This window comes from Rhinoraja longicauda, unplaced genomic scaffold (assembly GCF_053455715.1).
Source record: "Rhinoraja longicauda isolate Sanriku21f unplaced genomic scaffold, sRhiLon1.1 Scf000314, whole genome shotgun sequence".
NCBI lineage: Eukaryota > Metazoa > Chordata > Chondrichthyes > Rajiformes > Arhynchobatidae > Rhinoraja > Rhinoraja longicauda.
The window spans coordinates 7,137-77,876 of NW_027601532.1; the positions used below are offsets into that span (position 1 = coordinate 7,137).

At 50.5% G+C, this 70,740-nt stretch overlaps 1 protein-coding gene across 1 annotated transcript; it reads right to left on the reverse strand.

Moving 5' to 3' along the window:
• Positions 1-1,449: 1,449 nt before the first annotated feature.
• On the reverse strand, positions 1,450-32,843 carry LOC144590780 (spliceosome-associated protein CWC27 homolog). The gene is made up of 10 exons (XM_078395201.1): positions 32,413-32,843; positions 25,818-25,914; positions 19,274-19,386; positions 18,628-18,771; positions 17,190-17,288; positions 12,357-12,460; positions 8,239-8,308; positions 6,317-6,396; positions 4,603-4,642; positions 1,450-1,614 (listed from the first exon to the last, which is right to left on the reverse strand). Exons 1-10 carry the CDS (start codon positions 32,452-32,454, stop codon positions 1,450-1,452), a joined length of 954 nt encoding a protein of 317 aa, XP_078251327.1. The 5' UTR covers positions 32,455-32,843.
• Positions 32,844-70,740: the final 37,897 nt, after the last annotated feature.

Sequence of the window (70,740 nt, forward strand, 5' to 3'; positions counted from 1 at the left end):
TGCGTTTCTGACATGGTGGGCTGCAGCACAGGGACTCTGCAGGGAACAGTTCTGGCTCCTTTCCTGTTCATCCTGTACTCTGCAGACTTCATGCACAGCTCAGCCAACTGTTAACTGCAAAAGTTCTCTGACAACCCTGCCATCGTCGGCCTCATCACAGATGACGATGACAGGGAGTACAGAGAATTGACCCAGGACTTTGTGGACTGGTGCCAGCGGAACCGCCTCCAGATCAACGTGGGGAAAACCAGGGAGATGGTGGTGGACCTCTGCAAGCGCAGCCACGCCCCCTCGACACCGGTGAAGATCCAAGGAGTGGACATTGAGACTTATAATGGTCTTATAAGTACCTGGGTGTTTACCTGAACAATAAACTGGACTGGACTGATAATAGTAATGCACTGTATAAGAAAAGCCAGAGCAGACTGTACCTGCTGAGGAGACTCAGGTCCTTTGGAGTGCAGGGGGCACTCCTGAGGACCTTCTGTGACACTGTGGTGGCATCAGCCATTTTCTATGGAGTGGTCTGCTGGAGCAGCAGCATCTCAACTGCTGACAGGAAGAGACTGGATAAACTGATCAAGAAGGCCAGCTCTGTCCTGGGTTGCCCCCTCGACTCAGTGCAGGCGGTGGGAGAGAGGAGGATGATGGCAAAGCTATCATCACTGCTGGACAACGACTCCCACCCCATGCAGGACACTGTCACTGCACTGAGCAGCTCCTTCAGTGACAGACTTCTTCACCCCAAGTGTGTGAAGGAGAGATATCGAAGGTCCTTCCTTCCTGCTGCTTTCAGACTGCACATTCAGCACTGCTCCCAGCAGACCAGTAAATAAAGATAATTACCGTTATTTTATTTATAATGAATGCTCCACTTTGCTGCTGTAACCCTGCAAATTTCCCCGTTGTGGGACGAATAAAGTACTTATTATTATTATTATTATATACAACCTAAAATACGACAGATGGATGCTACCATGGACACATAGATGACTACTTCAATTTAGAATATTATTGCTACGTGGTAATTTCATTTCCAGTCAGGACTCATCCAGATGGATTATAATGTTCATCATTCTCTTACTACAAAAAGTGATGGTCCCCAAGGTTTTGTCATCCTTTGAGGTTTCTTGATTTATCCAGCATAATCAGAAACACATTCATATTGGGCTCATCCATTTATCATCAAAAACAAATGACAAATATCCAGTTTCTGTTAACTTCATAAAATATCACATCAAGGGCAATTTTAACTAAAGTATTTTCCTTTCACAAATGCAACCTGAAGTGGAACATTTAAATTGATAACATTTTATATTTACATTTTAAGTTGATAAACAATTGAATATATATAGCTTGAGGGGAATGAGGAAAAATAACTACGCATTTCTTCAGCAAATTTGTGGACAGACCGAGATCTTACTAGAAAATTGCTAGAATAGAAAATGGTTAAAAATGCTGCACCGACCTGCGGCTGAGTTTCTTTTTTTCTTCATCATCAATATTATCTTCAAGCTGTGGTTTAACATCCTCATTTTGATCTTTCTTCAACTTCTTAGTCATCTGTCCTTTTATTTGTTCACATTCTTCAGTGTCAGAATCCGTATCTTCCTCCTGGGAGAGTAACCATCTTAATACAAAACTTCTGGAAAAATGACTTCTAACCCAGACTTTAAATGCAACAAATGCCTATAAGTCACTTTCAAGCTCCTGCTTGATTCAAACAACCTGCTTTCAAGCCAATTTTACACATCCTCTAAAATTTAGGGTTGAAATGTGAAAGCCAGTCCTTCTTTCCTGCAGATTTGATCAATATACTAAAAGGTATAATACTTCTGACAAAATATATATATTTGTTTGATTATTCCAGTGAGTGGCACATTATTGCAAACACTTTACCGAAGAAGGTGCTCGCCTTTGTTTGCCCCAGTGAAGATCAAGAATTTCTTGGATTCTTGGATGAATTTGTTACAAGGACAATAGTTTCATTTAGTTTAGAGATACAGCGCGGAAACAGGCCCTTCAGCCCACCGAGTCCACACTGACCAGTGATCCCTGCTCACCAACACCATCCTAAGCACACTAGGGGGAATTTACACTTATACCAAACCAATTAACCTACAAACCTGTACGTCTTTGGAGTGTGGGAGGAAACTGAAGATTTTGGAGAAAACCCACAGTCACAGGGAGAACATACAAACTCCCTATAGACAGCACCCGTAGTCCGGATCGAACCCGGGTCTCCAGCTCTGCAAGCGCTATAAGGCAGCAACTCGTCCGCTACGCCACCATGCAGTCCTTAATAGATTAAAATATGTACAATATGAACAGCATTAAACCGAAATGGCCGTGGAAAGAAGCCGAGAGTGGTGATGGACGAATGTTTGTCAGGCTGGAGGCCTGTGACAAGTGGTATGCCCCTGAGATCAGTGCTGGGCCATTGCCATTTATGGTGTTTAACAATGATTTGAATGAGAATGTAGAAGGCATAATTAGTAAGCTGGCAGATGAAACTAAAATAGGTGGTACTGTAGACATCAAAGATGGTTATCAAAGATTATAACTAAATCTTGATCAACTGGGCAAGTGGGCTGAGGTGGTATTTTGGGACCTTTATAGTGAATGGTAGGGCCCTGGGGAATGCTGTGGAGCAGAGGGATCTAGGAATACAGATACATAGTTCCCTGAAAGTGGCATCATCGGTAGGTAGGTTGGTCAAAAATGTTTTTGGTACATTGGCCTTCATCAGTCAGGGTCTTGAGCATAGAAATTGGGATGTTATGTTACAGTTGTATGTTGGTGAGGCTGCATTTGGAGTATTGTGTACAATTTTGATCACCCTGTGGTAAGAAGAATATCATTAAGCTGGAAAGGGTGCAGGAAGAATAACGAGGATGTTGCCAGGACTTGAGTGCCTGAGATATTGGGAGAGGTTGGGTTGGCTAGGAATTTATTCCTTGGAGCAGAGGAGGCTGAGGGTTGATCAGCCATATATAAAATTATGAGGGTAAAAGATTGGATGAATGCAGAGTCTTTTATCCAGCATTAGGGAATCAACAACCGGTGGACATAGGTTTAAGGTGATGTGGGAAGCTCATCCACCACTATGCCTCGTATCACAAAGCCACTTTTAGATCTAATTGCCAATATGTTTCTGATCCCTTGTACTTTAACTTTGCACACAGTATCTATTCTGAAGCTTTAATAATGTCTTTTGTTCTACCTCATCAATTTTCTTATTTATAGTGCTTACACACTTTTCAATGAGCACTACTGATCTGGAAAATGTATTTCAGTTATTTTTAAGTTAAACAATGCCATTATTTTTAAAAAGTTGTCTTCATGTTTAAAAAAAGATTCTGACATTTGAGTTTTTGCAATATTGTCAATTTTTTGAATGTTGATTTAAATTCTCCATCCGTAATGGTGAAGTTTCAACTTGAATTTTCAATGGTATTTGAAATCAATGGCAAAGCTATTATGCTAGCTATATTTATTTATAAATAACAGTATTGATGAATTTCATTGAATTGAGAAAAGCCATTACTGGAAACTTGGATCTGAGGGTTTGAGCTTCTTTAAATGTGTTTTTTGAACCTGTTGATCAGAATCACAAAAACGCAAAACAAAATGAGGTTTTTCCATCCTCGTCTCTGGTGACTCTTCAAAAGCATTGTTGTGCTTCGACTTACATTAACCACTTCTGTCCAATCCCTGCTAGATCCTTATCCACAAGTACCATGTCAACTTTCCTTTGAAATTATTCATGGAAACAGCTTCCATCTTAAATTTATATTTTCCGGTTATTGATCCATGCACCAGAGGAAGTTTTTTTTCTCTATATGCTTTGAAAATGTATAGGAAAGTATTTTCAATGTGTAATATTATGAAATTTGGGATTGTTTAGAGTACATGTAAATAATAAAGATTGTGCCAAGTCACTGAAAAATAAAAACTCAACTAATCCCCTTGGGCTACCACTAGCATTTATTTACCTTTCCTTTTTCAAATCATAATGGATTTGTGGCTTGTAAAAAAGCTGGAGTGGACCTAATTGGCTAACTTAGACAATAGACAATAGGTGCAGGAGGAGGCCATTCGGCCCTTCGAGCCAGCACCGCCATTCAATGTGATCATGGCTGATCATTCTCAATCAGTACCCCGTTCCTGCCTTCTCCCCATACCCCCTGACTCCGCTATCCTTAAGAGCTCTATCCAGCTATCTTGAATGCATTCAGAGAATTGGCCTCCACTGCCTTCTGAGGCAGAGAATTCCACAGATTCACAACTCTGACTGAAAAGGTTTTTCCTCATCTCAGTTCTAAATGGCCTACCCCTTATTCTTAAACTGTGGCCCCTTGTTCTGGACTCCCCCAACATTGGGAACATGTTTCCTGCCTGTAACGTGTCCAACCCCTTAATAATCATACATTTCGATAAGATCTCCTCTCATCCTTCTAAATTCCAGTGTATACAAGTCTAGTCGTTCCAGTCTTTCAACATATGATAGTCCCACCATTCCGGGAATTAACCTAGTAACTTGCCTCCTCCTATTCTAAGATTCCATAATATTTTCTCTTTAAATAATGCTGAATAACATACCTTGTCGGATGTAACTTGTGTCTTCATTATTGCCAGTTCACTGGAGAGAATACAATAAGGAAATTTTAAGACACATAAAGTCATGTAGTTGTTCAAATTTCAATCCCCAAAGAATAAATATGCACTGGATATAATTAAGATGCGGCATTCCTATGCGGAAAAAGTCCTAAATATAAATCATGAATCTAGGATTAGGCACATATTGGTTGACTAAACTAAATGTCAATGGTGCCTGAAGTTTAATTCTATTCTATGACTTGATACCGATAGTTTATGCTATCAGTTCACATCTTTATCATGATATCCCATGGACTGAGTCAGAATCATGAGAGACAGTAGATGCACAGAGTCTCTTGCCCAGAGTAGGTGAATCGAGGACCAGAGGGCATAGGTTTCAGGTGATGGGGAAAATATTTAATAGGAACCTGAGGGGGAACTTTTTCACACAAAGGTGGGTGGTGTACGGAACAAGCTGCCAGAGGAGGTAGTTGAGACAGGGACTATCCCAACATTTAAGAAACAGTTAGAAAGGTACATGGATAGGACAGGTTTGGAGGGATATGGACCAAACACAGACAGCTGGGATTAGTGTAGCTGGAACATGTTGGCCGGTGTGGGCAAGTTGGGCCGAAGGGCCTGTTTCCACATTGTATCACTCTATGACTCTATGACAGCCTCCACATCCTTCTTGTAATGAGACAACCAGAACCAGGTTGAGGTTTAGAACTGCACAGAATATTTCAAATGTCACCTAACCAAAGTTCATAAAGTTGCAACATGACTTCCTGACTCGTACTCAATGCTCAACCAATGATGACAAGCATACCATACATCTCCTTTACAACTCTATTCATTATGCCACTTACAGGGAAATTTTGGACGTGGACCTTAAAATATCTCTGTAATCAATGTGCAATGGGTTGTCATTAACTGTATATTTTCCCCTTTCCTCCCAAGTGCAACAACTCACTCATATTTGCTCAGATTAAACTCCGTCTGCCATGTCTCCGCCCGTATCTGTAACTGATCTATATCTCGCTATATCCTTTGACCATCTTCCTGACAATCACACACGATCACTCACACACACACACAATCACACGTGCGCACGCACGCCTAGATCCCTGCGGAACACCACAAAGTTCCATCCGGAGTAATACCCTTCGCCACTACCCTCCATCTTCTATAAATATGCCAGTTCAGAATGCAAATGACCAAGTCACCGTGGATATCATGCATATTTATCTTCTCGATCAGCCTACCATGAGGGACTGTCAAATACCTTGCTAAATTCCACGTAGACAAAAGTAAATCCATGTACACAACATCAGCATTAAAATAAAACTATTCAAAAAGTCCACATTGATAAGTCTATGCAACAGTCAAAAAAAGATATATATTTACCTCTAAGAGTATAGACCAATGACATCTAAAACATGATCAAAATGGCCACTATTTTTACTGAAACCTAAAGTGTGAGATTTGTCATACTATTCAACAAGGAAGCACCACAGCTCAAAGCAATCATATCCTCCCTCAAATCCTCATGAAATTTCCTCTTCTGAGTGGTGGGGCACCGTAATTTTCATTCTGTTTTCCTAGCTAAGAGCAGCTATCTCAACTGTTCACAGGTCGAATCCAACATTATTCTGGTTACAATAAACAGGTTATTAACTGAGACTTAGAACTAAAAAAAGTAAAACACAGGACTCACCTTTCAACAACTGGTACAGAGCTTAGCCGTGGATCATCCTTCAATAAATCATGACTGCTTTTGCTTTTTCCTTTCATACTCTATGAAACACAAGTGAACAGCAGTGACAATTTATTGTTTTACTTTTAAAATGTAAAAAGAGTTGTGGGCAATTAGAAAAAAATATGTAAGACAAAGTGTACAGGGACGCAGCGGTAGAGTTGCTGCCTTACAGCACCAGAGACCCGGGTTCGATCCTGACAGGGTGCTGTCTGTACAGAGTTTGTACGTTCTCCCTGTGACTGTGTGGGTTTTCTCCGAGTGCTCTGGTTTCCTCCCACACTCTAAAGGAGTACAGGTTTGTAGGTTAATTGAGTTTGGTAAAAATTGTCCCTTGTATGTAGGATAGTGTTAGTGTATCCGATTGCTGGTTGGCGCAGACTTGGTAGGCTGAAGGGCCTGTTCCTGTGCTCTATTCCAAAAATAAACTAAAGCAAACAAAGATATATTATGGTGCAAAGAGCAACAAATCGCACCCTACACTTGAATTTCTTCAGAAATTAAACTGGCAACAAAACCTGCATTGAAATATAGTTGCACATGCAATTAAAGTAAGGAGTTCATTTGCAAAATAACTATTCCGCACTATGTCAGATGAAGTGCAAATTGTGAATCCAGAGGAAAGAATATGTGGAATGGGAGAGGGAGAGGAGAAATGGGTGTGCACCCAGGGAAGGGAGCTAAAGGGTAAAAGGTGGGGAGCCTGGAGAGGATGGGGGCTTGTAGATTAGTTACCTAAAATTAGAGAACTCAATCTTCTTACAATTAGGTTGTAAGTTACCCAAGTAGAATATGAGGTGCTATTCCTCCAGTTTGCGTGCGGCCTCTTCTGGCAATGGAGGAGGCCCAGAACAAAAAGGTCAGTATGGGAATGGGAAGGGGAGTTAAATTGGTTAGCAACTAAAGATCCAGTAGGCCTTGGTGGACCGAATGCAAGTGTTTGGCAAAACGGTCGCTGAGTATAAGCTTGAGTACTTAGTTGGTTTATTCTCTCTGGTGGAAACTTAATGTCCACTGATCTACTTTTTACGTTAAATCAAACAGAGTGTCATCTGTTCCAATTAATATTTACATTTGTATATCCTTTCCATCTCTGGAGTGTAACAAAAGACATTTCCATAATGACACTTCGTTGATTTATTTCATGAATCCACCGAACCAATGAAATCCCTTCAGCCCAAATTCTACCTTGACTTGTGTTTCTAATCCTACTTGGGTTCTCTCGCACCTCTTTATCCACAGATCTTAAGAATTTCCACAATTTTACATCCTGATTTTCACACCGTAAGGAATCAAGACTGGACTTTCTCAACAATTTTATCTCAATCTCAGGCCACAGGTTGGCAACCAGTATCTAATGTAAACCCACAGGAACCTACAGTTATCCTGCCTATGCTAATCTCACCCCTTCCTGCAGGACCTTGCTTTATAAAAAGCAAAGAATATAGAGAACAAATGAAATATCTGCAATAGATTAGAGAGAAGGAGTGAGATCAATGGCGTTGCTATTGTCTGAGAGATGGATTGGGAAATGCTTGTTAATCACAACAAACAGTAACAGGAAAAGGGCATCTTCAAAGCTAACCCAGCATGGTCCAGAAACTGCAGTTTTGTTTTATCTTTTTAACACCATCAGATAGATGGAGGAAGGAAGTAGTAACAAGCTCCCACAGTCATTGAAATGAAAAATTGTAAGGGTAGTCAGAAAACAAATTAAGTCTTTAACAGAGAGTAAATAAATTAGCTTCATTAAGAGAAATTAGTCTAAAAAGAAATAGGTTTGACAATAGACAAAGTGAAATGCTAGCAAACTATACAAGTGCATTGCCTATGATATAGCCAACATACTTATAATACCAAAACATGCAAAAGTAAATTACTACCTGGCTAACTCTGTTTACTTCCTCCTCTTCCTCCTCTGCTTCTTCTCCAAAGGAAAGCAAGCTGAAATTTCTGGAATATAAAAACCAACCAATACATTTTGGGAGCTTGCATATTTTGTAACATTACTTACTCCTGCTAAAGGATATCAGTGTGGAAATTGACAGGCACCTGGAAACATGCATTAAATGTGCATGATTGTGAATTACCAACGCAATAGAATCTGCTTTAATTATTATCACACTAAAAGGTCTTTTCTCTAGGTGTACAGCATATAGAGAGTAGATAAATCATGGGTCTGCATCAGTGAAGAGAGGTTGCAAAGAGAACATTGTCCTGTTTTTGTTTCTTTTTCGTTAAAGATCGCATTAGATGATTGTTGAAAGTAGGAGATTGTGATTGACAAGAATGCTCAATGTCAGAGATTTGAGGGAATGCCTATGCATGGAACAAGATTAAACTTAACATGGGCCTAACTGAAATGCACCCCAGCAATGGACCATAAGCTGGGACTTGCTCAGAAAGGCTAACTTAAACTTAAGTTGATGCATACCTCAGCATGCATTACAAGGGCCTGCTTCAACACAGCCCCCTCTGCTGCAATTCCTGGTGCCTTAATAGTTAGTGATTTAGAAGCATAGAAAAAACACAAGAAAAGTTGCAAGTATGGTAAGCTGTGAAATACTTTCCAGTGACAGCACATCATATAGACCAAACTAATGTTGCACAACATGCTTGATTTTCTGAGCTCTAGTTGGTTTAACTACATCATTTACCAGTAGTTTAGTTTATTGCCACATGTACTACAGCACAGTGAGTTTTTTTTGTTACATGCTAACCAGTCAGCGGAATGACTATACATGATTATGATCAAGCTATCCAGTGTACAGATACATGGTAAAGGGAATAATGTTTAGTGTAAGATAAAGTCCAGTAAAGTCCAATTAAAGATACTCTGAGGGTCTCCAATGAGGTAGATAGTAGCTTGGGACCGCTCTCTAGTTGTTGGTTGGATGGTTCAGTTGCCTGATAACAGCTGGGAATGGATTATTTTGAAATCTCTATCTAAAGACATCAAATCTGGAAATGTTACATAGAAAATAGGTGCAGGAGGCAGGCATTTGGCCCTTCGAGACAGCACCCCCATTCATTGTAATCATGGCTGATCATCCACAACCAGTAACCCATGCCTGCCTTCTCCCCATATCCCTTGATTCCACAAGCCCCTAAAGCTCTATCTAACTCTTTTAAATTCATCCAGCGAATTGGCCCCACGCTGCCTTCTGTGGCAGAGAATTTCACAAATTCACAACTCGCTGGCTGAAAAGGTTTTTTCTCACCTCAGCTTTAAATAGCCTCCCCTTTATTCTTAGACTGTGGCCCCTGGTTCTGGACTCCCCCAATATTGGGAACATTTTTCCTGCATCTAGCTTGTACAGTCCTTTTATAATTTTATACATTTCTATAAGATCCCCTCTCATCTAAATTCTAGCAAATACAAGCCTAGTCTTTCCAATCTTTCCTCATATGACAGTCCCGCCATCCCGGGGATTAACCTTGTGAACCTAAACTGCACTGCCGCAATAGCAAGGATGTCCTTCCTCAAATTAAGAGACCAAAACTGCACACCATACTTCAAATGTAGTCTCACCAGGGCCCTATACACCTGCAGAAGAACCTCTTTACTCCTATACTCAAATCCTCTTGTTATGAAGGCCAACATGCCATTAGCTTACTTCACTGCCTGCTGTACCTGCAGGTTTACTTTTAGTGACTGGTGTACAAGGACACCCAGGTCTCGTTGCACTTCCCTTTTTCCTAATCTGACACCATTGAGATAATAATCTGCCTCCTTGTTCCTGCCGCCAAAGTGGATAACCTCACATTTATCTACATTATGCTGCATCTGCCCACACAGACAACCTGTCCACGTCATCCTGCAACCTCCTAACATCCTCTTCGCAGTTCACACTGCCACCTAGCTTTGTGTCATCTGCAAATTTGCTAGTGTTACTTTTAATTCCATCATCTAAATCATTAATAAATATTGTAATTAGTTGCGCCCCCAGCCCCGAGCACTCCACTCCCCACTGCCTGCCATTCTGACAGGGACCCGTTTATTCCTACTCTTTGTTTCCTGTCTGCCAACCAATTCTCTATCCATGTCAATACCCTACCTCCAATACCATGTGCTCTAATTTTGCCCACTAATCTCCGTGTGGGACCTTATCAAAGGCTTTATGAAAATCCAGATACATTACATCCACTGGCTCTCCTTCATCCATTTGATCACATCCTCAAAAAATTCCAGAAGATGAGTCAAGCAGGATTTCCCCTTCATAAATCCATGCTGACTTGGACCAATCCTTTTACTCCTATCCATTGACTCCAGCATCTTCCCCACCACCGATGTCAGGCTAACTGGTCTGTTCTTGTATACAATAGAATATTCTTATATACAATATAATTTAATTACCTTCTTGCCTTATGTACAAGATACCTACATATAAACATCAGTTTTTCCTCAATTGTTGCTTTTAAAATTTCAGCATTTATTTGCTCTGCCAACAGAGATTAGCTTTCTCTAATTTTAAGTTTCCAAGTGAAACTAGTGAAGATTCAGTAACATAACTAAAAACATACTTTAAGTTGAATGCCATCCAGACATCCTCTGAAATTGAAGAAATGTAAACGAAAAAGTGACATTTCAAATGAATGCAATAAAGCAAAAATAGTTTGGTCAAAACCATATTGATGAAATATTTACAACAACAAGGCAGGATAAGATAAAGCTGGAACTGTAGCTAGTCCTTATGATTTTTTGATGTACTATTGAAATGACACTTGATTTTGATAAGTTGTTTTGACTCCAATTTTGACTGATAAAACTCTGAAATACCCCAAAACAAATTCTGGAGATCACAACAAATCTCTAGACTTAACAGACGTACCAAGACCAAAAATCAGTGTAACTGGGTTTGTTGGCATGCCTATGACTGCTGCAATAATGAAAACAACAGCTTCTTCATAGTTAACAAAAATATTTATAATTGTTGAATATTGTGCTAGCTTCTTATTGATTCAGTCTTAGAATTAGAAAGCCAAGACAAATTCAGCATTTTTCAACTTATAACTTAGCTTGATTATTTATCTGTTTTGGATGAAATGTTACAAAAACCATTACTATAAAGACCCAGCCCAGGTGTCAAACTGTAGAAATGCTGCTACATTTAAAGAAAAATTAACATTTCCAGGGAAACATGGCGAAGTAGCTTCTGATTCAAGAAATCAATATTATTTTGTTGTTGTTTTCATTCAGAAACAAAGCACTATCACATCTTTGATTAGTTTTGCTTTGTTTTCAGGATCTCTGGCATTTTCTTCAATTGTTTTGCTACTCAACTTCAATAGAGCCACAAACTTCAGTTTTCTGCAAGTTGAAGACAACATGTTCTATACAACGATACCAATGGACTAACTAAAAAAGCAATGTTGGTTGTAATTTAATTCAGAAATATATGTATACTCACTTCTTTATATCTTATATGGAAATAAAGTAGAATTGAAACATTTCATCTAAGATCGCGTTTTTAAATGTAATTATTGCTCAAAAATACAACTATTTAGTTATGATTAACATTGACAGTGAGGGAGAGTATTTACAGTAATGGTTTTGTAACATTTCATCCAAAAAAAATTATATATATATATATATGACAAAAGAAAGATGTCCTAAACATGTATAGGATATTTGAATCTGATCCGCCATTCACTGGAAAATTTGAAGTCAATAGACAATAGACAATAGGTGCAGGAGTAGGCCATTCGGCCCTTCTAGCCAGCACCGCCATTCAATGTGATCATGGCTGATCATTCTCAATCAGTACCCCGTTCCTGCCTTCTCCCCATACCCCCTGACTCCGCTATCCTTAAGAGCTCTATCTAGCTCTCTCTTGAATGTATTCAGAGAATTGGCCTCCACTGCCCTCTGAGGCAGAGAATTCCACAGATTCACAACTCTCTGACTAAAAAAGTTTTTCCTCATCTCTGTTCTAAATGGCCTACCCATTATTCTTAAACTGTCATCCAACTTCATATATTGATAAGATATTGGTTTTACTTTGTGCCTCTCGAATGAGGTTTTTTCAATTCTTCATCACGCTTCTCCTTCTTGTGTTTTTTCAATATTCTTGGAACAATGTCATCAAAGCAGTTGTGTAGCACCTGGAAAAGTATGTTGACAATATTCACTTAAGAGCAATTATTTGGTAACAGTGAATTTTTACTTTTATGTACATTTAACATAATTATTGGGGCTGAAGTCAATCCCTAAAACGATGGAGAAAAGGAAAAGGTAGGCTTTTATGTGGTTAGCTCATTTCACGACATTAGGACACTCTAAAAGCATATCAAACCTAACAAAGTATTTGTAGTCACTGAAATTGGACCACTCAATATTCCATGAACAACCTAATAATAATAATAACTGGCTGAATGGACTCAACCTAACCTGCAACCAATGTTCGCTACTCATGAAATGCCCAAAGTTACATTTGGCTTTTGCGACTGCATACCTTCCAAGCATCCTATCTGCCTGCTGTGATTATTCCACAAGGTGGAGTGAGCCACAAGTAGCGATTAAGATGCCGACAATGGATACTAAAGGCTCCATCCACACAGTAGTCTGAAGTTCTTCAGATTGTTAATATCATTAAAGCCTCTCCCATAGGTTTTTAATATTTCTTATGAAACAAAAATCAAAATATTAAAACATACGAAAAGATATTTATCTTGTAAAGTAAGATCATTGTAATGAAAATCACATTTTTTAAAAACTTTTGTTTTGATGTTGTAACCCCCTATTCCAAAAAAATGAGGCCATGCCAAAGATAAAGTCGAAGGGCGAATCCAACCCACTGAATACATTGAACAAAGATTGCTGGACTTTGCAGTGCAACAGAAGTTCAGGTGCTACACTATTGGACTTTCAGCATATTCCTTACATCCAGGGCCAGCAGGTCCAGAATGAACCTCAGCTAATGGACTCTTCCTCATAGACGTGAAAGTTAATTATCAAAACAATCCATCCCAATTGGATCTAGTGATGCTCAGTGAAGAATAAATATTGCTCATGGAAACAGGAATAAGACTGTTGCTCTTTTTTCAAAGCAGTGTCTTTTAAGTTTGCTGAAAAGAGTTGAGGCACCAAGTTAATTCCTTATGCTAAAGGCAACATCTCAAACAGCTTTTAAGCAGCTTAATGTTCTGCGAAGACTTTATAACAGGACTTGAAAGTACAGCAGAAAGTACTGCGCTAAATTAGAAATGCATGAACACTGCAGTTTTAGACACTTTGCTATAGGGAGAAGTTTCTTATTTTCTACAGATCAGTGCCCATAATAGTTATGCACACTACAATCAGGTCCCCCCTTCCACCTTTGCTCCAGAAAACAAAACAGCTTATCCAGTTTTCCTTATAACTGAAACCCTCTATCCTGTCAACATCCTGGTGAATCTTCCTGCAGCCTCTCCAGTACAATCATGCCTTTCCTATAGTGTTGTGACCAAAACTGCACACAAAATCTAAAAACAATGTCATTTAAGGCCGTACAATATTCTCCCTATTCTTACATTCTGTGCCTGGCTAATCGGGGCAAGGATCCCACATGCCTTTCAGCACCCACAGGGTTCCTTGGACTTGTCCCTTTGTTGCTCAATACTTCTTGGAGCCTAAGTGTCTGTAGCCAATGTGGGACAGGACCCTCTCTCTTTGGGTGTTGCTGTGATCCCTTTAACAGGCTGACACGCACATTTGCACGCACACCTCCAAGCCCAAAGCTGAGCTGCCAGGAAGAAAACTGTATTGTCAGCCTCATCTCCTGAGGCAGGGGCAAAGTGCAGGAAGATGCCCCAGATCGTCAAGCATCCTCCTTCAAAAACCAGGATTACACTGCTGAGATCATCAATGTCATTGCACATGTGCTCTTATGGTGGGGGACAGCGCCCCCATGTGGTCCTAGACTTTCGTAAGGAAGATACTCTTAAACCATGCGAGTTCACCCTACTGCAAGTGTCGGTGTGGTTGCTGTCGAACCCAGCGTCGTCACAGACGCCATACTGGTTGAGAATGAGGGCAAGACCACGATGGCTAATTGCAAGTTGGAAGAAGAAATCCAAATGAAGAATCAATACTGTTTCTGAAGGTGGAAAGAAGAAGAAAAGGCGAGCGAGAAAGAGAGCTCAGCAAGATGAAGTTGGTCTTGGGACAGCCCCGAGACCACCAGCGTTATTGTGTGGTCAAGACTGAACTGCCTGGAAAAAGCCCTAGACAGCCTGCGTCTCTACCTGAAGCTAGGTCTGAGTGGCCGGGACACGTCAGAGATGCGAGAACCTCCTCCTACCCCAGACAAGGGAATGTGCACACACACACCCACAGAGGCAAAGACCACAGAGGCATTGCCAGGATAAATTCCAAGCCCAAAGCTGAGCTGCCAGGAGGATACCTGTACTGTCAACCAATCTTCTCGAGGCAGGGGAAAACTGCAGGAAGAAGTCGGAGATTGTCACGCCTCCTCCTTTGATGACCAAGCCTAAGCTAGAGATCACCAACATCATGGCTCACGTGCGCTCTGACAGCGAAAGACAGTACCACCATGTGGTCCTGGACTTTGTTACCACTGAAAATAGTATAAACCATGCGAGTTCACTCTATTGCAAATGTTATTGTGATCACTGCTGAACCCTGCATTGTCCTTGACACCACAACCCCCATTAGTCCCCCTGCTCATAGCACCATAGTACTATCCATGTGGTGATTGTATGTTCTACCTGTGATCATGTGTTTCCTCCAGCTTCCTCCTACATCATGTAGGTTGAAGGTTAATTAGAAGGTCAGAGTCATTGAGTGCGGAAACAGGCCCTTTGGCCCCACTTGCTCACGCCGACCAACGTGCCCATCTACACTAGTCCCACCAGCCTGTGTTTGGCCCATATCCCTCTTAAAATATCCTATCCATGTACAAGTCTAATTGTTTCTTAAATTTTGTGATAGTATTTGCCTCAACTACCTCCTCTGGCAGCTCGTTCCATACACCCACTGCCCTTTGTATAGAAAAGTCACCCCTTGGATTCCTATTAAATCTTCTCCCCTCCCCCACCTCACCTTAAACCCATGTCCTCTGGTCCTCGATTCCCCAACTCTGGGAAAAACATTGCATTTACCCGATCAATTCCTCTCATGATTTTGTACACCTCTAAGATCACCCCTCATCCTCCTGCGCTCCAAGGAATAAAGCCCTAGTCTGCTCCATCTCTCCCTATAGCTCAGGCCCTCGAGTCCTGGCACCATCCTCGTAAATCTTCTCTGCACCCATTCCAGCTGGACAGCATCTTTCCTACAACATGGTGACCAAAACTGAACACAATACTCTAAATGTGGCCTCACCAACATCTTATATAACAGCTACTCTCCTCTAACTGATGAAGGCCAATGTGCCGAAAGCCTTCTTGACCAGCCAATCTACCTGTGACGCCACTTTCAAGGAACTATGTACCTGCACTCCTAGATCACTCTGCTCAACTATCTCTCCTTGAATCCTACGCAATGTAAGGGTGGCACACACTGGATTAGCAACTTGCAAGTCATGTAATTGAATTCTTAGCATGGCAAAGTAAAAAACCAAGAAAAATAGATTTGTTACAGCACTAGGAGGATCTTTGCTATAATTGTTTTCCTGGAGGAGACTTCTCTAATGATCCATTTTGGACTTGTGCCCCTTCTAGAATGTGATCTCTAATTACAGCATCTCCGAGATCCCTGGCAGGTTTTGATGGGTACATAGAGTTCTACTTAAATGCTTCTGAGCAATGTTTTAGTACTTCAACAAGAATTATGTCCATTATAGATACAGGACAATAAAAGTATTTTTAAAACTGAGTTGGTTGTTTGATATCCTATGATAAAGGAACCTGCCATTCCTAACTTGCCATGGGCAGCAGCGCATTTGACATCTGACACCTGACCCATGCTGTACATAAGCATAGGGTAGCTAATAATGGACAATGTTGCACACATTTCTGGAATAAATAATAAATTAATATACCAATTTGAAAATAAGACAAGAGATGGGAAGGTTTATGTAAATAAATGCTTACTTTATTTTATCAAGTTAACAAGCCAGACATCTCGAGGAAAAAATATTAATTAAAATACAATAAAATGCTCACTAACACCCTGCTCTCTTCTGCAAACAAGACATTTTGAAAGACATTTGGATAGGTCTGTGGATAGGAGAGGTTTAGAGATATTGGCCAAACACAGGCAGGTGGGACTAATGTAGATGGGGCATCTTGGTTGGCATGAGCAAGCTAGGCCAAAGGCCTGTTTCCACGCTGTATGACTGTGACTCTATAATCAACAGGGCAATAAAAGCAGTAGAGGAAGCTAATGGTATAACTAATGAGATAAGCAGGCCAAGGGGTAAATGAATGAGGAACGTTCAGTGGAAATGAGTAGAAAGGCTCTTTGATTAGAGAGACTAACAATGGTGCTGCCACTAAACAACCAAGTAATGACACATGTCCCGTGTGCCATATCAATGTCAACTATTAAAATCAGTAAAGTGAAGCAGGTGGTGAGGGAAAGACAAAACCAAAATTATTGATTTCTCATGTTTCCAAGTATGACACATTTGTCAAAAATTATCTTACGTATGACAAGAAAAGCACCATCACAAAGCTATTCTGTGGCAAATGTTAAGAATTGCAGGTAAAGTTCATATTAAGGGTTAATTTTCAGATGATTGACAGTAATAATATTGTGGCACAATTCTATAACTCTGCTACTCCACCTTAATACAACAGAGGAATCTGTAAAAGACCATTATCAAAACATGCTGAACTAATAACCAGATATAAAAAAATTAAAATGCCAATTTCAATTATGTCAACTCACCTCTGTTGATTTAATCTTGTGAGGAATGATTGGCCGTTCATCCTTATCAATTTCAACTTCTGCTAATCTTAATATATTATAAATAGTGTCACCAGTCACCTGTTTAAAAAATAATCCATAATAATTTTCATTTAAAACTGAATATCTTGTTAAACTTTATTCTGCATTGCATTGCTACAATCAGCCAAATGGTTTAGTTTAGGTTAGTGATACAGCGTAAAAACAGGCCCTTTGGTCCACCGAGTACTCGCCGACTAGTAAGCCCCACACGACACTAGGGACAGTTTACAATTTTACCAAGCCAATTAGCCTGCAAACCTGTACGTCTTTGGACTGTGAGTTGAAACCAGAGCACCTGGAGAAAACCCTCGCAGGTCACGGGGAGAACGTATAAACTACAAACAGTGTCCGTAGTCAGGATCGAACCCGGGTCTCTGGCACTGTAAGGTTTGGAGAGAGAACTTTTGAGACTGATACCTCCGCAGCCAGAGACCCATAGGGAGTCAGAAGCCTATGGGGAAGAACAGGATACCAAAATTGGGAGAGCATCGAGGGTTATATGGCTGAAAAGAATTACAAAGATACACAAGAACAAGATCATGAAGAGACGCACCCACCAAGTAAATCAGTAAATTGACCAATATTTCCTTCAGTGCACTTATTGCTTCATTTATATTTTAATACAGGTATCTCACAAACATTTAAACATTTTCACTATAATATAATTAAGTCTTCAGGGCATTTGTCTGCTTGTTGCTATGGCAAACAACCTTTAACAATGAGGGGCAAAGATTATATCTCAGCAAGATGTGACAATTATATTCCCAGCCACAACTGTATCAACGGAGATCACTTTTCAGAAGATTGACAGCTGTACTCAAATGTATTGTTGCTGTTTACACAAACCATTGACATAACTACCTGGTGAAACAAACCAGTCTCTTGACATTATTGACAATTAACATTTTGACTGCAGGAAATGGACCACCAATAGTTTTAGCAGAATAGTACCCTTGGACATGTTACCTCTGTACCTATTATCAAGAGCAGAGATGTTATGAGAGAATGGGGAAAAGAATGAATCATGTTATTTGAAGATCAGAACCAATAATATATTCCTTTATACGTCCCACACTGGGGAAATTTACAGTGGCAAGTGCCCTCGTGTTTGGTGATGATCCAGGATAAAGCAAGGACATAATATTGAAAGAATGGGAGTTGGATGATGGCTCTTCCAAAAATGCCATTACACTCAAGGCCTGCAAATGGTTGAAGGTTTCAGGAATTGTACAACCCTGCATAATATCTAGCTAACAGACAAAACAGAAAATGCAGATATGAGTGAAGGAGAAACTTTTCCAAAGAAGCTGAAACAAATATTGAGGGAGATGCTTATCCCATTGGTTATGAATGTCCAAAAATTTCTCCATAAACTAACCTTTCCAAAGATGGTATGCTTGTTATTAAGTTCATCTGCAGGACCCAATGTAAAGAAAAATTGACTGCCATTATCATGAGGTCCAGCATTTGCCATAGCAACCAATCCTCTTCTGTTAAAACGTAATCGAGAATGAAATTCATCCTGCAACAGAATAGTATCATGATAAAATTTCATAAAAAGCAGATTTCCAATAGAACATATTCACAAATTTTCAAAATGATTTCATCTGCATTGCTTGAATGGTTTTTCCAATTGACTGTTCCTCAACTGTTATGACTGAATTAGCAAAATGTTAAACTTGTAAAGCACAAAACATGGACACATATAGAAAATTCAGCCATTCCCACTCCTTACCCAACTAAGATTTGTAAATGATCCAGTGTACTGCAGTTTCACAGACAATGTATAGACAGAGCGTGAGGGAAAAGGACAGCACTTACCACTATTGTTTAATTTTCAATGACTCTACTGAAAAGCAGGAAGATAAATAAAGCAATTGAACTCTTGTGATGCCTCTATAATTTGACATTAAGTATATACATATTGTAACTGTAGCAAAATATTGCCAGCATCATGAAATTCACCTTGGGATTACATAATATTTTAAAGAAACAAAATGACAAAAACGGGAAAAAATATTCACCTTAAATGGCTTCCCAAATATCGACTCACCACCTGTTCCATTTCTGGTAGGATCCCCTCCTTGCACAATAAAACCGGGCACAACCCTGTGAAATATTGTGTTATCATAATAACCTAATGGAATAAATAAAAGTGTTACAAATGAGTAATCTTCAGTAAATACTTTTAAAAAACCTCTTATTCAAATATTCCATTAACTGACTGGTTTAAGGCTAAGCTTAATTCAGCCACAAAGCTTTAAAAACAATGTTACTTATTAGGTAGACACAAAATGCTGGAGTAACTCAGCAGGACAGGCAGCATCTGAAGAAGGGTCTCAACCCGAAACGTCACCCATTCCTTCTCTTCAGAGAGGCTGCCTGTTCCGCTGAGTTACCCGAGCATTCTGTGTCTACCTTTGATTTAAATCAGCATCTGCAGTTCTTTCCTACACATTACTCATTAGGTACACTGATGCAGCACAGCTCTGTTGCATGCTCTCCTTGTGGCATTTGAGTTTCTGCCAGATGCTTTGATTGTTCCTATATCCCAAAGATGTACTGATAAGTTAATTTGCTACTGTAAATGATCCCTCAGTGCAGCTAAATGGATGAAAATTTTAAACGGGAAATTATAGAATGTCAGAAGTAGTTGCAGGGCTGCATGGAAATAAAGAGTAGGCAAAAGGGACAGAGGGGATTGCTCTGTTGAGAGTTGGCATGGACACAATGGTCCACATGATTTCTTAGTGTGCCATAATAAGTAAGAGAATTGAAAAGGTAAATTCCTCTAAGCAGATATACACATTCTATTAGGACCCAAATCTGCTGTTAAGGTTTACAGGAAAAGTGGCATGTATTCACATACTTGGGTCTTCTGTAGTGCAGTTAAATGGAGGTTATATTACATGGAGATGAGGATTGAGCAATGAACAATATAATGCGCATATGCACGTCCTATGTAATGATAGCAGCATTTTTCAAGATTTAATTGCAACAGATAAGCATATGCCAAAGTTAATTAGGAGATAATTACTTCCATAGGGATTGGCAACTGTTAGTATAATTCCAGTACTTGAATGTCTTTCTTTTCATTAAAATTTACTGGCATCCAAATCTGGTATTTGGAATATGTGAAATGAAGTGAATTTAGAACCAAAACAATAGTTATTTTGTGACTTTTCTTCACTGAAGGACACCATGTATTAGGGAAAAGTAATTATTTCCATTTTGGCAGAAAAAAAATGTTAAAAAATTATCTAAATGGTGAGGAATTCCTGAGGTGCAGAGGAATAAGTATTCTAAATGAATGGTTCTCTAAAGGCCAACATGCAGTTACAGCAAAAGACACAAAATGCTGGAATAACTCAGTGAATCAGGCAGCGTCTCTGGAGAACATGGATAGATGATGTTCTGTAAGAAGAATCTGACTCGAAACATCACCTATCCATGTTCTCCAGAGATACTGTCTGACTTACTGAGTTACTCCAGCACTTTGTGGGGTTTTGTTGTAAACCAGCATCTGCAGTTCCTTATGTTTTGTAGATATAACAATTAGGAAAGCTAACAGAATGTTAATGTTTATTGTAAGGGGAATTGAATGCAAAAATAAGTGCGTTATGTTTCAGTTGTACATTGCAAGAGCAGGCAAAGCGGAGTGTGAGCCAAGAGGATTATATTACTTGCCTAATGCTAGAGTTAAGGACATCTGGCTGGATTAGGATGGGTAGGATCCACATAGGTAGGACTAGGAAGAAGGCTCTGCTGAGGAATTTTGATGAGGTCGGAACAATATTGAAAAGCAGAACCAGAAGGTTGATAATATCAGAATATATTACCTGCGCCAAGTGTAATATGGCAAAAAGCAAATAGGATTAAGGGAGGTAACTGTATGGTTCAATGCATGGTTTGGTAAAAAAGGGTTTTGATTCATGGAACACTGGTAGCAAGGGTTAGTGGTAGGCTAGAGGATGGAAAATTTTAAAATCCAATGACTAAAAAGGTCAAAAGGAGGAACATTGCTTCCGAAAGAAAATTTACAAAATAAACAAAGTTTCTGTTGATATATAAATAAATAAGGCAGCTAAGGCAAGTGTGAGACCTCTTTAGAATAATGCTAATGAGTTAGCATTAGCAAAAAGAAATGGCAGAAATGTTACATCAACTTTTTAAAATATCAGTTAGCATTGTGGAAGACAATGTTTCAGTTCAGTTTATTGTCACGTGCACCGAAGTACAGCGAAACGCTTTTGTTGCATGCTTCCAAGTCAGCAGAAAGACAATACATGATTACAATCGAGCCATTTACAGTGTATAGATATATGATAAGGGAACTACGTTTAGTGCAAGGTAAAGCCAGCAAAGTCCGAACAAGGATAGTCCAAGGGTCGCCAATGAGGTAGATAGTAGTTCAGGACTGCTCTCTGGTTGTGGTAGGACGATTCAGTTGCCTGATGCAAATATCCACAAGATAGCAAATGGGTTAACTAACGGAATAACTTTTAGAAATCCCAATTATATGAAACAGAGTATTAATGAAACACATGGGGCCAAAAGTGGACAAATTGCTCGGATTTGATGGACTAAGCCTAGGGGTTTTAAAGAAAGTGACTATAGAAATAGTGGTCACATTGGTTGAAATTAGTCAAAACACACTAATTTCTGGGAGGACACCAGAAAACTAGAAAATAGTTTCCCAGTTTTTCCAATATTGGCAATATGATTTCCTTGTTCAGAAAGAGAGGGATAATAAATAATGGAACTATGGCCCAGTTAGTTCTAAATCATTTGATGACAAAATACTAGAATCAGTAATCAGAAGAAATAACTAATAATATAGAAAAGCTAAATACCATAAAAACTTTCTTTGTGGTTTATGAAAAGTGAATCATATTTGAAAAATTGGTTCAAATTCTTTGAGGATGTGACAGGAAGAGTTGACAGAGGGAACCTATAGACAATTGTAGATTTAGATTTCCAAAGCCACTTGACAACATGCCACATAAGACGCTGGTGCATAAATTAAGTGCCCAAGGTATTGGATGAACTGTTGTCAGTCAGCATAGATTGAAATCTGGCTGTCACATAGAAAACAAAGATTGGAGGGATGTAGCGAGTGGTTCTTGGCCCTCACTTGTTTACTGCTCCCATTATCCTGGAGAAGAGAATGAAATGTAAGGGTTTCAAGTTTGCTGATGATAAGTATGTTGAAAGGCTGGAGCAATTAGGCTTGTATACACTGGAATTTAGAAGGATGAGGGGGGATCTTATTGAAACATATAAGATAATTAGGGGATTGGACACATTAGAGGCAGGAAACATGTTCCCAATGTTGGGGGAGTCCAGAACAAGGGGACACAGTTTAAGAATAAGGGGTAGGCCATTTAGAACGGAGATGAGGAAGAACTTGGTGAAGGTGTGGAATTCTCTGCCTCAGAAGGCAGTGGAGGCCAGTTCGTTGGATGCTTTCAAGAGAGAGCTGGATAGAGCTCTTAAGGATAGCGGAACACTTTCCGGTTGCCAAACACTTTAATTCCCCTTCCCACACTGACCTTTCTGTCCTAGGCCTCCTCTATTGTCAGGATGAGGCTAAACGCAAATTGGAGGAACAGCATCTCATATTTTCCTTCTCTCTCTCTCCATCCCTCCCCCACCCAAGTCGCAGCAGCTTCTCGTTCTCACAGAGCAAACAGCTAACAATGGCCTGTTTCCTTTATTATCATTACTTTTTTGCATCTTTCATTCATGTGTTCTATATCTCTCTACATCACTGTCTATATTTCTCGTTCACTTCCCCCCTGACTAGTCAGAATGGTCCCAACCCGAAATGTCACCTATTCCTTCTGAAAGAGTTAATGGCTATTAACTGTGCATGATGGGATGCTTGACCATAATAAAATGGTAGAATGAATAAAAAGCCTGAACTGTGAATAGCCAATGTTTGCAATATTGCACCTGGCAGGATGCAACTCCTAAATCTTGTACACCAGGCTCTGATAGTACATCCCTTTTGCCTGGGGAGGACGTCTGGGAATGATTAGAACAAGGTTTCCGCTGAGATTAGGATGTGGTTAACTGCTGACTACTTGTGGAATTGTGCAAACATGACCGTCTGTGGTATAACAAGAATCCTTACCTTTGACTAATGACTTTGTGTGAAACATTTTATGACAGTAGAGTGACAAGTATATTGTGCAGGATACAATTTGTTATTAATTTGAAGGAAATGTTGTGTTAAACATCCTGGCTGCAAATTCTGTATAAAAATGCTGCGAAAATGCTGTATCTTTGAGTGGAAGCACAGGGAGTGCCGAGTATGGTTATACACCCTTTGGACTGATCCCCCCAATCCCGTCTGACGATAATTAAAGCTTTGCTTGGTTCACCTTTAACCGTTTGTGTTGTTGTCTGTTTTAAGAAACAAACTTTAACATTTCTCTCTAGAGATGCTGCCTGTCCTGCTGTTACCCCAGCATTGTGTCTATCTTCAGTTTAAACCCGTATCTGCAGTTCCTTCCTACACAATAAATAAAATAAATAAATTATTCCTTCTCTAGAGATGTTGCCTGTCCCGCTAAAATTGGAGTATTCAATATTCATACCATTGGGTGGTAGGCTACCCACGCAGAATATGAGGTACTGTACTTTGCCCATCACCTTTATTTCCAACTCTGTAAACACAGCTGCACCATCATCAAAACATTTACATTATTCTTCCATCGCTCGAGTCAATTTTTGTGGTGTCTCCTTGTTGCCCTTAAAATATTCATCTTTCATGAAAGGCAGCTTGTCCCAATATCCAATCATCCCTACACACCCGATCTTTAACTTAACTCTCCAATGCATACAATTTTATATCTTTGTATTTGGCTTCAAATATACCTTTGTATTACAATCCCCCAACAACCATTTTCAGTTTTGTATACCACTATCATCTTTCAACGCCTGTCTTTGATAATCAGCACTTCATTTTTGGTAACAAAGCAACCCGGTTTGAGCTCCAACTCATTAAACTAGTCTCTCTTTCTATTTCTTTCAAAACCTTTCCCAAACAGCAACCTTGAATACTCTCACCTCATCCCCAAGACAAGGGGAAAGTATACAGCTAATGGCAAGACTCTGAACAGCTTTGTTGTATACAGAGAGCTTGGACCCAAGTCCACAGCTCCCTGAAAGATGCAACACAGATAGAGTGATGAAAAAGGTGCATGGTTTGCTTGCCCTCACTGGTCGAGGAATTGAGTGGAACAATCAGGAAGTCATGTTGTAGCTTTATAAAACTTTGGTTAGGTCACATATGGAGTACAGTGGGTAGTTCTATTTGCCCCATTACAGGAAGGATGTGGAGGCTTTGGAGAGGGTGCAGATGGTTTAACAAAATGTTGCCTGGAATAGGCATTAGCTGCCTGGAGAAAACCTATGCAGGTCACGGGGAGAATGTATAAATTCCGTACAGACAAGCACCTATAGTCAAGATCAAACCCGGGTCTCCAGCGCTGTAAGTGGTTCATAAAAAGCACAATTGTGGAAAATAAACAAGTTTTATCTTCTCAGGTTCCGAACACTTATTCACAAATTCCTTTGAGTACTGTCCTAAGCCCCATCATCTTTAACTGCTGAATTACAGATAATTACTGAAAGATGTAACATTGACTGTTCTCACTATTGCTCAATGAATGGTGCTCTGTGCCTAATGCATGCAGCAAGATGCAGACCAACATTTAGACTTCAATTGTTACGTGGCAAATAACGTCTCAGATATGTGCCTAAACTACATCAGCTGCAGTCTAACCGTAGATTCTTGACAGTCACCAATATCATCATCTAATCCTCTACCATTAATATCTCAGATTTTTTATTTATGGGCTGGAAGGGGGGAATGAAGGAGCTCGGTGGGGGAGGTTGCCATTTTACCAAAAATAGAGTATTTTCAGTTAATGAGCTTTAAGAATAAAGTTCTACTGAAAGATCAATAATATGGAATTCAATTTTTTTTTCTCTACACAGCCTAGCCTGAGCATTTCTTGTGCAATTAGTAACTTTTTTATCACACCCTCCTATTTCTAGCTGTAAGATTTAGTTTCTAATGAGGAACCTCAGTGCGGAGGTGCATACAAGAACACATCGTCAACTGCTGCGAACCCCTTGACTTCCCAACATAGCAGCCCATATGATTTGCACACCATTCACCGCCACTGATGTTCACTCCCTCCACCACCAGTGCACAGTGGCAGCATTAGGTACCATCCAAAAGCTTCTTCAATGGCACTTTCCGAGCTATCTGATAGTGAAAATAATGAATGCAAGTGCTTACAGAATACCACTTCTTGCAATTTTTCTGTCACAACATTCTGAATTTAGTAACCACAAAAATACATTTAAACCATTATAAGAAATTATTTCAATAAGTTGATAATTGCTGATGATACAACTTGCATATAGAAATTGAGATTAAGCGTAAAAATATTCTTTAGAACCATTTACGTGATCATATACTTTTGTTTCAATACAGCAAATGGTAGGGAAAACAAAATAATTTAATTAAATATTGCAATCTTTGAAAGATACCTTCCATGCAGAGTTGAATAAAGTTTCTACATGCTTTTGGTGCCTCTTTTGACCATAATTCTATATCAATGTCTCCTGCTGTAGTCTTCAAAAGAACCTGAAAATTAAAATTAAAATATAGTTGGAGCTATAATGTGCTTCAACATAACATACCATTCTAATACGTCACATAACTAGTTGTTAATGTTACTCTTTAAAACATGATTACAATCTCACTAATTCAACATATTGGCCAGAATTTGGGATTCAATACCTACAGCAATTTCGATTGAGACAAGAGGAACAGTGTGGTCAGACAAGATCAAGAGTGTGCCCATGAATACAAGCTGGGGAGCACAGAATGAGGTAAAGGTCAGTGAACCTTTGAGAAGACAATGGCAAAGGGAAGTAAGCTGCAAAACTACCTGGCCAAGAAAAAATGAATATCCAGCAGGAGTGAGAATCTCACTAATACCAACAGGAAGAAGTACTGGAGCCTGAAAACCTTGACCTCCAGGTTCATGAACAGCTTCTTCCCAGCAACCATCAGACTCTTGAACAATACACCCTAACGATAACCCTAACTCAGCAACTATGATCTACTATGGACCTTACTTTGGTTGCACTACAGACCTCTGTTTTGCACAATTCTAGACTGCAAAACAGCCTACTATTAATGTATTGAATAGTGTATATTTATTTGTGTGTTATTGCATTAATGGGCCTGCGAACTGCAGCAAGTAAGAATTTCATTGTTCTATGGCTGGTATATATCTGTATACTAAAACTCGCGTTTGTTTGTTTGTTTGTTCCTGAACTACAGCCAAAACGGTACACGAAAGCGCAACCATTTTGGCCCACTTTACTCACCGTCGTCCCTTTGGTGCTAATGGAAGAAGTTTAATTGAAATCGGTGTTATATTTTTTAAGTTATTCACATTTTAAAGTTTAAATCTATAAACCTCATCCTGGGCGCAGATGCCGCGTAGACGGAGCAGGAGTAGGGGGATAGAGTCTTTACAGGAAGCAGGGTGGGATGAAGATAGCTCTGGGAATCAGTGGGTTTGCAATAGATGTCAGTCAATAGTCTGTCTCCAGTGATGGAGACGGTGAGATTTAGAAATGGTAGGGAGATGTCAGAGATGGTCCAAGTGAATTTGAGTGCAGGATGGAAATTAATCGTGAAGTTGATGAAGTCCATGAGTTCTGCATGGGTGCAGGAGGCAGCACTGATGCAGTTGTCAATGTAGCGGAGGTAGAGTTCCAGGATAGATCCAGGGTACACCTGCAACAGTGCTTGTTCGACATACCCTACAAAGAGGCAGGCATAGCTGGGGCCCATGTGAGTGCCCATAGCTACGCATTGGATTTGGAGGAAGTGGAAGCAGTCGAAGGAGAAGTTGTTAAGGGAAAGGACCAGCTCTGCTAGGTGGTGGAGTGTTAATAGATGGAAATTTGCTGGTTCTGCAGTCGAGGAAGAAACTGAGGGCGTTAAGACCTTCCTGGTGGTGAATGGAGGTGTAGAGTGATGGACATCCATAGTAAAAATGAGGGAGTGGGGGCCTGGAAAAAGGAAGTAATTGAAGAGACGAAGAGCATGTGAGGTGTCATGGACTTTATTGGGAGTAGGGGATAGAGTCTACAGGGAGCAGGGTGGGAATTTGTATATTTATAGGTATTATGGTCACGTGCACCGATATAGTGAAAAAGTCTTGTGCTATCTCATGCTATCTGGGCAAATCAGCGAATAATTTGCGCGGCAGCAGTAGAGTTGCTGCCTTAGAGTGCTTGCAGTGCCAGAGACCCAGGTTCGATCCCGAATACGGGGCTGTCTGTACGGAGTTTGTAAGTTGTCCAGTGACTGCGTGGGTTTTCTCCAAGATCCTCTGTTTCCTCCCACACTCCATGGTAAAGATGAGGGAGTTAATCCAGGCCCCCACTCCCTCATCTTTATCATCATCATCATATCATATATCTACAGCCGGAAACAGGCCTTTTCGGCCCTCCAAGTCCGTGCCGCCCAGTGATCCCCGTACATTAACACTATCCTACACCCACTAGGGACAATTTTTACATTTACCCAGCCAATTAACCTACATACCTGTACGTCTTTGGAGTGTGGGAGGAAACCGAAGATCTCGGAGAAAACCCACGCAGGTCACGGGGAGAACGTACAAACTCCTTACAGTGCAGCACCCGTAGTCAGGATCGAACCTGTGTCTCCGGCGCTGCATTCGCTGTAAAGCAGCAACTCTACCGCTGCGCTACCGTGGATGTCCAGTCACTCTACACCTCCAGCCCCCAAAAGGATGATCTTGAAGCCCTCCGTTTCGACCTTGACCGTAGAACCAGCCAATCTCCATCTACCAATACTCTCCTCCGTCTAGCAGAGCTGGTTCTTATCCTCAACAACTTCTCCTTTGACTCCTCCCACTTCCTTCAAATCCAAGGTGTAGCTATGGGCACTCGCATGGGCCCCAGCTATGCATGCCTCTTTGTAGGGTGCGTCAAACAATCCCTGTTCCAGGCGTACACTGGCCCCATCCCCGAATTCTACCTCCGCTACATTGACGACTGCATTGGTGCTACCTCTTGTACCCATGCAGAACTCACTAACTTCATAAATGTCACCACGAATTTCCATCCTGCTCTTAAATATACTTGGACCATCTCCGACATCTCCCTACCGTTTCTGGATCTCACCATCTCCATCACAGGAGACAGACTAGTGGCCGACATCTACTACAAACCTACTGACTCCCACAACTATCTCGACTACACCTCTTCCCACCCTGTCTCCTGTAAAAACTCTATCCCCTACTCCCAACTCCTCCGTCTATGCCGCATCAACGCCCAGGATGAGATGTTTGCTACTAGGGTTTCAGAGCTGTCCTCATTCTTTAGGAAATAAAGCTTCCCCTCTTCCATTATAGATGAGGCTATCACGAGGGCCTCCTCTATATCCGCAGCTCCACTCTTGCACCCCATCTCCCCATTCGTAACAAGGATACAGTCCCCCTTGTCCTCACCTTCCACCCCAGCAGCCAGCGTCTACAACAAATTATCCTCCAACATTTCCGTCACCTCCAGCGGGATCCCACTACTGGCCACATCTTCCCATCTCCTCTGCTTTCTGCAGAGACCTTTCCCTTCGTAACTCCCTGTTCCACTCATCCCTTCCCACCCAAACCACCCCCTCCCCAGGTACTTTCCCCTGCAACCGCAAGCGATGCAACACCTGTCCCTTTACCTCCCCCCTCGACTCCATCCAAGGACCCAAACAGTCTTTCCAGGTGAGGCAGAGGTTCACCTGCACCTCCTCCAATCTCTTCCATTGTAGCCGCTGTTCCAGTTGTCAACTTCTCTACGTCAGCAAGACCAAATGCAGGCTCGGCGATCGTTTCGCTCAACACCTTCGCTCAGTCTGCCTTAACCAACCTGATCTCCCGGTGGCTCAGCACTTCAACTCCCCCTCCCAATCCCAGTCTGACCTTTCTGTCATGGGCCTCCTCCATTGTCATAGTGAGGCCCACCGCAAATTGGAGGAACAGCATCCCATATTTCGCAGCCCAGCAGTATAAACATTGATTTCTCTAACCAGATAGTTCCTCTGTCCCTCCCTTTCCCCTCCCCCTTGCCAGTTCTCCCACTGTCTTCCTGTCTCCCACTACATCCTATCTTTGTCCCGCCCCCTCCCCTGACATCAGTCTGAAGGATCTCGACCCGAAACGTCATCCATTCCTTCTCTCCTGAGATGCTGCCTGACCCACTGAGTTACTCCAGCATTTTGTGATGCATATGTGTGACTACTTCTAAACATATACCTGTAACTTAATGGCTAATGTACACTGAAAGAATGGTTGATAAATGATTAAATAAAATGAAATAAATTAAGAGTTGTATGAACTTCTGTACATTTACTGATTGAGTTCTGGATTTCAGTTCATATCAAATCTGGTTGAACATAAAGTTGAACTACTGATCAAAATGATCTGCAAGAGCAACAACATCTCATTTACACACCAATGGAGGCAGTAAATTATATCCTCCTCCTTCCCTTCTTAACATTGCACCTATATAGCAATAGCTACATAGCACCTCTCTGACTAAATGGACAGTTGAAATGGACATTGCCTTTGTGGAATAGAAGCAAGCATTTTTCTGCAGCTCATTCGCAGCATGAAAACTGGCCTTTCTGCCCACTGTGTGTGTGTTCAATCATCTGTAACCCCATCTATACCAATCTCTTTTTCCACACTTGGCTATTAGTTCTCTGCGAAGGCATTTCAGGAACTCAACCTAATACATCTTAAATGTTGTGAGAATGCTTGCCTCCACCTACTCAGGCAGTGCCTTTTAAATTTCATCCAGGCTTTGAGTGGGGGCAAAGAATCTTCCTCAGACCTTCTCTAAAACTAAACTTTACTTTCACCCAATATTCTCTGGTTATAAATGCATCTATATGGGGTAAAAGTCTATCTACTCTATCTATACCCATCATAATTTTGTATATTTCAAATCGGGTTTTCTCCATTCCCCAGCCTTCTCTAATTCGAGGAAATAAGCTCAGTCTACGAAGCCTCTACCTCATAATCAATATGCTCCATCCCAGTGATTCTCCTGGGCAATCTGTAATGCAACCTGTCCATCCTATACTGTGGCAACCCGAACTGAACAAAATACTCCTATTGTGGCCTTATTGATGTTTTATTGGTTTGTAACAAAACTCCTTGCTCTTTTGACTGAATGAAAGATAAGGCATGCCGACCAACAATCATTGATTCAGACTAAGTGTTATCCCGGTTTCGCATCTATCCCCTGCACAATAGGGGCAATTTACCAAGGCCAATTAGCCTCCGAATCCAGACTAATGAAGGCTTCAGAATTCAAGCAAAATGTATGATCCCTGGGCCAATTTGTAACTGGGCCAAATGTATGATCACCGGGCCAATTTGTAACGAGCCTATAGAAGAAACCGGCCCCTTCAGTCCGGTCTCCAAATTTGAGGAAGGATATTCTTGCTATTGAGGGAGTGCAGCGTAGGTTCACTAGGTTAATTTCCAGAATAGCGGGACTGTCGTATGTTGAAAGACTGGAGCGACTAGGTCTAGGGTTGTATATACTGGAATTTAGAAGGATGAGAGGGGATCTTATCGAAACATAAGATTATTAAGAAGGGATTGGACACGCTAGAGGCAGGAAACATGTTCCCAATGTTGGGGGAGTCCAGAACCAGGGTCACAGTTTAAGAATAAGGGGTAGGCCATTTAGAACAGAGATGAGGAAGAACTTTTTCAGTCAGAGTGTTGCGAATCTGTGGAATTCTCTGCCTCAGAAGGCAGTGGAGGCCAATTCTCTTGATGCTTTCAAGAGAGAGCTTGATAGAGCTCTTAATGATAGCGGAGTCAGGGGGTATGGGGAGAAGGCAGGAACAGGGTACTGATTGTGAATGATCAGCCATGATCACATTGAATGGCGGTGCTGGCTCGAAGGGCCGAATGGCCTCCTCCTCCTGCACCTATTGTGTATTATCGACTGCCTTCCATGAAGGTAGTTTGCAGGAGTGGGCCACAAATTTGCAGATGATACTAAGTTGGGGGGTAGTGTGAATTGTGAGGAAGATGCAATAAGGCTGCAGGGTGACCTGGACAGGTTGTGTGAGTGGGCGGATACATGGCAGATGCAGTTTAATGTAGATAAGTGTGAGGTTATTCACTTTGGAAGTAAGAATAGAAAGGCAGATTATTATCTGAATGGTGTCAAGTTAGGAGGAGGGGGAGTTCAACGAGATCTGGGTGTCCTAGTGCATCAGTCAATGAAAGGAAGCATGCAGGTTCAGCAGGCAGTGAAGAAAGCCAATGGAATGTTGGCCTTCGTAACAAGAGGAGTTGAGTATAGGAGCAAAGAGGTCCTTCTACAGTTGTACCGGGCCCTGGTGAGACCGCACCTGGAGTACTGTGTGCAGTTTTGGTCTCCAAATTTGAGGAAGGATATTCTTGCTATGGAGGGCGTGCAGCGTAGGTTCACTAGATTAATTCCCGGAATGGCGGGACTGTCGTATGTTGAAAGGCTGGAGCGATTGGGCTTGTATACACTGGAATTTAGAAGGATGAGGGGGGATCTTATTGAAACATATAAGATAATTAGGGGATTGGACACATTAGAGGCAGATAACATGTTCCCAATGTTGGGGGAGTCCAGAACAAGGGGCCACAGTTTGAGAATAAGGGGTAGGCCATTTAGAACGGAGATGAGGAAGAACTTTTTCAGTCAGAGGGTGGTGAAGGTGTGGAATTATCTGCCTCAGAAGGCAGTGGAGGCCAGTTCGTTGGATGCTTTCAAGAGAGAGCTGGATAGAGCTCTTAAGGATAGCGGAGTGAGGGGGTATGGGGAGAAGGCAGGAACGGGGTACTGATTGATAGTGATCAGCCATGATCGCATTGAATGGCGGTGCTGGCTCGAAGGGCTGAATGGCCTACTCCTGCACCTATTGTCTATTGTCTATTGTCTATTGGCACGCCGCCTCCGACAGTGAGACTAGTCTGTGGCTGTCGGGGAGCGGCGAGGGTTGCCCCGGGTTGCGGGCGCTGCTCTGTGCTGCTCTGCGGCGCGTTACCTTCCCGCTGCTGGGCGGCTCCTGGATGTAGATGTTGCTCATGACGGCGGTTTCGAACGCTGGCCGCTTTCAACCCCAGGAACGCGCGCGCTCCGGCCTCGCGCTCGTCAACAGCGCCCGCTGCCCTGGGCTGCGCCTTGCGCCATGACGGTTTGCAGCTCTCCACTCACAGTTATGTCCAAATGGCAATGAAGGCGGGCGGGCGAGCAAATGTCCAAAACGAAAGCCGTCCAGGAGGACCCAGCCGGAGCAACCAACACAATGAATGAGGGTATCAGTGCGAGGCAAAAACACATCCACCTCTTCAAGCCCTGACACTATTTGGCGAGTGCACAATTAACCACCCCACCTAGTCAGACAAGACCGCATCTCACGCCGGGCTGCCCAGCGATCTACTCCAGTGGAGAGCGAGATCGTCTCTACTTGAGACGCTGGTTCGCAGCAAAAAGCGTCCTGAAAGCAAATCGTCTGTGGGCTAATTGTTCCGATATTGGTACTCAAAATAGAGGCATTCATTGTGAAATAATAATATATTGATTTAATTTTCTGTGGAGAGTCTAAATACAGAAGTAAATTGTCCCGTTTACTGGGATCCTTATGACATTAGCTTTTTTGTTTTAGCGGTTATCAGGGATAGAGGAAATCTGGCTGTTGGGAAGATATTCAAAGACGCACCAGGAAGAGGAAGCCGATTGGTGACTGCGCACTCGGTTATGAATGGACGTTTCCAATGGCTTTTTCAGGTAAATATAGGGAGTAAATGCAATGCTTTATGCTGTCCATGCAGAACTCTGAATGGTCTAAAACGTTTGGATTATTTAAAGGAAGGGAATATGGTTTAAATTAGATCCTGTGTTCAACGCTTGAAGCAGAAGCTGGCCACTTAGTCAGGATATGGAAACTGCGTTCATCGAGAGAAACCTACCGTATTTTCCTTCCCCGACTTCTGATTTACTTATATGCTCATATATGTTGGTATCCAGAGCGATTTCTGGCTTTGTAAAAGAATAGCAAGAAATAAATATGAATTTCAAACGCCCCTGATTGTTTGACCTATTGCAAAAGTTCAAGAGTGTTTAAGTGTGCCGACTACGGGACGATGAAATTCTTACTTGCAGCTCAACAGGCCCGCAAATGAAATGACACATAGATAATCGAAAGTACAACAAACTAATAACCCTGATACCAGGCAAGCATTACAGTGACAAAACCGAATTCCGTAGTGCAACGTTAATTCATAGTCCACAGTAGACCATTGTTGCTGAGGTTATTGTTGTGTGTGGGCCGCGGACGCCAACAGAATCAATAAGCTCATCAGGAATAGACGCAAAAGCTGGACCTTTTGACTGAAGAAGGTCTCGACCCGAACTGTCACCCATTCCTTCTCTCCAGGGATGCCTGTCCCGTTGAGTTACTCCAGCTTGTTGTGTATATCTTTGGTTTAAACCAGCATCTGCAGTTCCTTCTTTACACAAGCTCATCAGGATTGCTGGCTCCGTACTGGGAGTGGAGTTGGATTCATTTTGGAGGTGGTCTTGGAGGGGAGGATGCTCCTCAAACTGTGGAGCATTTTGGACAATACAATTCACCCCTTCCATGACACACTGGTCAACCTGAGGAGCACTTTCAGCAACAGACTGGTTCCACCAAGATGCAGCACAGAACGCCACAGGAGATCCTTTTTTCCTGTGGCTATCAAACTAAAAATCCTCCCCCTTCTGTGGTCGGATAAGGTAGACTGACGTCCCTTTCTCCCCCCCTCCCCAATCTTTGCACATCCCCAATCTTGACTCTTGAATGGTGACGTAGGTCCACAGACCAATGTGTCTGTGTACTGCACTTCAATAAGGATATGGTGACTTTAATTCTTGAGTGGGATTGACATAGATGAAAAGTTGCCCACGTGTCCCATGAATAGCTCCATTCCAGCAGTTAATAGGGAAACGTGGGAAGTGAGGCTGAGAAAAATGCTGGGATGATGATGACATGATTATAGTATAGAAAATGCAGAACAACATCTCCTGGTGTTTCTGGGATAACAGAATGGATAGAATTGGAAAGTCATCAACCTTAATTTTCAGAGAACCTTTACAGGTGAAGTTAAATGATGAGTTTCATTTCCAGATTGAGATTGAAATGGCCATGGGTTTCCAAACATGTTTAATTGAAGATGTGAAAGACAAATGAAATTGTAAAACAATAAAATGAGGTCGAAAGGGTAACATGAAGACATCTGTTTATCTACCGTGAGGTGGGAATGAGATATGTTTGTTGATCTGTGTCTTTGAGATATGTTTGTTGATCTGTCTTTTGGAGATGCATGATTTATAATTGTTATAAAACCATTCTGAAGGAGGAAAATATGCTTAACTGCCTGTAACTGCAAACAACACATCCAAGGGAAATTCTGTATATAAGGAGCAGATGAATCTTTGTTCGGTGAGCAATCTCCTAGATTGATCCCAGTGATCACTGTGTTTGACGCTGTTAAATAAAGTCTTGACTGCTTTGCCAGATCTTTATGGTGTGTTTTAAGACCAGTTAGTCTGACATCAGTGGTGGGGGAGATGCTGAAGTCAATTATAAAAGGCAAAATTGCAGAGCATTTGGATAGCAGTAACAGGATCGTTCTAAGTCAGCATGGATTTACGAAGGGTAAATCATGCTTGACTAATCTTCTGGAATTTTTTGAGAATGTAACTAGGAAAATTGACAGGGGAGAGCCGGTGGATGTGATGTACCTCGACTTTCAGAAAGCCTTCGACAAGGTCCCACATGGGAGATTAGTGGGCAAAATTAGAGCACATGGTATTGGGGGTAGGGTACTGACATGGATAGAAAATTGGTTGGCAGACAGAAAGCAAAGAGTGGGGATAAATGGGTCCCTTTCAGAATGGCAGGCAGTGACTAGTGGGGTACCGCAAGGCTCGGTGCTGGGACCGCAGCTATTTACAATATACATTAAAGACTTGGATGAAGGGACGGTGGCGCAGCGGTAGCACAGCGGTAGAGTTGCTGCCTTATAGCGAATGCAGCGCCGGAGACTCGGGTTCGATCCTGACTTCGGGCGCCATCTGTACGGAGTTTGTACGTTCTCCCAGTGACCTGCGTGGGTTTTCTCCGAGATCTTCGGTTTCCTCCCACACTCCAAAGATGTACAGGTATGTAGGTTAATTGGCTGGGCAAATGTAAAGATTGTCCCTAGTGGGTGTAGGATAGTGTTGAGTGTGCGGGAATCGCTGGGCGGTGCGGACCCGGTGGGCCGAAGTGCCGGTTTCTGCGCTGTATCTCTAAATCTAAATCTAATCAGTCACGACTATTAGCAAATTTGCAGATGATACAAAGCTGGGTGGCAGTATGACTTGGACAGGTTGTGTGAGTGGGCGGATGCATGGCAGATGCAGTTTAATGTGGGTAAGTGTGAGATTATCCACTTTGGTGGTAAGAATAGGAAGGCAGATTATTATCTGAATGGTGTCAAGTTAGGAAAAGGGGACGTACAACGACATCTGGGTGTCCTAGTGCATCAGTCACTGAAAGGAAGCATGCAGGTACAGCAGGCAGTGGATGGAATGTTGGCCTTCATAACAAGAGGAGTTGAGTATAGGAGCAAAGAGGTCCTTCTGCAGTTGTACAGGGCCCTAGTGAGACCGCACCTGGAGTACTGTGTGCAGTTTTGGTCTCCAAATTTGAGGAAGGATATTCTTGCTATTGAGGGCGTGCAGCGTAGGTTTACTAGGTTAATTCCCGGAATGGCGGGACTGTTATATGTTGAAAGACTGGAGCGACTAGGCTTGTATACACTGGAATTTAGAAGGATGAGAGGGGATCATATCGAAACATAAGATTATTAAGGGGTTGGACACGTTAGAGGCAGGAAACATGTTCCCAATGTTGGGGGAGTCCAGAACCAGGGGCCACAGTTTAAGAATAAGGAGTAGGCCATTTAGAACGGAGATGAGGAAAAACCTTTTCAGTCAGAGAGTTGTAAATCTGTGGAATTCTCTGCCTCAGAAGGCAGTGGAGGCCAATTCTTTGGATGCATTCAAGAGAGAGCTAGATAGAGTTCTTAAGGATAGCGGAGTCAGGGGAGAAGGCAGGAACGGGGTACTGATTGAGAATGATCAGCCATGATCACATTGAATGGTGGTGCTGGCTCGAGGGGCCGAATGGCCTACTCCTGCAGCTATTGTCTATTGTTTTAAAGTTTTCTTTAACAAAGAAGCTGAAAATAAGGGGGGGGGGCAGAGTTGTGGGGGTTGTGAATGGAGAATTGAAAGAGGAGGGGGCTTAGGATGGGGAATGAGGGAGAGTGGACCTAGGAATAGGGTGTAGATGAGCATATGCCTTTCTGTCCATATGTAGGTGTGCACATGCAAGTACTGAGCCTGCACAACAAAGCTTGGTCTCATATTGTCTTCAACCCCTGACTTTGGATCAAGAACGGAATCTATGAAGATCATGCAGTGGCTGGTGTACCATTCCACATTTACAAGCATTCTCTATTATTTAAAACACGCCGGCATGGTGGCGTAGCAGTTGAACAACTGCCTTATAGCGCCAGACACCGGGTTCAATCCTGACTACGGGGGCTGTCTGTACGGAGTTTTTATGTTCCCCCCGTGACCTGCATGGGTTTTCTCCGAGATCTTTGGTTTCCTCCCACGCTGCAAAGGTGTACAAGTTTGTAGGTTAATTGGCTTGGTATAAATGTAAATTGTCCCTAGTGTGTGTAGGATAGTGCTTGTGTGCAGGGATCATTGGTCAGTGTGGACTTGGTGGGCCAAAGGGCCTGTTTACACGCTGTATCTCTAAACTAAAGTAAGAGTTAATGGATAGAAAAGGTTTAAAGGGATATGGACCTAACATGGGCAGGTGGGACTATTGTAGATGGGGCATTTTGGTCAGATGAGTAAGTTTGGGCAAATAGTCTGTTACCATGCTGTATGACTAAGATTTAGTTAGTTTAATTTAGTTAGAATAGTTTATTATTGTCACGTGTACCCAGGTACAGTGAAAACATTTTTATTCAGTGCTATTCAGTCAGAAAGATTATACATGATTCCAATCAAGCCATCCACAATTATAAAGGGTACAATATTCAGTGCAAGATACGGTCCGATAAAGTACGTTTAACGATAATTCAAAGATCTCCAATGAGGCAGATGAGAGATCAGGACTGCACTCTAGCTGGTGAAAGGACGATTCAGCACCCCTCCCAACCCTTCCGAATTTGGCGGAAAGTTTCCGCTTTCTTATTTCATTTCGCCATTCCGATTTCGCATCACATTTTTCCGCAAAACAGTTGGTAATTGCAATTTGTCAATTTGGCCGCTAGAGGTCGCTAGGGGTTCCGCAAGAAATCCCCCCGCGCCCTGGAAGTCTCCCCGAAAATGTGGCACCTAGACTGGGCAAGGCAGCCAATCACAACCTCATCGGGACTTCCATGGCCGATCGGTGGGTTGAATTTGCAACCTGCGGCCGAGGCTCTGGAACTCCAGCCCAGCTGGAGCCAGCACATCTATCCCCATAGCTGACTTCCTTGGACAGCTGAATAAACCAGCAAAGGTTCTGGAACCAAGAGTGCCACAAAATCAGTGGTGGAACTGTAATGAATAACTATTAAATTTAAGTGCAATATTATATATCTACTAGACCGAGTGGGCCCGTTGGGCCCGTCCTCGTAGGGTTTCCATTGTAACCGGGAGGGGAGGAAAGGGGGAGGGTTGGGGGAGGGAAGGGGGAGGGAGGAGGGGAGGGAGGGGGGGAGGGGAGGGGGGGAGGGGGGAGGGAGAGGGGAGGGAGGGGGGTAGGGGGGAGGGAGGGGGGAGAGGGGGGGATGGGAGGGGGGAGGGGGGAAGGGAGGAGGGAAGGGGGGGAGGGAGAGGGGAGGGAGGTGGGTAGGGGGAGGGAGGGAGGGGGGACCTCCCCTTTTCCCAGTACCCCTCTTTCCCCGTTGGGCCCGTCCTCGTAGGGTTTCCATTGTAACCGGGAGGAGGGGAGGGCGGGAAGGGGGAGGGAGGGAGGAGGGAGGTGTGGAGGGAGGAGGGAGGTGTGGAGGGAGGAGGGGAGGGGAGGGAGGGGGGAGGGGAGGGAGGGGGGTAGGGGGAGGGAGGGGGAGGGAGAGGGGAGGGGGAAGGGGGGAGGGAGGGGGACCTCCCCTTTTCCCAGTACTCCTCTTTCCCCGTTGGGCCCGTCCTCATAGGGTTTCAATTGTAACCGGGAGGGGGGGAGGGAGGGTGGAAGGAGGGGGGAGAGGGATGGAAGGGTGGAGGGAGGGGGGGAGGGATTGGGGAGGGAGGGATGGAGGGAAGGAGGGAGGGGGGAGTTAGGGGGGAGGGGGGAGGGAGGGGGAGGAGGGGGGGAGGGAGTGGGGATGGAGGTGGGAAGGAGGGGGGATGAAGGGGTTGAGGGGGGAAGGGGGACCTCCCCTTTTCCCAGTACCCCTCTTTCCCCGTTGGGCCCGTCCTCATAGGGTTTCCATTGTAACCGGGAGGGGGGAGGGAGGGAGGTGTGGAGGGAGGAGGGGAGGGGGAGGGAGGGGGGAGGGGAGGGGGGAAGGGGAGGGGGGAAGGGGGGAGGGAGTAGGGGGGAGTGGAGGGAGGGGGATCTCCCCTTTTCCCAGTACCCCTCTTTCCCCGTTGGGCCCGTCCCCGTAGGGTTTCCATTGTAACCGGGAGGGGGGGAGGGAGGGTGGAAGGAGGGGGGAGGTGGAGAGGGATGGAAGGGTGGAGGGAGGGGGGAGGGAGTGAGGGAGGGTGGGATGGAGGGAAGGAGGGAGGGGGGGAGTTAGGGGTTGAGTGGTGATGGAGGTTGGGATTGAGGGGGGAGGGAGGGGGGGAGCGAGTGGGGATGGAGGTGGGAAGGAGGGGGGAGGAAGGGGTTGAGGGGGGAAGTGGAACCTCCCCTTTTCCCAGTACCCCTCTTTCCCCCACCACCAAGCACCCTCCGCAACGACCCCTGTTGTCCCCCTCCCCAGTCCCCATTCTCAGACCCCCCCCCCATTCTCTCTCTCCCCCAGACACACTCTCAGTGCTTTTTTCGAAACACTTGCCCCGGTGGCCCACGAGCATAGGGGCCCAATGCTGATCTGTGTATGTTAAGTGACTTGCAATAAAAAAAAATACTTTAAAAAAAGATAAGTGCTTTTTAAGTGCTTGTTTTGAAACATTCGCGGTCACATAGTGCTTCTCACTGCGATCTGTTAGTGGTGCGTTTCGAAACAATGTAGCACCCATCTCAAACAAGCATTGGTAGGATGGGAGGGAGGGAAGGGGAGGGAGGGAGGAGAGAGGTGTGGAGGGAGGGGGAAGGGGAGGGGGGAACGGGGAGGGAGAGGAGAGGGAGGGGGGATGGGATGGGGGAAGGGGGGAGGGAGGGGGACCTCCCCTTTTCCCAGTACCCCTCTTTCCCCGTTGGGCCCGTCCTCGTAGGGTTTCCATTGTAACCGGGAGGAGGGGAGGGAGGGAGGAGGGAGGTGTGGAGGGAGGAGGGGAGGGGGAAGGGGGAGGGAGAGGGTTAGGGGGGAGGGGGAGGGGAGGGGAGGGAGGGGGACCTCCCCTTTTCCCAGTACCCCTCTTTCCCCGTTGGGCCCATCCCCGTAGGGTTTCCTTTGTAACCAGAAGGGGGGAGGGAGGGTGGAAGGAGGGGGGAGGGGGAGAGGGATGGAAGGGTGGAGGGAGGGGGGGAGGGATGGAGGGAAGGAGGGAGGGGGGGGAGTTAGGGGAGGAGGGGTGAGGGAGGTGGGGAGGGAGTTGGGGAGGAGGGGGGGAGGGAGTGGGGATGGAGGTGGGAAGGAGTGGGGAGGAAGGGGTTGAGGGGGGAAGGGGGGGAGGGAGGGAATAGGGGCCCCATGCTGATCTGTGTGTGTTAAGTGACTTGCACAACTTTAAAAAACGGGCAGTTGCCTTTCGCAACAATGTTGCAACAATCTCACACAAGCATTGTGACGTCACAAGCTGAAGATGTAAATTTAAAACCGAGCTGATCTCTCATTGGTGCACGGGTGCCATTGTGACATCACGCGCTGAAGCCCCTTCAAGAAAAGGGTTAGAAATGAAAATTAAACTTTAATATCTCTCTAGCTTTAAAAAGGTAGCTTCAATTTGAACGAAAGTACTTACAATAGTTGCCCATGTTAATGGTGAATATGGCGGTACAAAAATCGTAGCGCTTTGGTGTACCGTCAGGGAGGAGTAGGGTTTGTAAGTTATGGACAGAAACTCTTCGGAATCTTTGCGTACATACACATATACATCCATACATACGGAATGTTGGACCGCAGAGTTTTAGTAGTATACTAGACCGAGTGGGCCCGTTGGGCCCGTCCTCGTAGGGTTTCCATTGTAACCGGGAGGGGAGGAAAGGGGGAGGGTTGGGGGAGGGAAGGGGGAGGGAGGAGGGGAGGGAGGGGGGGAGGGGAGGGGGGGAGGGAGAGGGGAGGGAGGGGGGTAGGGGGGGAGGGAGGGGGGAGAGGGGGGGATGGGAGGGGGAGGGGAGGGGGGAAGGGAGGAGGGAAGGGGGGGAGGGAGAGGGGAGGGAGGTGGGTAGGGGGGAGGGAGGGAGGGGGACCTCCCCTTTTCCCAGTACCCCTCTTTCCCCGTTGGGCCCGTCCTCGTAGGGTTTCCATTGTAACCGGGAGGAGGGAGGGCGGGAAGGGGGAGGGAGGGAGGAGGGAGGTGTGGAGGGAGGAGGGGAGGGGATGGAGGGGGGAGGGGAGGGAGGGGGTAGGGGGGAGGGGGAGGGAGAGGGGATGGGGGAGGGGAGGGGGAAGGGGGGAGGGAGGGGGACCTCCCCTTTTCCCAGTACTCCTCTTTCCCCGTTGGGCCCGTCCTCGTAGGGTTTCCATTGTAACCGGGAGGGGGGGAGGGAGGGAGGAGGGAGGTGTGGAGGGAGGTGTGGAGGGAGGAGGGGAGGGGGAGGGAGGGGGGGAGGGGAGGGGGAGGGGGGAAGAGGGGTAGGGGGGAGGGGAGGGAGGAGGGGAGGGAGGGGAACTCCCCTTTTCCCAGTACCCCTCTTTCCCCGTTGGGCCCGTCCCCGTAGGGTTTCCATTGTAACCGGGAGGGGGGGAGGGAGGGTGGAAGGAGGGGGAGAGGGGTGGAAGGGTGGAGGGAGGGGGGGAGGGAGTGGGGGAGGGTCGGATGGAGGGAAGGAGGGAGGGGTGAGTTAGGGGCTGAGTGGTGATGGAGGTTGGGATTGAGGGGGGAGAGAGTGGGGATGGAGGTGGGAAGGAGGGGGAAGGAAGAGGTTGAGGGGGAAGTGGGACCTCCCCTTTTCCCAGTACCCCTCTTTCTCCCACCACCAAGCCCCCACCGCAACGACCCCTGTTGTCCCCCTCCCCAGTCCCCATTCTCAGACCCCCCCCCATCTCTTGGAATAAAAAAAAATACTTAAAAAAAAAAAGTGCTTTTTAATTGCTTGTTTTGAAACATTCGCGGTTAAGTGCTTTTTTAAAAAACATTCGCGGTTAAGTGCTGGTTTTGAAACATTCGCGGCTACTTAGTGCTTCTGTCAGTTGCTTTTCGAGGGAGGGAGTAGGGAGGTGTGGAGGGGGGAGGGGAGGGGGGAGGGGAGGGGGGAAGGGGGGGAGGGAGAGGGGAGGGAAGGGGGTAGGGGGGAGGGGGAGGGAGGGGGGAGGGGGGAAGGGGAGGGAGGGGGAAGGGGAGGGGGAGGGAGGGGGGGAGGGAGAAGGGAGGGAGGGGGGAGTGAGGGGGGAGGGAGGGGAACCTCGCATTTTCCCAGTACCCCTCTTTCCCCATTGGGCCCGTCCTCGTAGGGTTTCCATTGTAACCGGGAGGAGGGGAGGGAGGGTGGAAGGAGGGGGGAGGGGGAGAGGGATGGAATGGTGGAGGGAGGGGGAGGGAGTGGGGGAGGGTGGGATGGAGGGAAGGAGGGAGGGGGGAGTTAGGGGCTGAGTGGTGAAGGAGGTTGGGATTGAGGGGGGAGGGAGGGGGGAGGGAGTGGGGATGGAGGTGGGAAGGAGGGGGGAGGAAGGGGTTGAGGGGGGAAGTGGGACCTCCCCTTTTCCCAGTACCCCTCTTTCCCCCACCACCAAGCCCCCTCCGCAACGACCCCTGTTGTCCCCCTCCCCAGTCCCCATTCTCAGACCCCCCCCCCCCATTCTCTCTCTCCCCCAGACACACTCTCAGTGCTTTTTTCGAAACACTTGCCCCGGTGGCCCACGAGCATAGGGGCCCAATGCTGATCTGTGTATGTTAAGTGACTTGCAATAAAAAAAAATACTTTAAAAAAAGATAAGTGCTTTTTAAGTGCTTGTTTTGAAACATTCACGGTCACATAGTGCTTCTCACTGCGATCTGTTAGTGGTGCTTTTCGAAACAATGTAGCACCCATCTCAAACAAGCATTGGGAGGATGGGAGGGAGGGAAGGGGAGGGAGGGAGGAGAGAGGTGTGGAGGGAGGGGGGAAGGGGAGGGGGAACGGGGGGGAGGGAGAGGGGAGGGAGGGGGGATGGGATGGGGGAAGGGGGGAGGGAGGGGGACCTCCCCTTTTCCCAGTACCCCTCTTTCCCCGTTGGGCCCGTCCTCGTAGGGTTTCCATTGTAACCGGGAGGAGGGGAGGGAGGGAGGAGGAGGTGTGGAGGGAGGAGGGGAGGGGGGGAGGGGAGGGGGAGGGAGAGGGTTAGGGGGGAGGGGGAGGGGGGAGGGGAGGGGGGAAGGGGAGGGAGGGGGACCTCCCCTTTTCCCAGTACCCCTCTTTCCCCGTTGGGCCCGTCCCCGTAGGGTTTCCTTTGTAACCAGAAGGGGGGGAGGGAGGGTGGAAGGAGGGGGGAGGGGGAGAGGGATGGAAGGGTGGAGGGAGGGGGGGAGGATGGAGGGAAGGAGGGAGGGGGGGGGAGTTAGGGGAGGAGGGGTGAGGGAGGTGGGGAGGGAGTTGGGGAGGAGGGGGGGAGGGAGTGGGGATGGAGGTGGGAAGGAGTGGGGAGGAAGGGGTGAGGGGGGAAGGGGGGGAGGGAGGGAATAGGGGCCCCATGCTGATCTGTGTATGTTAAGTGACTTGCACAACTTTAAAAAACTGGCAGTTGCTTTTCGCAACAATGTTGCAACAATCTCACACAAGCATTGTGACGTCACAAGCTGAAGATGTAAATTTAAAACCGAGCTGATCTCTCATTGGTGCACGGGTGCCATTGTGACATCACGCACTGAAGCCCCTTCAAGAAAAGGGTTAGAAATGAAAATTTATACTTTAATATCTCTCTAGCTTTAAAAAGGTAGCTTCAATTTGAACGAAAGTACTTACAATAGTTGCCCATGTTAATGGTGAATACGGCGGTACAAAAATCGTAGCGCTTTGGTGTACCGTCTGGGAGGAGTAGGGTTTGGACCCTTCAAGAAAAGTGTTAGAAATGAAAATTTAAACTTTAATATCTCTCTAGCTTTAAAAAGGTAGCTTCAATTTGAACGAAAGTACTTACAATAGTTGCCCATGTCAATGGTGAATACGGCGGTACAAAAATCGTAGCGCTTTGGTGTACCGTCTGGGAGGAGCAGGGTTTGTAAGTTATGGACAGAAATCTTCGGAATCTTCCGTATATACATACGGAATCTTCCGTATATACATACGGAATGTTGGACCGCAGAGTTTTAGTATTATACTAGACCGAGTGGGCCCGTTGGGCCCGTCCTCGTAGGGTTTCCATTGTAACCGGGAGGGGAGGAAAGGGGGAGGGTTGGGGGAGGGAAGGGGGAGGGAGGAGGGGAGGGAGGGGGGGAGGGGAGGGGGGAGGGGGGAGGGAGAGGGGAGGGAGGGGGGGTAGGGGGGAGGGAGGGGGGAGAGGGGGGGATGGGAGGGGGGAGGGGGGAAGGGAGGAGGGAAGGGGGGGAGGGAGAGGGGAGGGAGGTGGGTAGGGGGGAGGGAGGGAGGGGGACCTCCCCTTTTCCCAGTACCCCTCTTTCCCCGTTGGGCCCGTCCTCGTAGGGTTTCCATTGTAACCGGGAGGAGGGGAGGGCGGGAAGGGGGAGGGAGGGAGGAGGGAGGTGTGGAGGGAGGAGGGGAGGGGAGGGGAGGGAGGGGGAGGGGAGGGAGGGGGTAGGGGGGAGGGGGAGGGGAGAGGGGAGGGGGGGGGGAAGGGGGGAGGGGGAAGGGGGGAGGGAGGGGGACCTCCCCTTTTCCCAGTACTCCTCTTTCCCCGTTGGGCCCGTCCTCGTAGGGTTTCAATTGTAACCGGGAGGGGGGGAGGGAGGGTGGAAGGAGGGGGGAGAGGGATAGAAGGGTGGAGGGAGGGGGGGAGGGATTGGGGAGGGAGGGAAGGAGGGAGGGGGGAGTTAGGGGGGAGGGGGGAGGGAGTTGGGGAGGGAGGGGGAGGAGGGGGGGAGGGAGTGGGGATGGAGGTGGGAAGGAGGGGGGATGAAGGGGTTGAGGGGGGAAGGGGGACCTCCCCTTTTCCCAGTACCCCTCTTTCCCCGTTGGGCCTGTCCTCATACGGTTTCCATTGTAACCGGGAGGGGGGGAGGGAGGGAGGAGGGAGGTGTGGAGGGAGGAGGGGAGGGGGAGGGGGAGGGGGGAAGGGGAGGGGGGAAGGGGGTAGGGGGAGGGGAGGGAGGGGGATCTCCCCTTTTCCCAGTACCCCTCTTTCCCCGTTGGGCTCGTCCCCGTAGGATTTCCATTGTAACCGGGAGGGGGGGAGGGAGGGTGGAAGGAGGTGGGAGGGGGAGAGGGATGGAAGGGTGGAGGGAGGGGGCAGGGAGTGGGGGAGGGTGGGATGGAGGGAAGGAGGGAGGGGGGGAGTTAGGGGCTGAGTGGTGATGGAGGTTGGGATTGAGGGGGGAGGGAGGGGGGGAGCGAGTGGGGATGGAGGTGGGAAGGAGGGGGGAGGAAGGGGTTGAGGGGGGAAGTGGAACCTCCCCTTTTCCCAGTACCCCTCTTTCCCCCACCACCAAGCCCCCTCCGCAACGACCCCTGTTGTCCCCCCTCCCCAGTCCCCATTCTCAGACCCCCCCCCCATTCTCTCTCTCCCCCAGACACACTCTCAGTGCTTTTTTCGAAACACTTGCCCCGGTGGCCCACGAGCATAGGGGCCCAATGCTGATCTGTGTATGTTAAGTGACTTGCAATAAAAAAAAATATTTTAAAAAATATAAGTGCTTTTTAAGTGCTTGTTTTGAAACATTCGCGGTCACATAGGGCTTCTCACTGCGATCTGTTAGTGGTGCTTTTCGAAACAATGTAGCACCCATCTCAAACAAGCAATGGGAGGATGGGAGGGAGGGAAGGGGAGGGAGGGAGGAGAGAGGTGTGGAGGGAGGGGGGAAGGGGAGGGGGAACGGGGGGAAGGGGGAGGGAGAGGGTAGGGAGGGGGGATGGGATGGGGGAAGGGATGGGGGAAGGGGGGAGGGAGGGGGACCTCCCCTTTTCCCAGTACCCCTCTTTCCCCGTTGGGCCCGTCCTCATAGGGTTTCCATTGTAACCGGGAGGAGGGGAGGGAGGGAGGAGGGAGGTGTGGAGGGAGGAGGGGAGGGGGGGAGGGGAGGGGGGAAGGGGGAGGGAGAGGGTTAGGGGGGAGGGGGAGGGGGGAGGGGAGGGGGGAAGGGGAGGGAGGGGGACCTCCCCTTTTCCCAGTACCCCTCTTTCCCCGTTGGGCCCGTCCCCGTAGGGTTTCCTTTGTAACCAGAAGGGGGGGAGGGAGGGTGGAAGGAGGGGGGAGGGGGAGAGGGATGGAAGGGTGGAGGGAGGGGGGGAGGATGGAGGGAAGGAGGGAGGGGGGAGTTAGGGGAGGAGGGGTGAGGGAGGTGGGGAGGGAGTTTGGGAGGAGGGGGGGAGGGAGTGGGGATGGAGGTGGGAAGGAGTGGGGAGGAAGGGGTTGAGGGGGGAAGGGGGGGAGGGAGGGAATAGGGGCCCCATGCTGATCTGTTTATGTTAAGTGACTTGCACAACTTTAAAAAACTGGCAGTTGCTTTTCGCAACAATGTTGCAACAATCTCACACAAGCATTGTGACGTCACAAGCTGAAGATGTAAATTTAAAACCGAGCTGATCTCTCATTGGTGCACGGGTGCCATTGTGACATCACGCGCTGAAGCCCCTTCAAGAAAAGGGTTAGAAATGAAAATTTAAACTTTAATATCTCTCTAGCTTTAAAAAGGTAGCTTCAATTTGAACGAAAGTACTTACAATAGTTGCCCAGGTTAATGGTGAATATGGCGGTACAAAAATCGTAGCGCTTTGGTGTACCTTCAGGGAGGAGTAGGGTTTGTAAGTTATGGACAGAAACTCTTCGGAATCTTCCGTATATACACACATACACACATACACACATACACACATACATACGGAATGTTGGACCGCAGAGTTTTAGTAGTATATAGATAGACTAGACCGAGTGGGCCCGTTGGGCCCGTCCTCGTAGGGTTTCCATTGTAACCGGGAGGATGGGAGGGAGGGAAGTGGGAGGGAGGGGGGGAGGGGAGGGTGGAGTGGAGGGGGGAGGGGAGGGGGAAGGAGGGGAGGGGGATGGGGAGGGAGAGGGGAGGGAGGGGGGTGGGGGGAGGGTCTATTTTACTTTAAAATAAACAGCGTTCTTTGTTGAAAAGGAAATAAACTTATCTATAGAGCATCAGCTTTTTTAAAATAAATAAAATCAAACTTAATGAAAATCACATTCCTCATTTTAAATAAATGTCTTTGTTATAAATGAAATCAAACAGCGGGAGAGGCGACGGCGACTACACCTCCCGGCGGTCAGCGCTGCTGGGACGGGAGGGAGGGAGGGATGAGGGAGGGAGGAGAGTGGGGAGGGAGGGGTACCTCCCCTTTTCCCAGTACTCTTCTTTCCCAAACCACCAAGCCCCCTGTTGTCCCCCTCCCCAGTCCCCATTCTCAGACCCCCCCATTCTCTCTCCCCCAGATACACTCTTACTCTCCCCCCCCCCTTTCCCCAGCACACCCCTTTCCCCGTTGGGCCCGTCCTCGTAGGGTTTCCATTGTAACCGTGAGGCAGGGAGGGAGGGGGGAGGGAGGGAAGAGGGAGGTGTGGAGGGAGGAGGGGAGGGGGAGGGAGGGGGAGGGGGGAAGGGGGTAGGTGGAGGGAGGGGGGAGGGAGAGGGGGAGGGGTGGGGGGAAGGGGTGAGGGTGGAAGGGGGAGGGAGGGGGACCTCCCCTTTTCCCAGTACCCCTCTTTCCCCGTTGTGCCCGTCCTCGTAAGGTTTCCATTGTAACCGGGAGGGGAGTGGGGGGGAGGGAAGGGAGGAGGGAGGTGTGGAGGGGGGAGGGGAGGGGGAGGGGGGAAGGGGCAAGGGGGAGGGAGAGGGGAGGGAGGGGGTAGGGAGGGGGGAAGGGGGGAGGGAGGGGGACCACCCGTTTTCCCAGTACCCCTCTTTCCCCGTTGGGCCCGTCGTCGTAGGGTTTCCATTGTAACCGGGGAGGAGGGGAGGTAGGGAAGGGGGAGGGAGGGAGGAGGGTGGTGTGGAGGGAGGAGGGGAGGGGAGGGAGGAGGGGAGGGGGAGGGAGGGGGAAGGGGGAGGAGGGAGAGGGGAGGGAGGGGGGTAGGGGGGAGGGAGGAGGGAGGTGTGGAGGGAGGAGGGGAGGGGGAGGGAGGGGGGAGGGGAGGGGGGAGGGAGAGGGGGAGGGGGAGGGAGGGAGCGTGTAAGGGGGAGGGAGGGGGACCTCCCCTTTTCCCAGTACCCCTCTTTCCCCGTTGGGCCCGTCCTCGTAGGGTTTCCATTGTAACCGGGAGGAGGGGAGGGAGGGAAGGGGAGGGAGGGAGGAGGGAGGTGTGGAGGGAGGAGGGGAGGGGAGGGAGGGGGTAGGGGGGAGCGGGAGGGAGGGGGGAGGGGAGGGGGAAGGGGGAAGGGAGGGGGACCTCCCCTTTTCCCAGTACCCCTCTTTCCCCGATGGGCCCGTCCTCGTAGGGTTTCAATTGTAACCGGGAGGGGGGAGGGAGGGTGGAAGGAGGGGGGAGAGGGATGGAAGGGTGGAGGGAGGGGGGAGGGATTGGGGAGGGAGGGATGGAGGGAAGGAGGGAGGGGGGGAGTTAGGGGGAGGGGGAGGGGGGAGGGAGTTGGGGAGGGAGGGGGAGGAGGGGGGGAGGGAGTGCGGATGGAGGTGGGAAGGAAGGGGTTGAGGGGGGAAGGGGGACCTCCCCTTTTCCCAGTACCCCTCTTTCCCCGTTGGGCCCGTCCCCGTAGGGTTTCCATTGTAACCGGGAGGGGGGAGGGAGGGTGGAAGGAGGGGGGAGGGGGAGAGGGATGGAAGGGTGGAGGGAGTTGGGAGGGAGTGGGGGAGGGTGGGATGGAGGGAAGGAGGGAGGGGGGGAGTTAGGGGCTGAGTGGTGATGGAGGTTGGGATTGAGGGGGAGGGAGGGGGGGAGGGAGTGGGGATGGAGGTGGGAAGGAGGGGGGAGGAAGGGGTTGAGAGGTGAAGTGGGACCTCCCCTTTTCCCAGTACCCCTCTTTCCCCGTTGGGCCCGTCCTCGTAGGGTTTCCATTGTAACCGGGAGGAGGGGAGGGAGGGAGGAGGGAGGTGTGGAGGGAGGAGGGGAGGGGGGAAGGGGGAGGGAGAGGGTTAGGGGGGTGGGGGAGGGGGGAGGGGAGGGGAGGGAGGGGGACCTCCCCTTTTCCCAGTACCCCTCTTTCCCCGTTGGGCCCATCCCCGTAGGGTTTCCTTTGTAACCAGAAGGGGGGAGGGAGGGTGGAAGGAGGGGGGAGGGGGAGAGGGATGGAAGGGTGGAGGGAGGGGGGGAGGGATGGAGGGAAGGAGGGAGGGGGGGGAGTTAGGGGAGGAGGGGTGAGGGAGGTGGGGAGGGAGTTGGGGAGGAGGGGGGGAGGGAGTGGGGATGGAGGTGGGAAGGAGTGGGGAGGAAGGGGTTGAGGGGGGAAGGGGGGGGAGGGAGGGAATAGGGGCCCCATGCTGATCTGTGTATGTTAAGTGACTTGCACAACATAAAAAACTGGCAGTTGCCTTTCGCAACAATGTTGCAACAATCTCACACAAGCATTGTGACGTCACAAGCTGAAGATGTAAATTTAAAACCGAGCTGATCTCTCATTGGTGCACGGGTGCCATTGTGACATCACGCGCTGAAGCCCCTTCAAGAAAAGGGTTAGAAATGAAAATTAAACTTTAATATCTCTCTAGCTTTAAAAAGGTAGCTTCAATTTGAACGAAAGTACTTACAATAGTTGCCCATGTTAATGGTGAATATGGCGGTACAAAAATCGTAGCGCTTTGGTGTACCGTCAGGGAGGAGTAGGGTTTGTAAGTTATGGACAGAAACTCTTCGGAATCTTTGCGTACATACACATATACATCCATACATACGGAATGTTGGACCGCAGAGTTTTAGTAGTATACTAGACCGAGTGGGCCCGTTGGGCCCGTCCTCGTAGGGTTTCCATTGTAACCGGGAGGGGAGGAAAGGGGGAGGGTTGGGGGAGGGAAGGGGGAGGGAGGAGGGGAGGGAGGGGGGAGGGGAGGGGGGAGGGGGGAGGGAGAGGGGAGGGAGGGGGGTAGGGGGGAGGGAGGGGGGGGGAGGGAGGGAGGGGGACCTCCCCTTTTCCCAGTACCCCTCTTTCCCCGTTGGGCCCGTCCTCGTAGGGTTTTCCATTGTAACCGGGAGGAGGGGAGGGCGGGAAGGGGGAGGGAGGGAGGAGGGAGGTGTGGAGGGAGGAGGGGAGGGGAGGGAGGGGGGAGGGGAGGGAGGGGGGTAGGGGGAGGGGGAGGGAGGGGGAGGGAGAGGGGATGGGGGAGGGGAGGGGGAAGGGGGTAGGGAGGGGGACCTCCCCTTTTCCCAGTACTCCTCTTTCCCGTTGGGCCCGTCCTCGTAGGGTTTCCATTGTAAACGGGAGGGGGGGAGGGAGGGAGGAGGGAGGTGTGGAGGGAGGTGTGGAGGGAGGAGGGGAGGGGAGGGAGGGGGGAGGGGAGGGAGGGGGGTAGGGGGGAGGGGGAGGGAGGGGGAGGGAGGGGGAGGGAGAGGGGAGGGGGGAGGGGAGGGGGAAGGGGGGAGGGAGGGGGGAGGGAGGGGACCTCTCCTTTTCCCAGTACCCCTCTTTCCCCATTGGGCCCGTCCCCGTAGGGTTTCCATTGTAACCGGGAGGGGGGGAGGGAGGGTGGAAGGAGGGGGAGAGGGGTGGAAGGGTGGAGGGAGTGGGGGAGGGTCGGATGGAGGGAAGGAGGGAGGGAAGGAGGGAGGGGTGAGTTAGGGGCTGAGTGGTGATGGAGGTTGGGATTGAGGGGGGAGAGAGTGGGGATGGAGGTGGGAAGGAGGGGGGAGGAAGAGGTTGAGGGGGAAGTGGGACCTCCCCTTTTCCCAGTACCCCTCTTTCCCCCACCACCAAGCCCCCACCGCAACGACCCCTGTTGTCCCCCTACCCAGTCCCCATTCTCAGACCCCCCCATTCTCTTGGAATAAAAAAAAATACTTTTTAAAAAAAAGTGCTTTTTAATTGCTTGTTTTGAAACATTCGCGGTTAAGTGCTTTTTTAAAAAACATTCGCGGTTAAGTGCTGGTTTTGAAACATTCGCGGCTACTTAGTGCTTCTGTCAGTTGCTTTTCGAAACAATGTTGCAACCATCTCACACAAGCATTGGGAGGATGGGAGGGAGGGAAGGGGAGGGAGGGAGGAGGGAGGTGTGGAGGGAGGAGGGGAGGGAGGGGGGAAGGGGAGGGGGGGAAGGGGGCGGGAGAGGGGAGGGAGGGGGGTTGGGATGGGGAAGGGGGGAGTGAGGGGGACCTCCCCTTTTCCCAGTACCCCTCTTTCCCCGTTGGGCCCGTCCTCGTAGGGTTTCCATTGTAACCGGGAGGAGGGGAGGGAGGGAAGGGGGGAGGGAGGGAGGAGGGAGGTGTGGAGGGAGGGGAGGGGGAGGGTGGGGGGAGGGGAGGGGGAAGGGGGGGAGGGGGAGGGAGAGGGGGAGGGAGGGGGGGAGGGGGGTGAGGGGGGAGGGAGAGGGGTAGGGGGGGGAGGGGAGGGGGAAGGGGAGGGAGGGGGACCTCCCCTTTTCCCAGTACCCCTCTTTCCCCGTTGGGCCCGTCCTCGTAGGGTTTCCATTGTAACCGGGAGGAGGGGAGGGAAGGGAGGTGTGGAGGGTGGAGGGGGAGGGAGGGGGAGGGGAGGGGGGAAGGGGGGGAGGGAGGGGGGGGTGGAGGTGGGAAGGAGTGGGGAGGAAGGTGTTGAGGGGGAAGGGGGGGGGAGGGAGGGAATAGGGGCCCCATGCTGATCTGTGTATGTTAAGTGACTTGCACAACTTTAAAAAACTGGCAGTTGCTTTTCGCAACAATGTTGCAACCATCTCACACAAGCATTGTGACGTCACAAGCTGAAGACCTTGAAAAAAAAGGTCAGAAAAAAATTATGTAAATTTAAAGTAGTAAACACCCAATAGCAGCCGCTTGTCCATCGCGAGCTGATCTCTCATTGGTGCACGGGTGCCATTGTGACATCACGCGCTGAAGCCCCTTCAAGAAAAGGGTTAGAAATGAAAAATTTAAACTTTAATATCTCTCTAGCTTTAAAAAGGTAGCTTCAATTTGAACGAAAGTACTTACAATAGTTGCCCATGTTAATGGTGAATACGGCGGTACAAAAATCGTAGCGCTTTGGTGTACCGTCTGGGAGGAGTAGGGTTTGGCCCCTTCAAGAAAAGTGTTAGAAATGAAAATTTAAACTTTAATATCTCTCTAGCTTTAAAAAGGTAGCTTCAATTTGAACGAAAGTACTTACAATAGTTGCCCATGTTAATGGTGAATATGGCGGTACAAAAATCGTAGCGCTTTGGTGTACCGTCTGGGAGGAGCAGGGTTTGTAAGTTATGGACAGAAATTCTTCGGAATCTTCCGTATATACACACATACACACATACATACGGAATGTTGGACCGCAGAGTTTTAGTAGTATATAGATAGACTAGACCGAGTGGGCCCGTTGGGCCCGTCCTCGTAGGGTTTCCATTGTAACCGGGAGGGGAGGAAAGGGGGAGGGTTGGGGGAGGGAAGGGGGAGGGAGGAGGGGAGGGAGGGGGGAGGGGAGGGGGGAGGGAGAGGGGAGGGAGGGGGGTGGGAGGGGGGAGAGGGGGGGATGGGAGGGGGGAGGGGAGGGGGGAAGGGAGGAGGGAAGGGGGGGAGGGAGAGGGGAGGGAAGTGGGTAGGGGGAGGGAGGGAGGGGGACCTCCCCTTTTCCCAGTACCCCTCTTTCCCCGTTGGGCCCGTCCTCGTAGGGTTTCCATTGTAACCGGGAGGAGGGGAGGGCGGGGAAGGGGGAGGGAGGGAGGAGGGAGGTGTGGAGGGAGGAGGGGAGGGGAGGGAGGGGGGAGGGGAGGGAGGGGGGTAGGGGGGAGGGGGAGGGAGGGGGAGGGAGAGGGGATGGGGAGGGGAGGGGGAAGGGGGGAGGGAGGGGGACCTCCCCTTTTCCCAGTACTCCTCTTTCCCCGTTGGGCCCGTCCTCGTAGGGTTTCCATTGTAACCGGGAGGGGGGGAGGGAGGGAGGAGGGAGGTGTGGAGGGAGGTGTGGAGGGAGGAGGGGAGGGGGAGGGAGGGGGGGAGGGGAGGGGGAGGGGGGAAGAGGGGTAGGGGGGAGGGGAGGGAGGAGGGGAGGGAGGGGAACTCCCCTTTTCCCAGTACCCCTCTTTCCCCGTTGGGCCCGTCCCCGTAGGGTTTCCATTGTAACCGGGAGGGGGGAGGGAGGGTGGAAGGAGGGGGAGAGGGGTGGAAGGGTGGAGGGAGGGGGGGAGGGAGTGGGGGAGGGTCGGATGGAGGGAAGGAGGGAGGGGTGAGTTAGGGGCTGAGTGGTGATGGAGGTTGGGATTGAGGGGGGGAGAGAGTGGGGATGGAGGTGGGAAGGAGGGGGGAGGAAGAGGTTGAGGGGGAAGTGGGACCTCCCCTTTTCCCAGTACCCCTCTTTCTCCCACCACCAAGCCCCCACCGCAACGACCCCTGTTGTCCCCCTCCCCAGTCCCCATTCTCAGACCCCCCCCATTCTCTTGGAATTAAAAAAAAAACTTTTTAAAAAAAAGTGCTTTTTAATTGCTTGTTTTGAAACATTCGCGGTTAAGTGCTTTTTTAAAAACATTCGCGGTTAAGTGCTGGTTTTGAAACATTCGCGGCTACTTAGTGCTTCTGTCAGTTGCTTTTCGAGGGAGGGAGTAGGGAGGTGTGGAGGGGGGAGGGGAGGGGGAGGGAGGGGGAGGGGGAGGGGGGAAGGGGGGAGGGAGAGGGGAGGGAAGGGGGGTAGGGGGGAGGGGGGAGGGAGGGGGGAGGGGGGAAGGGGGAGGGAGGGGGGAAGGGGAGGGGGAGGGAGGGGGGGGAGGGGAGAAGGGAGGGAGGGGGGAGTGAGGGGAGAGGGAGGGGAACCTCCCATTTTCCCAGTACCCCCTCTTTCCCCATTGGGGCCCGTCCTCGTAGGGTTTCCATTGTAACCGGGAGGAGGGGAGGGAGGGTGGAAGGAGGGGGGAGGGGGAGAGGGATGGAATGGTGGAGGGAGGGGGGAGGGAGTGGGGGGAGGGTGGGATGGAGGGAAGGAGGGAGTGGGGGAGTTAGGGGCTGAGTGGTGAAAGAGGTTGGGATTGAGGGGGGAGGGAGGGGGGAGGGAGTGGGGATGGAGGTGAGAAGGAGGGGGGAGGAAGGGGTTGAGGGGGGAAGTGGGACCTCCCCTTTTCCCAGTACCCCTCTTTCCCCCACCACCAAGCCCCCTCCGCAACGACCCCAGTTGTCCCCCTCCCCAGTCCCCATTCTCAGACCCCCCCCCCCCCCCATTCTCTCTCTCCCCCAGACACACTCTCAGTGCTTTTTTCGAAACACTTGCCCCAGTGGCCCACGAGCATAGGGGCCCAATGCTAATCTGTGTATGATAAGTGACTTGCAATAAAAAAAAATACTTTAAAAAAAGATAAGTGCTTTTTAAGTGCTTGTTTTGAAACATTCACGGTCACATAGTGCTTCTCACTGCGATCTGTTAGTGGTGCTTTTCGAAACAATGTAGCACCCATCTCAAACAAGCATTGGGAGGATGGGAGGGAGGGAAGGGGAGGGAGGGAGGAGAGAGGTGTGGAGGGAGGGGGGAAGGGGAGGGGGAACGGGGGGAGGGAGAGGGGAGGGAGGGGGGATGGGATGGGGGAAGGGGGGGAGGGAGGGGGACCTCCCCTTTTCCCAGTACCCCTCTTTCCCCGTTGGGCCCGTCCTCGTAGGGTTTCCATTGTAACCGGGAGGAGGGGAGGGAGGGAGGAGGAGGAGGTGTGGAGGGAGGAGGGGGAGGGGAGGGGGAGGGAGAGGGTTAGGGGGGAGGGGGAGGGGGGGAGGGGAGGGGGGAAGGGGAGGGAGGGGGACCTCCCCTTTTCCCAGTACCCCTCTTTCCCCGTTGGGCCCGTCCCCGTAGGGTTTCCTTTGTAACCAGAAGGGGGGGAGGGAGGGTGGAAGGAGGGGGGAGGGGGAGAGGGATGGAAGGGTGGAGGGAGGGGGGGAGGATGGAGGGAAGGAGGGAGGGGGGGGAGTTAGGGGAGGAGGGGTGAGGGAGGTGGGGAGGGAGTTGGGGAGGAGGGGGGGAGGGAGTGGGGATGGAGGTGGGAAGGAGTGGGGAGGAAGGGGTTGAGGGGGGAAGGGGGGGAGGGAGGGAATAGGGGCCCCATGCTGATCTGTGTATGTTAAGTGACTTGCACAACTTTAAAAAACTGGCAGTTGCTTTTCGCAACAATGTTGCAACAATCTCACACAAGCATTGTGACGTCACAAGCTGAAGATGTAAATTTAAAACCGAGCTGATCTCTCATTGGTGCACGGGTGCCATTGTGACATCACGCACTGAAGCCCCTTCAAGAAAAGGGTTAGAAATGAAAATTTATACTTTAATATCTCTCTAGCTTTAAAAAGGTAGCTTCAATTTGAACGAAAGTACTTACAATAGTTGCCCATGTTAATGGTGAATACGGCGGTACAAAAATCGTAGCGCTTTGGTGTACCGTCTGGGAGGAGTAGGGTTTGGACCCTTCAAGAAAAGTGTTAGAAATGAAAATTTAAACTTTAATATCTCTCTAGCTTTAAAAAGGTAGCTTCAATTTGAACGAAAGTACTTACAACAGTTGCCCATGTTAATGGTGAATACGGCGGTACAAAAATCGTAGCGCTTTGGTGTACCGTCTGGGAGGAGCAGGGTTTGTAAGTTATGGACAGAAATCTTCGGAATCTTCCGTATATACATACGGAATCTTCCGTATATACATACGGAATGTTGGACCGCAGAGTTTTAGTATTATACTAGACCGAGTGGGCCGTTGGGCCCGTCCTCGTAGGGTTTCCATTGTAACCGGGAGGGGAGGAAAGGGGGAGGGTTGGGGGAGGGAAGGGGGAGGGAGGAGGGGAGGGAGGGGGGGAGGGGAGGGGGGTGGGGGGAGGGAGAGGGGAGGGAGGGGGGATAGGGGGGAGGGAGGGGGAGAGGGGGGGATGGGAGTGGGGAGGGAGGGGGGAAGGGAGGAGGGAAGGGAGGAGGGAAGGGGGGGAGGGAGAGGGGAGGGAGGTGGGTAGGGGGGAGGGAGGGAGGGGGACCTCCCTTTTCCCAGTACCCCTCTTTCCCCGTTGGGCCGTCCTCGTAGGGTTTCCATTGTAACCGTGAGGAGGGGAGGGCGGGTAGGGGGAGGGAGGGAGGTGTGGAGGGAGGTGTGGAGGGAGGAGGAGGGGAGGGGAGGGAGGGGGGAGGGGAGGGAGGGGGGTAGGGGGGAGGGGGAGGGAGGGGGAGGGAGAGGGGATGGGGGAGGGGAGGGGGAAGGGGGGAGGGAGGGGGACCTCCCCTTTTCCCAGTACTCCTCTTTCCCCGTTGGGCCCGTCCCCGTAGGGTTTCCATTGTAACCGGGAGGGGGGGAGGGAGGGAGGAGGGAGGTGTGGAGGGTGGTGTGGAGGGAGGAGGGGAGGGGAGGGAGGGGGGAGGGGAGGGAGGGGGGTAGGGGGGAGGGGGAGGAGGGGGAGGGAGAGGGGAGGGGGGAGGGGAGGGAGAGGGGAGGGGGGGAGGGGAGGGGGAAGGGGGGAGGGAGGGGGGAGGGAGGGGACCTCCCCTTTTCCCAGTACCCCCTCTTTCCCCGTTGGGCCCGTCCCCGTAGGGTTTCCATTGTAACCGGGAGGGGGGGGAGGGAGGGTGGAAGGAGGGGGAGAGGGGTGGAAGGGTGGAGGGAGTGGGGGGAGGGTCGGATGGAGGGAAGGAGGGAGGGAAGGAGGGAGGGGTGAGTTAGGGGCTGAGTGGTGATGGAGGTTGGGATTGAGGGGGGAGAGAGTGGGGATGGAGGTGGGAAGGAGGGGGAGGAAGAGGTTGAGGGGGAAGTGGGACCTCCCCTTTTCCCAGTACCCCTTTTTCCCCCACCACCAAGCCCCCACCGCAACGACCCCTGTTGTCCCCCTACCCAGTCCCCATTTTCAGACCCCCCCCATTCTCTTGGAATAAAAAGAAATACTTTTTAAAAAAAAGTGCTTTTTAATTGCTTGTTTTGAAACATTCGCGGTTAAGTGCTTTTTTAAAAAACATTCGCGGTTAAGTGCTGGTTTTGAAACATTCGCGGCTACTTAGTGCTTCTGTCAGTTGCTTTTCGAAACAATGTTGCAACCATCTCACACAAGCATTGGGAGGATGGGAGGGAGGGAAGGGGAGGGAGGGAGGAGGGAGGTGTGGAGGGAGGAGGGGAGGGAGGGGGGAAGGGGAGGGGGGGAAGGGGGCGGGAGAGGGGAGGGAGGGGGGATGGGATGGGGAAGGGGGGAGTGAGGGGGACCTCCCCTTTTCCCAGTACCCCTCTTTCCCCGTTGGGCCCGTCCTCGTAGGGTTTCCATTGTAACTGGGAGGAGGGGAGGGAGGGAAGGGGGAGGGAGGGAGGAGGGAGGTGTGGAGGGAGGGGAGGGGGAGGGAGGGGGGAGGGGAGGGGGAAGGGGGGGAGGGGGGGAGGGAGAGGGGGAGGGAGGGGGGGAGGAGAGGGGTATGGGAGGGGGGTGAGGGGGGAGGGAGAGGGGTAGGGGGGGAGGGGAGGGGGAAGGGGAGGGAGGGGGACCTCCCCTTTTCCAGTACCCCTCTTTCCCGTTGGGCCCGTCCTCGTAGGGTTTCCATTGTAACCGGGAGGAGGGGAGGGAGGGAAGGGGGAGGGAGGTGTGGAGGGTGGAGGGGGAGGGAGGGGGGAGGGGAGGGGGGAAGGGGGGGAGGGAGGGGGGGTGGAGGTGGGAAGGAGTGGGGAGGAAGGGGTTGAGGGGGAAGGGGGGGAGGGAGGGAATAGGGGCCCCATGCTGATCTGTGTATGTTAAGTGACTCGCACAACTTTAAAAACTGGCAGTTGCTTTTCGCAACAATGTTGCAACCATCTCACACAAGCATTGTGACGTCACAAGCTGAAGACCTTGAAAAAAAAAGGTCACAAAAAAATTATGTAAATTTAAAGTAGTAAACACCCAATAGCAGCCGCTTGTCCATCGCGAGCTGATCTCTCATTGGTGCACGGGTGCCATTGTGACATCACGCGCTGAAGCCCCTTCAAGAAAAGGGTTAGAAATGAAAAATTTAAACTTTAATATCTCTCTAGCTTTAAAAAGGTAGCTTCAATTTGAACGAAAGTACTTACAATAGTTGCCCATGTTAATGGTGAATACGGCGGTACAAAAATCGTAGCGCTTTGGTGTACCGTCTGGGAGGAGTAGGGTTTGGCCCCTTCAAGAAAAGTGTTAGAAATGAAAATTTAAACTTTAATATCTCTCTAGCTTTAAAAAGGTAGCTTCAATTTGAACGAAAGTACTTTCAATAGTTGCCCATGTTAATGGTGAATATGGCGGTACAAAAATCGTAGCGCTTTGGTGTACCGTCTGGGAGGAGCAGGGTTTGTAAGTTATGGACAGAAATTCTTCGGAATCTTCCGTATATACACACATACACACATACATACGGAATGTTGGACCGCAGAGTTTTAGTAGTATATAGACTAGACCGAGTGGGCCCGTTGGGCCCGTCCTCGTAGGGTTTCCATTGTAACCGGGAGGGGAGGAAAGGGGGAGGGTTGGGGGAGGGAAGGGGGGAGGGAGGAGGGGAGGGAGGGGGGTAGGGGGAGGGAGGGGGGAGAGGGGGGATGGGAGGGGGGAGGGGAGGGGGGAAGGGAGGAGGGAAGGGGGGGAGGGAGAGGGGAGGGAGGTGGGTAGGGGGGAGGGAGGGAGGGAGGGGGACCTCCCCTTTTCCCAGTACTCCTCTTTACCCGTTGGGCCCGTCCTCGTAGGGTTTCAAGGAAGGGGGAGAGGGATGGAAGGGTGGAGGGAGGGGGGGAGGGATTGGGAGGGAGGGATGGAGGGAGGGGGGAGTTAGGGGGGAGGGGGGAGGGAGTTGGGGAGGGAGGAGGAGGGGAGGGAGTGGGGATGGAGGTGGGAAGGAGGGGGGATGAAGGGGTTGAGGGGGGAAGGGGGACCTCCCCTTTTCCCAGTACCCCTCTTTCCCCGTTGGGCCCGTCCTCATAGGGTTTCCATTGTAACCGGGAGGGGGGGAGGGAGGGAGGTGTGGAGGGAGGAGGGGAGGGGGAGGGAGGGGGGGAGGGGAGGGGGAAGGGGTGGGGGGAAGGGGGTAGGGGGGAGGGGAGGGAGGGGGATCTCCTCTTTTCCCAGTATTCCTCTTTCCCCGTTGGGCCCGTCCCCGTAGGGTTTCCATTGTAACCGGGAGGGGGGGAGGGAGGGTGGAAGGAGGGGGGAGGGGGAGAGGGATGGAAGGGTGGAGGGAGGGGGGAGGGATTGGGGGAGGGTGGGATGGAGGGAAGGAGGGAGGGGGGAGTTAGGGGCTGAGTGGTGATGGAGGTTGGGATTGAGGGGGGAGAGAGTGGGGATGGAGGTGGGAAGGAGGGGGGAGGAAGAGGTTGAGGGGTAAGTGGGACCTCCCCTTTTCCCAGTACCCCTCTTTCCCCCACCACCAAGCCCCCACCGCAACGACCCCTGTTGTCCCCCTCCCCAGTCCCCATTCTCAGACCCCCCCCCATTCTCTTGGAATAAAAAAAAATACTTTAAAAAAAATAAGTGCTTTTTAATTGCTTGTTTTGAAACATTCGCGGTTAAGTCCTTTTTAAAAAAACATTCGCGGTTAAGTGCTGGTTTTGAAACATTCGCGGCTACTTAGTGCTTCTGTCAGTTGCTTTTCGAAACAATGTTGCAACCATCTCACACAAGCATTGGGAGGATGGGAGGGAGGGAAGGGGAGGGAGGGAGGGAAGGGGAGGGAGGGAGGAGTGGAGGGAGGAGGGGAGGGAGGGGGGAAGGGGAGGGGGGGAAGGGGGCGGGAGAGGGGAGGGAGGGGGGATGGGATGGGGAAGGGGGGAGGGAGGGGGACCTCCCCTTTTCCCAGTACCCCTCTTTCCCCGTTGGGCCCGTCCTCGTAGGGTTTCCATTGTAACCGGGAGGAGGGGAGGGAGGGAAGGGGGAGGGAGGAGGGAGGTGTGGAGGGAGGGGAGGGGGAGGGAGGGGGGAGGGGAGGGGGGAAGGGGGGGAGGGGGAGGGAGAGGGGGGAGGGAGGGGGGGAGGGGGGAAGGGGGGTGAGGGGGGAGGGAGAGGGGTAGGGGGGGGGAGGGGAAGGGGAGGGAGGGGGACCTCCCCTTTTCCCAGTACCCCTCTTTCTCCGTTGGGCCCATCCTCGTAGGGTTTCCATTGTAACCGGGAGGAGGGGAGGGAGGGAAGGGGGAGGGAGGGAGGTGTGGAGGGTGGAGGGGGAGGGGGAGGGAGAGGGGAGGGGAGGGGGGAAGGGGGGGAGGGAGGGGGGTTGGAGGTGGGAAGGAGTGGGGAGGAAGGGGTTGAGGGGGGAAGGGGGGGGGGAGGGAGGGAATAGGGGCCCCATGCTGATCTGTGTATGTTAAGTGACTCGCACAACTTTAAAAAACTGGCAGTTGCTTTTCGCAACAATGTTGCAACATCTCACACAAGCATTGTGACGTCACAAGCTGAAGACCTTGAAAAAAAAGGTCAGAAAAAAAATCATGTAAATTTAAAGTAGTAAACACCCAATAGCAGCCGCTTGTCCATCGCGAGCTGATCTCTCATTGGTGCACGGGTGCCATTGTGACATCACGCGCTGAAGCCCCTTCAAGAAAAGGGTTAGAAATGAAAATTTAAACTTTAATATCTCTCTAGCTTTAAAAAGGTAGCTTCAATTTGAACGAAAGTACTTACAATAGTTGCCCAGGTTAATGGTGAATATGGCGGTACAAAAATCGTAGCGCTTTGGTGTAACTTCAGGGAGGAGTAGGGTTTGTAAGTTATGGACAGAAACTCTTCGGAATCTTCCGTACATACACATATACATCCGGAATGTTGGACCGCAGAGTTTTAGTAGTATACTAGAAAAGAGGGCCCGTTGGGCCCGTCCCCACACCCCCCATTCTCACTCCCCCAGCCCCACTCTTACTCTCCAAGTGTGCCCGTTGGGCCCGGAAAAGAGGGCCCGTTGGGCCCGTCCCCACACCCCCCATTCTCTCCTCCCCCAGCCCCACTCTTACTCTCCAAGTGTGCCCGTTGGGCCCGTCCTCCTGATCTGTGTATGTCAAGTGACCACTATAGCCTTCATTCTTTTTTTTTTTCCCTAATCAGATGTTTGTTTGTTTTTTCCTAATCAGATGTGCAGTACTTTGGTCAACGTGGGTTGTTTTTAAATGTGCTATACAAATAAAACTGACTTGACTTGACTTGACTTGCAATAACAAAAAAAAATGTAGCCCCTTGAAGAAAAGGGTTAGAAATGAAAAATTTAAACTTTAATATCTCTCTAGCTTTAAAAAGGTAGCTTCAATTTGAACGAAAGTACTTACAATAGTTGCCCAGGTTAATGGTGAATACGGCGGTACAAAAATCGTAGCGCTTTGGTGTACCGTCTAGGAGGAGTAGGGTTTGTAAGTAATCTTCCGTACATACACATATACATACATACATACGGAATGTTGGACCGCAGAGTTTTAGTATTATATAGATAGATAGATAGATAGACTAGACCGAGTGGGCCCGTTGGGCCCGTCCTCGTAGGGTTTCCATTGTAACCGGGAGGGGAGGAAAGGGGGAGGGTTGGGGGAGGGAAGGGGGAGGGAGGAGGGGAGGGAGGGGGGGAGGGGAGGGGGGGAGGGAGAGGGGAGGGAGGGGGGTAGGGGGGAGGGAGGGGGGAGAGGGGGGGATGGGAGGGGGGAGGGGAGGGGGGAAGGGAGGAGGGAAGGGGGGGAGGGAGAGGGGAGGGAGGTGGGTAGGGGGGAGGGAGGGAGGGGGACCTCCCCTTTTCCCAGTACCCCTCTTTCCCCGTTGGGCCCGTCCTCGTAGGGTTTCCATTGTAACCGGGAGGAGGGGAGGGCGGGAAGGGGGAGGGAGGGAGGAGGGAGGTGTGGAGGGAGGAGGGGAGGGGAGGGAGGGGGGAGGGGAGGGAGGGGGGTAGGGGGGAGGGGGAGGGAGGGGGAGGGAGAGGGGATGGGGGAGGGGAGGGGGAAGGGGGGAGGGAGGGGGACCTCCCCTTTTCCCAGTACTCCTCTTTCCCCGTTGGGCCCGTCCTCGTAGGGTTTCCATTATAACCGGGAGGGGGGGAGGGAGGGAGGAGGGAGGTGTGGAGGGAGGTGTGGAGGGAGGAGGGGAGGGGGAGGGAGGGGGGGGAGGGGAGGGGGAGGGGGGAAGAGGGGTAGGGGGGAGGGGAGGGAGGAGGGGAGGGAGGGGAACTCCCCTTTTCCCAGTACCCCTCTTTCCCCGTTGGGCCCGTCCCCATAGGGTTTCCATTGTAAACGGGAGGGGGGGAGGGAGGGTGGAAGGAGGGGGAGAGGGGTGGAAGGGTGGAGGGAGGGGGGGAGGGAGTGGGGGAGGGTCGGATGGAGGGAAGGAGGGAGGGGTGAGTTAGGGGCTGAGTGGTGATGGAGGTTGGGATTGAGGGGGGAGAGAGTGGGGATGGAGGTGGGAAGGAGGGGGGAGGAAGAGGTTGAGGGGGAAGTGGGACCTCCCCTTTTCCCAGTACCCCTCTTTCTCCCACCACCAAGCCCCCACCGCAACGACCCCTGTTGTCCCCCTCCCCAGTCCCCATTCTCAGACCCCCCCCATTCTCTTGGAATAAAAAAAAAATACTTTAAAAAAAAAAGTGCTTTTTAATTGCTTGTTTTGAAACATTCGCGGTTAAGTGCTTTTTTTAAAAAACATTCGCGGTTAAGTGCTGGTTTTGAAACATTCGCGGCTACTTCGTGCTTCTGTCAGTTGCTTTTCGAGGGAGGGAGTAGGGAGGTGTGGAGGGGGGAGGGGAGGGGGAGGGAGGGGGGAGGGGAGGGGGGAAGGGGGGGAGGGAGAGGGGAGGGAAGGGGGTAGGGGGGAGGGGGAGGGAGGGGGGAGGGGGGAAGGGGAGGGAGGGGGGAAGGGGAGGGGGAGGGAGGGGGGGAGGGAGAAGGGAGGGAGGGGGGAGTGAGGGGGGAGGGAGGGGAACCTCCCATTTTCCCAGTACCCCTCTTTCCCCATTGGGCCCGTCCTCGTAGGGTTTCCATTGTAACCGGGAGGAGGGGAGGGAGGGTGGAAGGAGGGGGGAGGGGGAGAGGGATGGAATGGTGGAGGGAGGGGGTAGGGAGTGGGGGAGGGTGGGATGGAGGGAAGGAGGGAGGGGGGAGTTAGGGGCTGAGTGGTGAAGGAGGTTGGGATTGAGGGGGGAGGGAGGGGGGAGGGAGTGGGGATGGAGGTGGGAAGGAGGGGGGAGGAAGGGGTTGAGGGGGGAAGTGGGACCTCCCCTTTTCCCAGTACCCCTCTTTCCCCATTGGGCCCGTCCTCGTAGGGTTTCCATTGTAACCGGGAGGAGGGGAGGGAGGGAGGAGGAGGTGTGGAGGGAGATGGGGAGGGGGGGAGGGGAGGGGGAGGGAGAGGGTTAGGGGGGAGGGGGAGGGGGGAGGGGAGGGGGGAAGGGGAGGGAGGGGGACCTCCCCTTTTCCCAGTACCCCTCTTTCCCCGTTGGGCCCGTCCCCGTAGGGTTTCCTTTGTAACCAGAAGGGGGGGAGGGAGGGTGGAAGGAGGGGGGAGGGGGAGAGGGATGGAAGGGTGGAGGGAGGGGGGGAGGATGGAGGGAAGGAGGGGAGGGGGGGGGAGTTAGGGGAGGAGGGGTGAGGGAGGTGGGGAGGGAGTTGGGGAGGAGGGGGGGAGGGAGTGGGGATGGAGGTGGGAAGGAGTGGGGAGGAAGGGGTTGAGGGGGGAAGGGGGGGAGGGAGGGAATAGGGGCCCCATGCTGATCTGTGTATGTTAAGTGACTTGCACAACTTTAAAAAACTGGCAGTTGCTTTTCGCAACAATGTTGCAACAATCTCACACAAGCATTGTGACGTCACAAGCTGAAGATGTAAATTTAAAACCGAGCTGATCTCTCATTGGTGCACGGGTGCCATTGTGACATCACGCACTGAAGCCCCTTCAAGAAAAGGGTTAGAAATGAATATTTATACTTTAATATCTCTCTAGCTTTAAAAAGGTAGCTTCAATTTGAACGAAAGTACTTACAATAGTTGCCCATGTTAATGGTGAATACGGCGGTACAAAAATCGTAGCGCTTTGGTGTACCGTCTGGGAGGAGTAGGGTTTGGCCCCTTCAAGAAAAGTGTTAGAAATGAAAATTTAAACTTTAATATCTCTCTAGCTTTAAAAAGGTAGCTTCAATTTGAACGAAAGTACTTACAACAGTTGCCCACGTTAATGGTGAATACGGCGGTACAAAAATCGTAGCGCTTTGGTGTACCGTCTGGGAGGAGCAGGGTTTGTAAGTTATGGACAGAAATCTTCGGAATCTTCCGTATATACACACGGAATCTTCCGTATATACATACGGAATGTTGGACCGCAGAGTTTTAGTATTATACTAGACCGAGTGGGCCCGTTGGGCCCGTCCTCGTAGGGTTTCCATTGTAACCGGGAGGGGAAGAAAGGGGGAGGGTTGGGGGAGGGAAGGGGGAGGGAGGAGGGGAGGGAGGGGGAGGGGAGGGGGGAGGGAGAGGGGGAGGGAGGGGGTTAGGGGGAGGGAGGGGGGAGAGGGGGGGATGGGAGTGGGGAGGGGAGGGGGGAAGGGAGGAGGGAAGGGGGGGAGGGAGAGGGGAGGGAGGGAGGGAGGGGGACCTCCCCTTTTCCCAGTACCCCTCTTTCCCCGTTGGGCCCGTCCTCGTAGGGTTTCCATTGTAACCGGGAGGAGGGGAGGGCGGGAAGGGGGAGGGAGGGAGGAGGGAGGTGTGGAAGGAGGAGGGGAGGGGAGGGAGGGGGGAGGGGAGGGAGGGGGGTAGGGGGGAGGGGGAGGGAGAGGGGGGAGGGGAGGGGGAAGGGGGGAGGGAGGGGGACCTCCCCTTTTCCCAGTACTCCTCTTTCCCCGTTGGGCCCGTCCTCGTAGGGTTTCAAGGAGGGGGGAGAGGGATGGAAGGGTGGAGGGAGGGGGGGAGGGATTGGGGAGGGAGGGATGGAGGGAAGGAGGGAGGGGGGAGTTAGGGGGGAGGGGGGAGGGAGTTGGGGAGGGAGGGGGAGGAGGGGGGGAGGGAGTGGGGTTGGAGGTGGGAAGGAGGGGAGATGAAGGGGTTGAGGGGGGAAGGGGGACCTCCCCTTTTCCCAGTACCCCTCTTTCCCCGTTGGGCCCGTCCTCATAGGGTTTCCATTGTAACCGGGAGGGGGGGAGGGAGGGAGGAGGGAGGTGTGGAGGGAGGAGGGGAGGGGGAGGGAGGGGAGGGGGGAAGGGGAGGGGGAAGGGGGTAGGGGGGAGGGGAGGGAGGGGGATCTCCTCTTTTCCCAGTACCCCTCTTTCCCCGTTGGGCCCGTCCCCGTAGGGTTTCCATTGTAACCGGGAGGGGGGGAGGGAGGGGGGAAGGAGGGGGGAGGGGGAGAGGGATGGAAGGGTGGAGGGAGGGGGGAGGGATTGGGGGAGGGTGGGATGGAGGGAAGGAGGGAGGGGGGAGTTAGGGGCTGAGTGGTGATGGAGGTTGGGATTGAGGGGGGAGAGAGTAGGGATGGAGGTGGGAAGGAGGGGGGAGGAAGAGGTTGAGGGGGAAGTGGGACCTCCCCTTTTCCCAGTACCCCTCTTTCCCCCACCACCAAGCCCCCACCGCAACGACCCCTGTTGTCCCCCTCCCCAGTCACCATTCTCAGACCCCCCCCCATTCTCTTGGAATAAAAAAAAAAACTTTAAAACAAATAAGTGCTTTTTAATTGATGGTTTTGAAACATTCGCGGTTAAGTGCTTTTTAAAAAAACATTCGCGGTTAAGTGCTGGTTTTGAAACATTCGCGGCTACTTAGTGCGTCTGTCAGTTGCTTTTCGAAACAATGTTGCAACCATCTCACACAAGCATTGGGAGGATGGGAGGGAGGGAAGGGGAGGGAGGGAGGGAGGAGGGAGGTGTGGAGGGAGGAGGGGAGGGAGGGGGGAAGGGGAGGGGGGGAAGGGGGCGGGAGAGGGGACGGAGGGGGGATGGGATGGGGAAGGGGGGAGGGAGGGGGACCTCCCCTTTTCCCAGTACCCCTCTTTCCCCGTTGGGCCCGTCCTCGTAGGGTTTCCATTGTAACCGGGAGGAGGGGAGGGAGGTAAGGGGGAGGGAGGGAGGGAGGGGAGGGGGAGGGAGGGAGGAGGGAGGTGTGGAGGGAGGGGAGGGGGAGGGAGGGGGGAGGGGAGGGGGGAAGGGGGGGGAGGGGGAGGGGGAGGGAGAGGGGGAGGGAGGGGGGAGGGGGGAAGGGGGGTGAGGGGGGAGGGAGATGGGTAGGGGGGGAGGGGAGGGGGAAGGGGAGGGAGGGGAGGGGGAGGGAGGGGGGAGGGGAGGGGGGAAGGGGGGGGAGGGGGAGGGAGAGGGGGAGGGAGGGGGGAGGGGGGAAGGGGGGTGAGGGGGGAGGGAGAGGGGTAGGGGGGGGAGGGGAGGGGGAAGGGGAGGGAGGGGGACCTCCCCTTTTCCCAGTACCCCTCTTTCTCCGTTGGGCCCATCCTCGTAGGGTTTCAATTGTAACCGGGAGGAGGGGAGGGAGGGAAGGGGGAGGGAGGGAGGTGTGGAGGGTGGAGGGGGAGGGGGAGGGAGGGGGGAGGGGAGGGGGAAGGGGGGGAGGGAGGGGGGATGGAGGTGGGAAGGAGTGGGGAGGAAGGGGTTGAGGGGGGAAGGGGGGGAGGGAGGGAATAGGGGCCCCATGCTGATCTGTGTATGTTAAGTGACTCGCACAACTTTAAAAAACTGGCAGTTGCTTTTCGCAACAATGTTGCAACATCTCACACAAGCATTGTGACGTCACAAGCTGAAGACCTTGAAAAAAAAGGTCAGAAAAAAAATCATGTAAATTTAAAGTAGTAAACACCCAATAGCAGCCGCTTGTCCATCGCGAGCTGATCTCTCATTGGTGCACGGGTGCCATTGTGACATCACGCGCTGAAGCCCCTTCAAGAAAAGGGTTAGAAATGAGAAATTTTAACTTTAATATCTCTCTAGCTTTAAAAAGGTAGCTTCAATTTGAACGAAAGTACTTACAATAGTTGCCCATGTTAATGGTGAATACGGCGGTACAAAAATCGTAGCGCTTTGGTGTACCTTCAGGGAGGAGTAGGGTTTGTAAGTTATGGACAGAAATCTTCGGAATCTTCCGTATATACACACGGAATCTTCCGTATATACATACGGAATGTTGGACCGCAGAGTTTTAGTAGTATATAGATAGACTAGACCGAGTGGGCCCGTTGGGCCCGTCCTCGTAGGGTTTCCATTGTAACCGGGAGGATGGGAGGGAGGGAAGTGGGAGGGAGGGGGGGAGGGGAGGGTGGAGTGGAGGGGGGAGGGGAGGGGGAAGGAGGGGAGGGGGATGGGGAGGGAGAGGGGAGGGAGGGGGGTGGGGGAGGGTCTATTTTACTTTAAAATAAACAGCGTTCTTTGTTGAAAAGGAAATAAACTTATCTATAGAGCATCAGCTTTTTTTAAATAAATAAAATCAAACTTAATGAAAATCACATTCCTCATTTTAAATAAATGTCTTTGTTATAAATGAAATCAAACAGCGGGAGAGGCGACGGCGACTACACCTCCCGGCGGTCAGCGCTGCTGGGACGGGAGGGAGGGAGGGATGAGGGAGGGAGGAGAGTGGGGAGGGAGGGGTACCTCCCCTTTTCCCAGTACTCTTCTTTCCCAAACCACCAAGCCCCCTGTTGTCCCCCTCCCCAGTCCCCATTCTCAGACCCCCCCATTCTCTCTCCCCCAGATACACTCTTACTCTCCCCCCCCCTTTCCCCAGCACACCCCTTTCCCCGTTGGGCCCGTCCTCGTAGGGTTTCCATTGTAACCGTGAGGCAGGGAGGGAGGGGGGAGGGAGGGAAGAGGGAGGTGTGGAGGGAGGAGGGGAGGGGGAGGGAGGGGGAGGGGGGAAGGGGGGGAGGTGGAGGGAGGGGGGAGGGAGAGGGGGAGGGGTGGGGGGAAGGGGTGAGGGTGGAAGGGGGAGGGAGGGGGACCTCCCCTTTTCCCAGTACCCCTCTTTCCCCGTTGTGCCCGTCCTCGTAAGGTTTCCATTGTAACCGGGAGGGGAGTGGGGGGGAGGGAAGGGAGGAGGGAGGTGTGGAGGGGGGAGGGGAGGGTGAGGGGGGAAGGGGCAAGGGGGAGGGAGAGGGGAGGGAGGGGGTAGGGAGGGGGGAAGGGGGGAGGGAGGGGGACCACCCGTTTTCCCAGTACCCCTCTTTCCCCGTTGGGCCCGTCGTCGTAGGGTTTCCATTGTAACCGGGAGGAGGGGAGGTAGGGAAGGGGGAGGGAGGGAGGAGGGAGGTGTGGAGGGAGGAGGGGAGGGGGAGGGAGGAGGGGAGGGGGAGGGAGGGGGAAGGGGGAGGAGGGAGAGGGGAGGGAGGGGGGTAGGGGGGAGGGAGGAGGGAGGTGTGGAGGGAGGAGGGGAGGGGGAGGGAGGGGGGAGGGGAGGGGGGAGGGAGAGGGGGAGGGGGAGGGAGGGAGCGTGTAAGGGGGAGGGAGGGGGACCTCCCCTTTTCCCAGTACCCCTCTTTCCCCGTTGGGCCCGTCCTCGTAGGGTTTCCATTGTAACCGGGAGGAGGGGAGGGAGGGAGGAGGGAGGTGTGGAGGGAGGAGGGGAGGGGGGAAGGGGGAGGGAGAGGGTTAGGGGGGAGGGGGAGGGGGGAGGGGAGGGGGGAGGGGAGGGAGGGGGACCTCCCCTTTTCCCAGTACCCCTCTTTCCCCGTTGGGCCCGTCCCCGTAGGGTTTCCTTTGTAACCAGAATGGGGGAGGGAGGGTGGAAGGAGGGGGGAGGGGGAGAGGGATGGAAGGGTGGAGGGAGGGGGGGAGGGAAGGAGGGAGGGGGGGGAGTCAGGGGAGGAGGGGTGAGGGAGGTGGGGAGGGAGTTGGGGAGGAGGGGGGGAGGGAGTGGGGATGGAGGTGGGAAGGAGTGGGGAGGAAGGGGTTGAGGGGGGAAGGGGGGGGAGGGAGGGAATAGGGGCCCCATGCTGATCTGTGTATGTTAAGTGACTTGCACAACTTTAAAAAACTGGCAGTTGCCTTTCGCAACAATGTTGCAACAATCTCACACAAGCATTGTGACGTCACAAGCTGAAGATGTAAATTTAAAACCGAGCTGATCTCTCATTGGTGCACGGGTGCCATTGTGACATCACGCGCTGAAGCCCCTTCAAGAAAAGGGTTAGAAATGAAAATTAAACTTTAATATCTCTCTAGCTTTAAAAAGGTAGCTTCAATTTGAACGAAAGTACTTACAATAGTTGCCCATGTTAATGGTGAATATGGCGGTACAAAAATCGTAGCGCTTTGGTGTACCGTCAGGGAGGAGTAGGGTTTGTAAGTTATGGACAGAAACTCTTCGGTATCTTTGCGTACATACACATATACATCCATACATACGGAATGTTGGACCGCAGAGTTTTAGTAGTATACTAGACCGAGTGGGCCCGTTGGGCCCGTCCTCGTAGGGTTTCCATTGTAACTGGGAGGATGGGAGGGAGGGAAGAGGGAGGGAGGGAGGAGGGAGGTGTGGAGGGAGCAGGGGAGGGGGAGGGAGGGGGGGAGGGGAGGGTGGAGTGGAGGGGGGAAGGGGGGGAGGGAGGGGGACCTCCCCTTTTCCCAGTACCCCTCTTTCCCCGTTGGGCCCGTCCCCGTAGGGTTTCCATTGTAACGGGGAGGGGGGAGGGGAGGGAGGGGGGTAGGGGGGAGGGGGAGGGAGGGGGAGGGAGAGTGGAGGGGGAAGGGGAAGGGGGGAGGGAGGGGGACCTCCCCTTTTCCCAGTACTCCTCTTTCCCCGTTGGGCCCGTTCTCGTAGGGTTTCCATTGTAACCGGGAGGGGGGGAGGGAGGGAGGAGGGAGGTGTGGAGGGAGGTGTGGAGGGAGGAGGGGAGGGAGGGAGGGGAGGGGGAGGGGGGAAGAGGGGTAGGGGGAGGGGAGGGTGGAGGGAAGAAGGGAGGGGTGAGTTAGGGGCTGAGTGGTGATGGAGGTTGAGATTGAGGGGGGAGAGAGTGGGGATGGAGGTGGGAAGGAGGGGGGAGGAAGAGGTTGAGGGGGAAGTGGGACCTCCCCTTTTCCCAGTACCCCTCTTTCCCCCACCACCAAGCCCCCACCGCAACGACCCCTGTTGTCCCCCTACCCAGTCCCCATTCTCAGACCACCCCCCATTCTCTTGGAATAAAAAAAAATGCTTTAAAAAAAAAAGTGCTTTTTAATTGCTTGTTTTGAAACATTCGCGGTTAAGTGCTGGTTTTGAAACATTCGCGGCTACTTAGTGCTTCTGTCAGTTGCTTTTCGAGGGAGGGAGTAGGGAGGTGTGGAGGGGGGAGGGGAGGGGGAGGGAGGGGGGGAGGGGAGAGGGGAAGGGGGGAGGGAGAGGGGAGGGAAGGGGGTAGGGGGGAGGGGGAGGGAGGGGGGAAGGGGAGGGAGGGGGAAGGGGAGGGGGAGGGAGGGGGGGAGGGAGGGGGGAGTGAGGGGGAGGGAGGGGAACCTCCCATTTTCCCATTACCCCTCTTTCCCCATTGGGCCCGTCCTCGTAGGGTTTCCATTGTAACCGGGAGGAGGGGAGGGAGGGAAGGGGGAGGGAGGGAGGAGGGAGGTGTGGAGGTGTGGAGGTGTGGAGGGAGGAGGGGAGGGGAGGGGGAGGGGAGGGGGGAGGGGGGAAGGGGGGAGGAGGGAGGGAGAGGGGAGGGAGGGGGGTAGGGGGGGAGGTAAGGGGGAGGGAGGGGGAGGGGAGGGGGGAAGGAGGAGGGAGGGGGATCTCCCCTTTTCCCAGTACCCCACTTTCCCCGTTGGGCCCGTCCTCGTAGGGTATCCATTGTAACCGGGAGGAGGGGAGGGAGGGAAGGGGGAGGGAAGGAGGAGGGAGGTGTGGAGGCAGGAGGGGAGGGGAGGGAGGGGGAGGGGAGGGAGGGGGGTAGGGGGGAGGGGGAGGGAGGGGAAGGGGGGAGGGGAGGGGGAAGGGGGTAGTGAGGGG

Excerpts from the sequence above, each read along its gene's own strand:
- LOC144590780 (XM_078395201.1), bottom strand. The coding sequence starts at position 32,454 with ATGAGCAACATCTACATCCAGGAGCCGCCCAGCAGCGGGAAG. Across the intron at positions 12,461-17,189 it reads ACAAGATTAAATCAACAGAG|GTGCTACACAACTGCTTTGA; the intron begins GTGAGTTGACAT and ends ATACTTTTCCAG. Across the intron at positions 1,615-4,602 it reads CACAAGTTACATCCGACAAG|GAGGAAGATACGGATTCTGA; the intron begins GTATGTTATTCA and ends TTACTCTCCCAG.